The sequence below is a fragment of the Lampetra planeri genome, chromosome 47 (genome assembly GCF_965212315.1).
Source record: "Lampetra planeri chromosome 47, kcLamPlan1.2.h2, whole genome shotgun sequence".
Classification (NCBI taxonomy): domain Eukaryota; kingdom Metazoa; phylum Chordata; class Hyperoartia; order Petromyzontiformes; family Petromyzontidae; genus Lampetra; species Lampetra planeri.
The window spans coordinates 3837891-3909979 of record NC_136153.1 but is presented as its reverse complement, the minus strand read 5'-3'; the positions used below and the strand labels follow the sequence as shown (position 1 = coordinate 3909979).

Below are 72089 nucleotides of genomic sequence, written 5' to 3'. Positions count from 1 at the left end.
TGCTGGTAATTACATCCAGCATCGACGGGCAATTTGCCAGAATGGTGACGCAATCCACCTGCTTCCGGTGTTAAGTAGAGCAGTAGGACGACGTCATCACTGGCCCCATCGGGTGCAGAGATCAGAGGCGGAGGAGCGGGTTATTGTAATTATGTAATAGATTAGTAATCAGTTAATTAGCATGCGTTTCCTCTATAAGGAATGCAGTTGTAAGATGTGTTACTTAATGAATACGCTTCCAGGCCGCACTAAGCCTGTAATTGTCAGAGCGGTTAAAATTATTTGTATGTAACTAAACAAATACAGCCCTGCATCGGTAGGATATCTTCATTCAAAAGAAATTCAGAACTTCTTGTGAATGTGATTGAAGATATTAAACGTAACCCTAATGATATTCTAGTGAGCGTTGATGTAATGTCTCCATTTACTAAGATTCTGGTTAACGGGTCAATTAAATTACTCGATAGTAAATAAGACAGGTTTACCAAAAGATATTCCAAAACTAGCTGACTATTGTCTAAATAACACGTATTTCTTATGGAGAGGTGATTTCTTTAAACAAAAGGAAGGAGCTATTGCGAATCTGTACATGGAAAACTTTGAAGCAAGAGCACTTGCTTCAAGTACACTAAAATCATGATTTTGGTTTAGATATGTGGATGCAACTTTGGTTGTCTGGCCACATTGTAAAGATACACTTAATGAATTTCGAAATCATCTCAATTCGCAAAACCTGGCCATCCAGTTCACCATGGGAGTGGAGGTGAATAACACACTCCCATTCCTGGATATTTTGCTCAGACGCGGCCGAAACGGTAAAATCACACAGCGTTTACCGAAAGGAAATGCACACTGATGCCTATCTGAATGCAGATTCGCATCATCACCCCGCTCATAAATCCTCTCTCATCAATACGCTCATACATCGGGCTAAAACAGTGTCAGATGGTGAAAGTCTGAGGAGAGAGATTAAACATGTTAAACAAGCGCTATGATTACATGGCTACAATAATGCTCAAATTAACAGAGCATTGAATGTCAAACCAAGATTGACCAGCAATATGCTGACAGCAATGAGGTTAAAAAACATTTTTAAATACCATATATTGCGGGAGTAACTGACAAATTAGCTAGAGTTTTGGAAAAACTAAAAATCAGAGTCATATTTGGCACGGTACGCAAAATTAAAACCTAGTATCTTGTACTAAAAATGAATTGCCTAAGTTATCAACAGAAGGTGTTTATCGTATTAATTGCTTATGTAGCAGATGCTATATTGGTAACATTAGCGTAATACTCAAAGAACACAACAAAAATCAAATACTCTCAAACACAACTGTCGGAAGTTGCAGAATATGATTGCCAACAAGGATACTCAATTGGTTTTGATAACGTTGAAGTAATTTGGGAATCCATTTTAATTGAGAGAACTACATAACTTTAACCACTCAGATAACTACAAGCTTAGTGCGGCCTGGAAGTGTATTATTAAGTAATACATCTTACAACTGCATTCCTTATAGAGGAAACGGATGTTAATTAACGAAAAACTTATCTATTACATAATTACAATACCCCGCTCCTCTGCCTCTGATCTCTGCACCTGATGGGTTCAGTGATCACGTCATCTTTCTCTATTTAATACCGGAAGCAGTTGGATTGCTTCACGATTCTGGCAAATCGCCCAATGATGCTGGATGTAATTACCAGCAAAACGTCGTATTATTCAAATTGTAAATGTTGTGGATTTACTCTCCAACACACCGGTGGGCTGAAGTAGTAACTAATTGGCGCGTTGTTTACGTGACAAACCTTACTGGCTGTTTTAGGTGGTGGAGGGTTACGACAATATTTTTTCTAATGCGATCTAACCCAAAAACCTTTATTATGAAGAATATTTGTCGCAAAAGCCTACGTGTTAAACTGTCTCCTAAATATGTTCGATCACAGGATCATGAGAGATGGTGGTGGATTGGGCAGATGATGTGTACTGTATGTAGTTGTCTTCTTTGGGTCTTTTGGTAAAGTCACGTAGATAGGTTCAAAAAAAGTAATAAACAAAACACGACATTTAAATCACAACACAAGCGACTGTCATAAGGTGGAAAAAAGGGGGGGAGCCACTGAAGGCAAGATGTTTTAAATATGTAAAGGAGAGCCGACACAAGGTTGCAGGAGTTTCGTCTTTTAATCCTTTTCTCCCAACCACACCTGTCCCCAGCCGTCCCAATCTCGTTCCCGCCAAAGGCCCCCTCTTCCCGCCCGTTCTCCCCTCATATCTGCTCGATCACCCCTCCCACTAACCCTCCTATTGGTGGGAATCCTTCCCCTGACACCCCTACAAAGGTTTAAAATGGGCGTAGCACAAGCATCTTGGTATCAGAACGAAGTGGGCGGGGCACAAGTGTCCTGGGGTCAGCATACGCGGAGAGAATGGTGGAGATGGTAACATTGTGTTACAAAAAAAATATTTGTTCCTGGAAAGTACGTGTTATTTCCTCATTTGTTATGCCTCAAAAGTACATAAAATGGCCAGTATTCCCTACAAACTTTGCTTTTGTGACGAGGTCATTGATATTTTGAAATGCACCTATTTTCCAGAACATTCCAGATAGATTCAGTGCTGAGTAAACTTGGAGTAACTTCTATAACATTCTAGAACTTTCCAGTAATATAAATAGTAGTATAAATACAGAGGCCTTAAGCCCACCCGTTCAGTTTAGTTCCAGCTGCTGAAGTGGATACATATCTGCATTTTTCTGAGATGGCATCAAGATGCTGCAAGCATCCGGCAGACGCATTTTTCTATGTCTGCGGCCAATTTATCAAGACAAGAGAGAAAAAGTACTCTGTGGAAGCATCTGCGAAGATGCGTGAGGCCTACAAGGCATATTTCAGCATGCCTGGGCACCTCATTTCACCTGCGAGCAATGCAAAACAACTCTGCAAGATAAGATGGACAATCTTTGCTCAGAATTGAATGTTGTAAAAATGTTTAATTTTTAAATGTTTTACAATTTCAATGTTATTGAACAAATTTATCATGTATGAAAAATGTTGCGATAATCTCTTACACTTAGTCATGGGTGAAATAAATGTATTTTGTAGGATGGTACAGAGGGGAAAAGAGAGCCATGAAGTTCGCTATCCCAAGAATTTGGCGGAAACCCACTGATCACTCAAGCAACTGCTACTTCTGCATGGTGGACCCTTCCAAACGGCGGACTGGCAAGAATGCACCTGCTATCACTTATACGGACCTTCCTTCATCCATTGCCCCGGTGCAACACTGCCATGAGCTCCCCATACCCACTCCTCTGGAGAGAGAGCAGCCGTCTTTAGAAGAGAGCAGCAAGTCAGAGAGTGAGGAAGACGTTGTAGATCTAGATGACAATTACAGAGGTGGAGCTGAGGAGAGGAACTCATACTACACCAACCAAGAAGACCTCAACGACTTGATCAGAGATCTTGGTCTCACCAAGTCCAATGCCGCGCTTTTGACGTCTAGGCTCAAGCAGTGGAACTTGTTGGATGAAAGCATGCAAGTCGCAGATCAGAGGAAGCGTCACCAACCTTTTAACAGCTTCTTCAACCGTCAAGATGGGCTCTGCTTCTGCCACAATGTGACCAGTCTGTTTGAGGCAATCGGAATCGCCTATAACCAGAATGAGTAGCGCCTCTTCATTGACAGCTCATCCATGAGCCTCAAAGCCGTGCTGCTGCTCCATAATGGTAACAGGTACCCGTCTCTTCCCTGGCTCACTCGGTGCACCTCAAAGAGGATTACAACATATTCTTAGGTTTTTTCGGTGAAGTCACGTAGGTAAAAAATGTAAATTAAAATTAATAAAAGTAACATTAATTTTAATTTTAAATTTTTACCTACGTGACTTTACCGAAAAAAACTAAGAATATGAATCCTTGCAGTCACGAAAGCTTCAAATCTAAAATTATCTCCCCAATGCATTTGTTATTGTTGTCGTACCGCATTTCGCTCGACATTATGTCCGACGTTTCGCTCCACGCGCTCTGAGCTTCTTCACAAATTCAGCTCCTGTAGAAGCTCCCAGCACATGGTGGGAGGGGGGGGGGTGAAACATCGGTGCATCACGAGAAACATTCCGAAAGCACATTGGAGAGAACCACACTATTCCATCGCATTGGGGGTAATGGGGGTCACATGGCTCCACAACAAACGCAAGCTTTGCGAATTCCACGTCTTTTTTGCGTGCGTTCACTGGGTCTGTAACTTCTTGGAGATGGCTATCCAGCACGATATATTTATTATTCTATTAAGCTTCGGGGGAATATTGAGTAACACCAGAAAACACAATCACAAGTGAGTGAGAGAGAGAGAGGGGGATAAAGAGAGAGACAGAAAGAGCCCACGAACCAACCTTGGCAGCGGTGTTGACTTGCAAAGCCTTGGAAAGTCTTGGGAAGCAATAAGCAGAGCTGCACGGGGGAGGGCCATTCATCATACCCCAGCCGCCGCCAAAGTAACTCCGAAGATCCGAAGCTGGCCGAAGATTGTTTTGATTTCCCTAACGCCGGGATCCGCAGGTGCGATGACGCGACACGCACGCGAACCGTGGTGCACTCATTTGTAACTGCTGCTGGGGGGATATAGATGGTGGGATTTCATCGGAATCATAGAGGAATTCAATGAGCTATCAACCTCCTTTTTTCATAGATGTCCGGCGCGGGGGTGCTGGTCAGAACGTTACAAAAACAAACAATACAAAAACACGATAGGAGTGCTTATATGCGTGTTCAACTTCTTTCGTGCTAATCGGAGGTGCCTGGGGGAATGTCAACAAACTAAACACACACAAAGAGAGCAGTTCTATGAAGTGAAAGAGTTTTCAATCCAGATTTAGTAACTTGACCCCCATTTCTTCAACCGCCACGTCGGATGATCAACTCAAATGGTGGTGAATGTTCCACCACGGGCAGTATCACAAGCACGTTCAAGTCAAGTTGATGGTTTTTTTTATTAATTGCTTACACACGTGCTTACCTTCCTGGCGCGCTATCTGCCACTCAAAGCGCAGCGACCGAACGTTGCGTTGGGAATTCGGAGTGTGATTTTTCGCGCGCGTGTGTGTGTTTTAAGTAAAATCAGCCCGCGTTGCGCCGCGGGAAACGCCGATTGGCTGCACGTACGTTGAACTTCTTTCGCGCCGTACAAAGCCGACCATGCTCATCGGAGGTGCGGGCGGGGGGGGGGATCGGTACAGCAAGGGAGAGGCGCCAGATGTTAACGCAGATTCTTTCGGGAACTTGACATTTTGAGTGACGCCAAAAATATACACGGTGCTCGACTGAGATCACACACAGCAACCACGAGCCCCTGCTGTGAGATCCCCGCAGGCTACGTCTGTCACACACAGTGGCTTCCTGACGGGCCCCGCGCGTTATGTGAACGTGGCATTAACAAACCCATCGAGAGCATTGGTTCTTCATCGCAAGGTCCTCGTGGTCTTTAGTGCGGCCCCTGAACGTGCGGACCCACCGCCACCCACCCACGATACACAAAGAGTGAAAACACACCCCATCATCATCGTGCTGCTGTCAAACCCACACTGGGTTCTGCCAAGGGCCATTTGGATATGTATAACATCATTTGCGGGCCATACAAAATTATCAATTTAAACATTAGCCTGTTATATTCGGTCAAAAATGTAATTAACTCACCCCTAATGCGATGGCTGGAACTGCTTCTCTTTGGTGAGGCGTGGTGATGTTAGCAGGTATTGACGATGTTGCTACTCGCAACTGCTTTTCCAGACTTGCTCCTAGATTTATTGAATTTCGAGTCCCGCCTGCGGTTGCCTTGGCAGGGCCAAACCCAAATGATTTCGCGAGGCCTTATACGGCCCGCGGGCCGGACGTTCCCCACCCCTGTAGCATAGAGCGTGGATCCAAGGCCCCCTGAGGTTCTTGGGGGCCTTGGCGGCAGAGGTGTGGACTCGAGTCATGTGACTTGGACTCGAGTCAGACTCGAGTCATGAATTTGATGACTTGCGACTCGACTTGGACTTGCATAACAATGACTTTGTCCCACCTATGAGATGTGGACTCGAGTCATGTGACTTGGACTCGAGTCAGACTCGAGTCATGAATTTGATGACTTGCAACTCGACTTGGACTTGCATAACAATGACTTTGTCCCACCTATGAGATGTGGACTCGAGTCATGTGACTTGGACTCGAGTCAGACTCGAGTCATGAATTTGATGACTTGCGACTCGACTTGGACTTGCATAACAATGACTTTGTCCCACCTCTGATGTGGACTCGAGTCATGTGACTTGGACTCGAGTCAGACTCGAGTCATGAATTTGATGACTTGCGACTCGACTTGGACTTGCATAACAATGACTTTGTCCCACCTATGAGATGTGGACTCGAGTCATGTGACTTGGACTCGAGTCAGACTCGAGTCATGAATTTGATGACTTGCGACTCGACTTGGACTTGCATAACAATGACTTTGTCCCACCTATGAGATGTGGACTCGAGTCATGTGACTTGGACTCGAGTCAGACTCGAGTCATGAATTTGATGACTTGCGACTCGACTTGGACTTGCATAACAATGACTTTGTCCCACCTCTGCTTGGCGGTCTTATGCCGAGCGCCGCAGCTAGTTGAAATGCAACACTGCCCAGTACTGCGATACAATCGTATTGGTAACTTGGTAGTTCAAGCCATCGCTGTACCGTGTTACAACCAGATGTGTGCCCGACATCTCCCAAGTTGCGTTCACTTTAACCCAGATTTCCCTTTACACTTTTGTATAAATCAGGGATGTATTCTAGCTTCTAGCCGGAGCTGTCCAGGGGCTAAGCTCCAGAAAATATTCCCTAGGAGTAGGGGAATCGAGTCGACTGGGTGGGTGGGGGGGGGCAAAATATATATTGGTTGAACACGTAGGCTTTCGCGACGAATATCATCCATAATAGAGTTTTTTTTGGGTTAGATCGCGTAAATATATAAATGTGTCGTTAGAACCCGCCACCACCCGACACAGCCAACTAGTAAGGGTTGTCACGTGAACAGAACATGAGATTTCGTCAAAGGAACAGCACAACGGTGTGTTGGAGAGCCAGGCCACAACATTTACAATCTGAGTACGACGTTTCGCAAGTAATTACAACTAGCTTCATCAGGCGACAGCCAGATTTGTGGAGAAGTCCACCTGTTTCGTTTTTTATATAGAGGCGTAGATGTGGTGACCACGCTTCTGTGCTCTTGTGCAAGGGGGGGGGGGCGAATTACTGAGTCAACGTACATGATGCATGTGCATTATGCGAGCCCTTTTATCTTGTCCTTCCTGTCCATTGTGTTTATTAAAATAGCTGTACAAACGGTAATCCCCATTGAAGTATGCTGACTTTCATAGGCATGCATTTAAACAATGTATTATTTGATTATTCGCTTCCACGCAGCACTAAGGGGGTAGCTATCCGAACGGTTAAATTATTTTTTATTTCTTTCAATTTCGATAGATACTCTAATTAGTCTTGACCAGTAGTAGCTAGTTTTGCACATAACTTCAACATTATCAAAATCAATTGAGTGTCTTTGTTGGCACGCGTGTTCTGCTACTGCTGATTTTTGTATTTGGGATAATTTAATTTTTCTCTGATGTTCTTTTAGTCTTGTGCTGATCATTCGTCCTGTTTGCCCAACATCACATTTTCCACACGTGCAGTTCATCCTTTATACACCTGTTGATAGCTTCGGTAATACATCGTTTGTACCAGATATTAATTTCTGTATTTTATGTACCGTGCCAAATCTGACTCGGATGTTTTGTTTTTCTAAACGTCTGGCTAGTTTAACAGTTACTCCCGCAATGTACGGTATTTTGATCGTTTAGTTACTTGGGCAGTTTCAATGCTCGTGTTATTTGATTTGGTTTTGGAATTCAATGCCCTATTGATTTGTGCATCATTGTAACAGTTCATTTGCAGCGCTTTTTTAACATGTTGAATTTCACTTCTCAGACTGTCACCATCTGACACTTTCTTAGCTCGATGAATGAGCGTCTTGTCAAGAGCAGACTTCTGTGTGGGGTGATGGTATGACTGCATTCAGTTAGGCGTCAGTATGTGTTTTCTTTCGGTAAACGTTGTGTGTTATTTTACCATTTCTACCCTGTCCGAGCAGAATATCCACGGATAACTGGATGGATGGGGTTTGCGAGTTGAGATGATTTAGAAATGCGTTCAGTGTATCTTTGTCGTGTGGCGAGACCACCAATTTCATCCACATATCTAAACCAAGCAAATGGTTTTAGTCTGCTTGAAGCTATTGCTTTTGTTTCAAAATCTTCCATCTACAAATTCGCTATCACAGGAGACAAAGGAGAGCCCATTGCTGCTCCTTTCTTTTGTTTATAGAAGTCACCTTGCCACAATAAGTAGGTGTTCTTTAGACAGTGTTCAGCTAGTCTTGGGATATCTTTGGATAAACCTTTGTTCGTTACCAGTGTCGAGTAATTTAATTGACTCGTTGACAGGAACCCTCGTGAACAGAGAAGTCACATCACAACTTACGAGAATATCCTTCGGGTTAAGCTAAATATCTTTCATTATATTTACGAGATGTTCAGAGTTTTTGATAAACGAAGAGGTCCTACCGATGTTGAGCTGTATTTGTTTCATTACGTATTGTGCTAATTTGTACGTGGCAGAGCCTATTGTACTAACTATGGGTCTTTATGGGACATCAGGTTTGTGAATGTTTGGTAGCCCATAAAGTCTTGGTGGTTTTGATGCCCTTGGTTTGATCAGGTATTGCTCTTCCTTGAGAATTGATGACTTGGTAATGATCGCCGTTGTTTTACGTTCCAAGGTACTGGTTGGGTCTCGTTGAATCTACCTTCATCGAGTAAATCTTTGATTTAATTATCGTAGTCCTCACGGGGCATCACAACAGTCGATCGACCCTTAGCAGCAGCAAGAATTTGGATATCTTTATTTGCTCTGAATTATCTTCAATGAGGTTAAAGTAACGCTGTAAGCCAGGCCGCCCTTGCGAAAGAGATAATGATGTCATTTCAGGTCCTGGTCAAATGCAAGACACCCACGGGCCGATGCCCTGCCTTTACTCAGTCACGTTTAAAAACAACTGCAAGTTAAATTTCGATGTAAAGCTTTCGTGACAACAGGGATTCATCTTCTTGGTTCTTTCGGTAAAGTCACGTAGAAGGGAAAGAATAAAATAAGGAAAATAAAACATAATAAAATAATTCTCACGACGTTTCGGCCACAACGCAAGCAGCCGTCCTTTGATGCTGCTAATCCTGCATAATGCACGGGCATAACATGACTTTGAAACCCCCCGCCCACCTCCTACGCATTTCACAAGTAATGACTAATCCCATATCTGCATTTCCCATAAATATGCTAAATTCCTCTTGATATGCAAATTATTTTGTCAAGGCTCTCTTCCTCCTCCAACCCAGCTTAAATATACGCTCCAAGCCTGGGGTGTTTCATTCAGATGCTGTCTTCCCGACAGACCTGTTCTTCACCTGAGGACGGCTGCTTGCGTTGTGGCCGAAACGTCGTGAGAATTATTTTATTATGTTTTATTTTTATTATTTTATTATTTCCCTTCTACGTGACTTTACCGAAAGAACCAAGAAGATGAACTGGAAGTTAAATAACCGAAGGCAATAGCAGTGAAGCGTCTGCGGTTGTGCATTGCCGCTGCTGCTGCTGGTAAAACGATTCAAGCGAATTGGGTTTTATCATGTAATTATTCGAGCTCTTGTGGAGGTTGTTGTTACGCTTGTTTTTTTACCCAGGAAATCCTCACTCAGTCTCGAGACTCTTATTCACGAGGCTCTCGCAGTAGGGGAAGGTGGGGTGGGGGCGATGGGGGCGATGTTGCTACGTGTAATCCCAATTGGGTCATTTGCCGGTATGTTTTCAGTGGTATTGTGATGTTTGGCCAATAGCGATTACAATGGATGTGGTTTTGTTTGTACGTCCTTTGATGAGCCATGGGAGAAAAGCGAAGAACTCAGAGAAAAACATCATGCAGAGCACAGTGGGGAGAGAACGCACAGACTCCACGCAGCAAGGCGAGCCCGAATCGAATATCAAACCCTGTCCTACTTGCCGTGCTGCACAGGTTTTGCCACCGCGCCGCGCACCCGGTCTTCCATTTAATATGCGGCACGAAGAGCCCCCGATATCCCTCCCGCCTAAAAAAAAAAAGATTACACACATCAGTCCTGGGCCCCCGATTGAAACTTTATCCAGCGATCTTCGTGGGTCGTATGTGTGTTGTTTGTATGTTGACCTTTTTTCGCAACCGTACGTGGCCAACCGAGCTAATCGGAGGATAACACTGAACACAAAAAGCAGTTCTAAAGAAATGGGTTGGTCAATCCAGATGATGATCATTTAAAAGTCCACAGCTCTCAGTGGCTTCCCAATGTGGGAATGGAAGAACGTTCCAGACGGCCGCGGAAGGCGCGTCTGAAAGCGCTTGCTCGACGTGGCGATCGCTCCTTCGTTCGATGGTCCAGCGGTGGTTTGGAGAGGTGACAGCACACGGGGCTCCCCGGTGCGACTTTCGTGCCAAACGATCATTGATCATCGGCGGGGGGGGAGAGAGAACCTTGGGTCCCAAAAAAAACAGCACCGCCACGTGCTCCCTGTGCAGTTCAGAGGGTGGGCAGACAACGCTCGTGCCAGAGGCTCGGTTCGTGTTATTGTTATGGCTTGTTCTTAATGTATAAGTGCGGTATTAATGTCCTTCCACGGGGGGGGGGGGGGGGCGGTTTCCACTGGGGTATGCCCAGGCAGGTAGGGTGATCTTTAGATTGTGTTTCGGGGTGGGAGGGGGGAAGGCGCTATTCAAACATCATACGGGATACGTTCTAACTCGCTGACCCGCCCAAAGAGAACATCCGCGGAAAACTAAAGGGCTCCATTGCTTGTGGTGTAAGCAAACATGAGATGGACTTGACTTGAACGCGCTTGCGATTGTGCCCGTGGTACCCCGGTGGACCACAACGGACTTCCAGCAGAGATGTCACCGGTGTTGTTTGATCTCCCGGCATGGCAGCTGAAGCAATGGCGGACAAGTTACCAAATCTCGATTGAAAACGCATTTCTCTACAGCTGCTTTTTTGCGGTTTAGTTTGTTAATCCTTCGCCCCGGAACCTCCGATTGTCACGGATGGCTACGTGCGAAAGAAGTTCAACATACATGCGTGCACTCGTGTCGTGGTTTAGTACTGTTTGTTGTTGTAACATTCTGACTCGCCCCGACTGTACATCTCTGCAAAAGAGCTTCATAGCTCATCGGATTCCTCCTGCGGTCTGCATAATAAAGATTCTGATTCTGAGTCTGCTGCTAAAGTGACCTCAAAGTTGGATGAACGCTCCGGGCTTGTGTTCACCCAGCAGTGGGTTCATTCAAAGTGAGTCGATCGTAATCTTCCATGTGGCTGGGTTAAAGTGCGTGTGTTAAAAAAGTAAGACGTCCGTCTGGTCCACCATGGAAGAGTAGGCCAAACACCCTCTAGGGCGGTGGGCTCCGCAACCAAATGATCCGTGCACAAAATAAAATCTGACGATTTGTAAGGTTAAAAAATATATATATATGTCCGTGTTTCTTTTTATGGAGCATTTCCCACGGGGCATTGCGTGTGCGTACGTAGCGCCCGCGGGACAGCGATTGGGAAATACTGCTCTGCAGGGACAGTCTCGAGCGCCCCCGAGGGGAGGTCCTTCTGCCGGCAGTGGCATGAGCAGGCAAGTTGCAGGGCTGCGCCGTTAACTTCAAAGAAGGAGACCATTGCTGGACATGGTTAAAGAGGAATGGTCCAATTGGCACGAAGTGAGATGGGAATGTTGGTTGTTTTCAATCTCTCAATGTCTCTTCTCAAGGCACAATTCCAGTTCAGAGTTGGCACGAGATAGTCTCAGAAGAAGTTGCGTTCAGTGTGTGTGTGTGTATGTGCGTCTCGAGGTGCTCGCTAACAGCACTTGCCCCTACAGTCTGTTAAGGCTATACGGGGGTACTTTGTCTTTGTCTCTTGTGTGTGCGGGTTGGAGCGGTGGTGTAGCAGTTAGCGCGACCCGAGGTCGATTCCCGCTCACGGCCGACACCGGTGACGATTATCTGAACCGGTCCTGGGCCTCCCCTAGGTTGACTTAGCCTGAAAATGAGCAGCTGATGCGGTGTGCAAACATCGCAACTGGGGTGGTGCTGGCCACCCACCCCTCGCGTGCCGTGCCGGCCTTCATAGGTGCTCAGTAACAGCACTTGCCCCTACAATCTATTAAGGCTATACGGGGGCTCTTTGTCTTTGGGCGTCTTCTCCTGGAACCATTTTCTCCCCGCGCCTTTGCAGCCAGCGAATGAAACGCGGTTGAATTAATCGGCCTTGGACTTTTTTGGTTAAATATTTTAATTCGCCAGATGTATTTCTCTTCACCACATTAACCTCCATCCACTGCCCCCCCCCCCCAAAAGTTAAATTTTCAAAGTAAACACTGCGCAAAGGAACAGAAATAGCGAGTCAGTGTTTGTATAAGAGAACATGATAATATTTTCACCCTTAGTCCGCGAAGCCCTCTCTTTAAAAGCCTCGAGTGTTTTTTGGCGATTTAAAAAACGCGAGAGTTTTGTTTTTAATTTTGAGACGTATTCCTCCGGTCCCAAAGCCGTTCGACTCAGTGGAAACCTTTGCACGGGATTTATTAGAACGACGTTGAATGTTGTCAATTTTTCGACGTGCGTCTGAAACTTGTGAACGTAAAATAAATAAACAACCGGTACGCCAAAAGTAACCCGTGGCCTCTTTTCAAAGGTAATGGGGAGTGTCGAGCCAACACTTACGTCAAATCTACAAAGCGGGCAGTCGTGAAATAAGAACGGTAACTCATTCCCTTCCGCGCGTTCAAGTTGACGTCGTTGTGTCCGAACCGTTCGTCGCAGCGGGTAGCAACGCACTGGTTGAAAACTTTCTTATTTTTTATTTTCACTATTTTTTTGCTGGAAATGTGTTACAACGTGATTTTATTTTGCTTCCAATTTCACTTGTATTGCTCATGCCTGTAAAGCACTGTGTATTGCATTTTTTTGCACGAATGGTTGCTATAGAAATTAAGTTTGGTCGATTCTTTCGGTCACACAGTGACCTTGTGAAACTCCCTGCGTTATCCACCTCTCTCATCCACCTCTTAGTTCCCATCGTCTTCATTTCAAGCTCCTTCCTTCAACAAGTGCGCAAAGAATTCACGGAGATGTGTCTGCCTGGAATCACACTCGGAGAGAGAGGACAGAGAAGAGGAGCACGTGGGTTAGAGGACATGTTGCTGATTTTTTTTGTGCAACATTCCTCCGGCTATGCTTGATCAACCAAATAAATCGGGAAAATTTTGCCCGCGTGGCAACGTGATTTGCCTACACGATCTCACCCAGCGGTCGGCAACCAAAATAACAGGAGGAATAATTTCTTTCGCGAATTCGGTGGAAACAAACCCTCAATATTTCCAGAGCCGCTATGCACGCGAATACGAGACGGTGGTGGTCGTGAATAATGATCGAGTCACGAAGCAGTCTTTAAAGAGCCACCGCATGCGGCTCGGAGACCGCAGGTTGACGACCCCCGCTCGATCTTCAAAACAAACTAATTATAATGAATACGTGGCGGGTTAATGACATCGAATGTGCAATGTTTTCGATGCCTCACGTGACACGCACGATTGTTATTTTTTTTCAGCTTGCGCTGATTTCTCTTTGCTCGGTTGCCGTTTCATGCGGTCGTGAGATCGGGAAGGAACCCGGTAGCTGGGAACGCGCGCCGTAGATAACGCGCTTTGCGACGAATTTCTTTTCTTGAGCTGCGCCGCTGAGCGGAGCAGCGGCGGCGAAACAACCCTCGGTCATTTGTCCTGCCACCCAGGGCCGGATCGAGGCGTGGGGGGCTTTAGGGGCCTCTGCCAGATGGAGGGGGCCTCCAGAGATTGAAGCGAAAAGTTCTTTCGTTTCGTGAATGCTGAATTTTAATTTGTTGCTAGCCTTGTAACAAAAATACATTTTATTTTTCCTTTAACTTTTTTTCCTTTTGAAAATATTACTTGGGGGGGGGGGGGGCTCACGGTACCTGTCGCCCAGGGGCCTAGAACAATTTAATCCGGCCCTGCCGCTACCCCACCGCGGGCGTCTGCGTAGCAGCAGAAGCAGCGGCAGCAGCAGAAGCAGCAGCGGCAGCAGCAGAAGCAGCAGCGGCAGCAGCAGCGGCAGCAGCAGAAGCAGCAGCGGCAGCAGCAGAAGCAGCGGCAGCAGCATCGTATTTCGCCCACATCTTTGCCGCAACGCTATTATTTACCGGGGGTGGGGGCGGGATAATTGTTTTTCGCTTGACGCGGCACCTCTTAAGGAAGACGCCAACTCCCGCGTTCAACGAGGGGTCATCGCTAGCGCGACGCAGCCATCGCCCGTCGCGCGAACTCACTCAGCGCGCCAGCGATGTGGCCACATTCGCCCAGTGGACGCGTTCCCCATCTGCCCTATGATGAGACACATCACCATACCTGTCAACACCGGCTCATCAGTGCCCTGCTTTATTACAGACCAATCCAGACCGTATTGGTCACCCCGTGCAGTGTATAGTAGTGTATAGTAGTGTAGTGTATAGTGTAGTGTATAGTAGTGTAGTGTGTAGTGTAGTGTATAGTGAAGTGTATAATCATACCTGTCAACCCCTTATCATTGCCCTGCCTTATTACAGACCAATCCAGACATTATTGGCCACCCCGTGCACCTTATAAATCTCAAAGTTCATCCTACAAATGCCCATCACAAGGGAGAAACACAAACAAATAGCCACAACATTTTTGTTTGACTCAATATCCCTGTACAATGATACGGAGTAAACCGTGTGGGTTGACAAGTATGTCACTACATATGCATCACGGTGCCACACGATCACGTTGCTTGCGTCGAAATCTCATCAAGCGAAAGAGCGTAACAAGAGCGAGGCGCTGGGCATCACGTGCAGATGATGCGTGAAACAGCCTGGAGTCTGCCGACCAGACACTCGCCAGAAAACTCAAAGCAATCAATCACTACCCGTGCCAGACACCGTTCAAAACCAGGCACTCAGCACCCACCCTAGACGCTCACCGCCCACACCAGATGCTCACCACGCACACCAGACACTCACCACGCACACCAGACGCTCACCACGCACACCAGGCACTCACCACGCACACCAGACACTCACTACCCACTGCAAACACCATTCATCCCAGGCACTCAGAACTCACACCAGCCACTCATTGATCAATACCAAAAATTCACCAATCACACCAGACACTCCCACTCACAACACGCACTCATTGTTCATTCCAAAAATTCACCACTCACACCAGACACTCACCACTCACATCAGACACTCACCACTCACACCAGACACTCACCACTCACACCAGACACTCACCACGCACACCAGACACTCATTGATCAATACCAAAAATTCACCACTTACACCAGACACTCCCACTCACAACACGCACTCATTGTTCATTCCAAAAATTCACCACTCACACCAAACACTCACCACTCACACCAGAAACTCACCACTCACACCAGACACTCACCACTCACACCAAACACTCACCACTCACACCAGAAACCCACCACTCACACCAAACACCATTCACAGGAAACACTCTCCCGGCGCGGTGGCTTCGGGTTGCTGTACGAATTCGTTGCAAGGTCGCACTGATTCCACACAAAGTGCTCGCCACAAATGAACCACCAATACCTGGCTGATGTCCTCAAGGAGCATCAACCATCATCACACGAACTCCGGTCGTCATCCTCGCAGCAGCGGATTCTGGATACCCATCGGACAAAGACGGTCGCCGCATCGCGCGCTTTCAGATGCGCTTCTCCGGCCGTCTGGAACGCTCTACCTTCTGATCTGTGCACTTTAAAATCTGCATTGAAAACTAATTTCTTGATAATCTGCTTCTTGTGTTAAGTCTGTTGTCCTACCCCCGGCGCCTCCGATTGGCACGCTTGACTACGTACGGTGCAAACGAAGTTCAACGTACATACAACGTTGCAGGTTTCTTAAATCCCCGCGGTCTTCCTCGATCCGTCCAGCCGGCAGCCGTGAAGTGTGACCGTGGTAACACCGCGGTGAAAGTCGATCGGCTGCAGTGCACGTGTGGTGGGGTTAAAGTGTGGATAACCCCCACTTCTACCACGTCTTCTTGCAAGGCGTCGGAGTGACCCAGCATGCAATGGCGTGCTTGGTCACTCGACGCGCATCTTTCAGAGTGGTTGTTGGGGTTTTATTTTCCCCTGTATAGAGTTTCATTCCCTCTCGTGGAGGATCCCCATCCGACCGGCGGCTGCGCCTTCACCTCCGCCATCGAACGCGCTGTGCACGTGCGCGTGACGTCGTTGTTTTGTCGGCAGTGGCGGAGATTGACGCACGGCGCCAATAGCGGTGGATAGAATCGATTACCCGGAATCAATCCAATCCACCCCTCTCATCCCCTCCGCCCCCCCTCACCCCCCCTCATCCCCTCCACCCCCTCCACCCGCCTCAACCCCCCCCAATCTCCTCCACCCCCATCCCCTCCACCCCCCATCCCCTCCACCCCCCATCTCCTCCACCCCCATTCCCTCCACCCCCCATCCCCTCCACCCCCATCCCCTCCACCCCCATCCCCTCCACCCCCCATCCCCTCCACCCCCATTCCCTCCACCCCCATCCCCTCCACCCCCATCCCCTCCACCCCCCATCTTCTCCACCCCCATTCCCTCCACCCCCATCCCCTCCACCCCCCATCCCCTCCACCCCCATCCCCTCCACCCCCCATCCCCTCCACCCCCCATCCCCTCCACCCCCCATTCCCTCCACCCCCATCCCCTCCACCCCCATTCCCTCCACCCCCCATCCCCTCCAGCCCCATCCCCTCCACCCCCATCCCCTCCACCCCCATCCCTTCCACCTCCATCCCCTCCACCCCCATCCCCTCCACCCCCATCCCCTCCACCCCCCATCCCCTCCACCCCCCATCCCCTCCACCCCCATTCCCTCCACCCCCCATCCCCTCCACCCCCATCCCCTCCACCCCCATTTCCTCCACCCCCATTCCCTCCACCCCCCATCCCCTCCACCCCCATCCCCTCCACCCCCATCTCCTCCACCCCCATCCCCTCCACCCCCATCCCCTCCACCCCCCATCCCCTCCACCCCCATCCCCTCCACCTCCATCCCCTCCACCCCCATTCCCTCCACCCCCATTCCCTCCACCCCCCATCCCCTCCACCCCCATCCCCTCCACCCCCATCCCCTCCACCCCCATTCCCTCCACCCCCCATCCCCTCCACCCCCATTCCCTCCACCCCCCATCCCCTCCAGCCCCATCCCCTCCACCCCCATTCCCTCCACCCCCCATCCCCTCCACCCCCATCCCCTCCACCCCCATCCCCTCCACCCCCATTCCCTCCACCCCCATTCCCTCCACCCCCCATCCCCTCCACCCCCATTCCCTCCACCCCCCATCCCCTCCACCCCTATCCCCTCCACCCCCATCCCCTCCACCCCCATTCTCTCCACCCCCCATCCCCTCCAGCCCCATCCCCTCCACCCCCATTCCCTCCACCCCCCATCCCCTCCACCCCCATCCCCTCCACCCCCATCCCCTCCACCCCCCATCCCCTCCACCCCCATCCCCTCCACCCCCATCCCCTCCACCCCCCATCCCCTCCACCCCCATTCCCTCCACCCCCCATCCCCTCCACCCCCATTCCCTCCACCCCCCATCCCCTCCAGCCCCATCCCCTCCACCCCCATTCCCTCCACCCCCCATCCCCTCCACCCCCATCCCCTCCACCCCCCATCCACTCCACCCCCATTCCCTCCACCCCCCATCCCCTCCACCCCCATCCCCTCCACCCCCATTCCCTCCACCCCCCATCCCTTCCACCCCCATCCCCTCCACCCCCATTTCCTCCACCCCCCATCCCCTCCAGCCCCATCCCCTCCACCCCCATTCCCTCCACCCCCCATCCCCTCCACCCCCATCCCCTCCACCCCCCATCCACTCCACCCCCATTCCCTCCACCCCCCATCCCCTCCACCCCCATCCCCTCCACCCCCATTCCCTCCACCCCCCATCCCCTCCACCCCCATTCCCTCCACCCCCCATCCCCTCCACCCCCATCCCCTCCACCCCCATTCCCTCCACCCCCCATCCCCTCCACCTCCATTTCCGCTGTCGTAGGAAGTGCTGTGGGGGGGGGGCGAATTCCGAACGGCCTCTCCCCTCATGGCGTCTGTGACCACCACAGCGGCCAAATGGGGGATCTGGACGGGTGCGAGGGGCTGGTAACCCCTCCACCTTCAATAAATGACCACAAAACCACGTAAAATATATATAATTAATAAGCTTGTGCCGGAGGCCCTGGGGGGACAGGCGTCTATGACGTCTCCTGGCCAAACCCCATTTGGCGGAGCCAGGAGATTGAATCTTTACCCTCGGGGCTCCTCCAGATTCAACAAAAAGCCACTACGGATAGCCACGTGGAATGTTCGAACGCTCACTGCGGAGGAGAGGCTGCCACTCCTCTGTCGGGAGCTGGACCGGTACCCGCCTGGATTTCTGTAGCATTCAGGAGGTCCGGTGGACCGGCTTTGGCTGCTTTGTCTTTGTGTGTGTCTGTGTGTGTGTCTGTGTGTGTGTCTGTGTGTGTGTCTGTGTGTATGTGTGTGTCTGTGTGTGTGTCTGTGTGTGCGGGGAGTGGGGGAACGCGCTGCGCAGCAAAAAAAACCCGGCGACCCGAGTTCGATTCCCGCTCACGGCCAACAACAGCGATGTGTAAAACATCGCCACTGCGGAGACAAAGGCGGCCTTAATTGGTGCTCTCTAACAGCACTTGGCCCAACACTCTGTTAAGGCTATAGGGGTATCTTTGTGTTTGTGTGCGTGTGAGAGCGCTTATTAAGGTTGCCACTCGCCACTGCCATGACTCGGCTGGGAGCACCACATCTTGTTTTACACCTCGAGAAAACCAGGTTTTAATCGCAACTCAGTCTAACTACGCGAGTCTATGATACCATGGGTCTCTATGTAAGGTCATGGGTCATTACTCGAGGCTATGAATCTCTAAATCTATGATGGCCTATCGGTGTCTGTGTGTAATAAAGGTCGTTGAAGCGTCTTCTGGAATCCGGTCTTTCATTACAACACTCCTTCACGCTGCTGACAGACAGCGTGAGAGGGATAGAAAGAGAGAGAGACGTGCGCAGCCACGTGGCAGCCTGGACCACGTGGCAGCCTGGACCACGTGGCAGCCTGGACCACGTGCCAGCCTGGACCACGTGGCAGCCTGGACCACGTGGCAGCCTGGACCACGTGGCAGCCTGAACCACGTGGCAGCCTGGACCACGTGGCAGCCTGGACCACGTGGAAGCCTGGACCACTTGGCAGCCTGGACCACGTGGCAGCCTGGAGCCCCGCTCTTGCGTGGCCCCTTCCCTTCGTTCGTTCCAGTTCTGACCACGTGTTGGTCGTCTCCACCCCAATTTAATACCCGGGTCACGTGGTACCTTTCCACCAATCCTGGTTAGCCTCTATAGAATCTTCCAGACTCTACCGTAGGCTCCCGGGACCACGCCCCTGACTCGTCTCCCCATTGGCTGTGGCTAAAGCCAGCAGAACCAATCCCCTACTTACAGCTGTCACCTTTCCATTACGTCAGGGCCACGCCCCTAGGCTTCCCCCCATTGGCTATGGACCAGGACCGGCAGAGCCAATCATCGTGACGAGTTGTGATACGTCAGCGACCCGGATATAACCTCGCATTACATGTGTAACGCTATGAGCCTCTGCGTGAGTCTTTGGATCTCAAAGTCAATGTTCGTCTATGGGTCCCTGTGGGTGCCTCGTAAAGTCTATGGGTCTCCAAGTCTTGTGTATCTATGGGTCGCTATGTAGGCCAATGACCAGGGTAAGACCATCAATCCATTGCAGTTGATAGCCCAGTTTAATCACGCTTGACTGAAACCTTAAGTCTAACCCAGGCTTTCAGCGGTGCCGGTTCAGCGACTCTGACCTCTGAAAAGAAAGCTTTGTTGTGCGCATTTAATTTCTGATGAATGTTACTTGGTTATGAGATTTAAAAAAGAAAAATTAATTCACATACTGTTGGCAAAGATGCTCTCAAAAATTATTGAAACCTTATGGGCCAATTTGAATCATATCCCACAACCGCAAAGCCAGGTTTGCTTCTCTTTGTAATCTTTGTCGGGGAAATTCTACAGTAAATAACGAACTAAACAATTTTTTTTATTTCACCAGGTAAGGCCCCACTGAGCTATGTAGTTCTTTTTCAGAAGCGACCTGGCCACAAATGATAGCTCAACGAAGTGGCTCGTCATCACGTGGACATTTATAGCAGCCAAATCCTCGATGCGCACGAATTTAAGGAGGGTACGCTGTACATTGTACCCGGCGAACTGTAAAAAAAAAAACTCAACACACTCGTCAACAACACTGCAGCCTTCAAAGATAAACATATATAATAGACGACGTTTAGGGCAATGACCCATTTTCATGGCACAAGAGTGTGTTTATATATTCAGAGCGTTGTTGTGGGTTACACACATCCTGTTTAGTTCACGGGTAACTGTGCCAATGTATCACGTTCTATTAAAATAAATCAACGTTCATATTATATATTTGTTATTCCAAGTACATGTTTCTCCGTTTATTCCACTGCGCTCTTCATCCAAGTTTTACGCCGGCCTGGCCACCATCTGCACTTTGTCATGAAACACCAAAAGAAATGTAATCGTATTTGAAGATGCGGAGTAGCGCATTCCGCACGCATGCCCCCCCCCTCCTCCCCCACCCCGTGCGTCCGAGAATGGGCCGAGAAAGTAGATATCACAGAACTGAAATAATAATATGTTTTTTCCCCTTTTTTTGGGCAACAAAACTGAAACCTTTTTACGAGGAATCATGTGGTGCATTAACCACAATACTTGTGGTCAAAATGCAAACAAAAAACACACTCTGATAACTTATGCATTGTCCTTGAAACTGATTGGTCCACACCAGAGACGGCTTTCTTTTGAGCCTCGTCTCAATTGGTGCTAGACCAGAGGACGCCAAAAGGCGTACAGCTCAAAGACAATGCACTATCAGAAAAAAAGGGGGAAAACCCTATTATTGTATTTTGGTACTGCCAAAGGAGGTCTAATGATGTACATCACAGAACTGCTTCTGAGTTCACTCGAGTGACCTCCTATCCCCATCAGGGGAACTGCACTCTCACGTGGCATTTATTTGCGAATGGGCCTCGGAAGCGGATATCACTGAACTACTACTAACGGCTTCTAAAGATCCCCCTGCAGACATGAGCGTTGGTGACTATACTGTGCTGAAGAGTCCTAATCAGGATTAAATCCGATCCACTGCCCATCAGCCGATCACATTTGCTCAAAAGGTAAGTTGGCGGCGACCGAAGACATGAGGTCTGTGAAGCGTAGTACTCTTATGGCGAACACACCGACAGTATTAACCAGGGCGGCCGCCGGGCAATTAACCACAAGCCTCTAACAGCGAGCAGCGAATGCGCTACCTCTGCTATATTCTTTGGTTCTTTCGGTCAAGTCACGTAGGTATAAACCTCTGCTATGTTTTTTTTTAATTCATCACGATTTGTATTCCAGCTGAGATTTTATGGACGCCTCATAGGGAACGTGAGCCACAGTTCAGCTGCGCCTCCTCGATAGTGACGCTACCGTTTGATCAGAAAGTGCATTTATACCGGAGGTATCTGACGAGCCTTGAATGCTAATTTTAGTCACAGATGTCCAGTAAGGGGACACGGGGGTCAGAACGTTATAATAACGAACAATGCAATAAACACACCATAGGAGTTCAACGTATAGGACAGGTAAAACGGATTCGGATGAAATCCGGATTCAAACCAAGCAATAGCCAAAAACGATTTCAACGTGCTTAGAATATAAGTATCCATCTTAAGACAATGTACGAAGCAGCAAAGTTCGTATCATTATTATATCATAAAAAAAAGCTGGAATAAGAGTAAGCATAATGTGGTACATCTTCTTGGTTCTTTCGGTAAAGTCACGTAGAAGGGAAATAATAAAAATAAAACCTTTTATTTTATTATTTCCCTTCAACGTGACTTTACCGAAAGAACCAAGAAGATGAATCCCTGCAGTCACGAAAGCTTTAAATCGAAACATAATGTGGTTCTGCAATCTTAAAAGTTACATAAGAGGTAATGGCGCAGCCCTGCAATTGCTTGCTCAGGCCACTGCTGGCGGAAGGAGCCACTCCTCGATCGTGCATTTGGCCCGTGCTCCCTCCAAGCTTGCCACATGTCCTCGGGGTACCCACACTTGAATCCACCGCACGCGACCTGCCAGTCGACTCCGCTGCGGTCGCGATGGGCGGAAAAAGATTCGATGAGAATCTCGCATCGCCCATCTGCCCCCCCCCATCCAATGCATTGTTGCAGCTGGCAACTTGCATGAAACTGGCGCCTTCGGCATTCGCAAGTGGACCTGTGTGCTCACCGTCACGCAACGGGCTCCGTCCCATGAGACACAGCATGTACAGCGTGTCAGCGAGGGATGGACATACCAAAAAAGAACGTTGAAAACTTGTATTTGTATTGGAGATACTGACGTTAATTTTTAAACGGATACGTGGAATTGAGTTATACGCCTTAGTTTGAAAAAATATATAAGAATAAGTTTTACCCGTTCTGGCAAATAAGGGTAAAAACCTATTCTTATTTTTTCAAACTTTGATACTTGCAAAAAAGGTCAAGTTTTTTACGCTTTAGTTTATTTACACTTTCATGGTATTGCTTAGATTAGATTTAACGACACGTGTATTTTTACGCGATCTAAACCATAACAAAACTGTATCATTCATTCGATATTCTCGAATTATCAATGAACTTATACATGCCGTCCGTCGTTCACGATCATCAATGGAAATCGGCGTTCAAAGTCTGAGAAAACACTTTCCAACACAGCTGTAGGGATGCATGATAACAGCAGCATCATCACAGATGCGATGTTTAAGTTATTCAAGGTCCCTTGGTTGGCTAGTTGTAGACTTGACATTTTTTATTAACCCAGAGATACAAAAAAAACATCTAATGGTGTTGAGTCGAGTGAACGGGTGGACTTGTCATTATATCAGAACAAGGGGAGTCTCCCGAAAAACATCAACTAAACCGTATTAGTCGAATGCATACATTCACTTAAAATTCATGTCAGCATCTCCAATAACACTAAAACTATTCACTTTGTTTCTGGTACTGTATATTCATTTCTCGGACACCCTGTACACATATATGCAAAGACAAAGATCCCCCGTATAGCCTTAACAGACTGTAGGGGCAAGTGCCGTTAGCAAGCACCTATGAAGGCCGGCACGGCACACGAGGGGGTGGGGTGGCCAACACCACGCCCGACCGCCTTTGTCCCCCCAGTGGCGATGTTTACACACCGCACCAGGTACTCATTTAAGGCTGAGTAGACCTAGGGGAGGTCCAGGACCGGTTCAAATAATCGTCACTGGTGTTAGCCGTGAGCGGGAATCGAACCCGGGTCGCCCGGTTCATAGCGCAGCGCGCTAACCACTACACTACCGCTCCCCACACACGCGCACACACGCAGATCTATCAACAGAAATGTAAACCGCAGTTATGTTGCTGGCAGGGGAGCAAGCAGGCAAGAGTAGGAACGAGCGATTGTGGCTCCACCTTGGAGCTGGTCCCAGCGATTTGGCGGATCCACTCCGTGGCGTTTTCCATCAACTCCCAGCAACAACGACGACCGTAACAACTTCGCACAACCATTGGAACCTCATTTGCCAGTAAAAAATATGATAATTGGTTTTTTACCCTTCTATCTGGCAACAAAACTGACACCTTTTTATTTTTACAAGGAGTCATGTTTGCATCGACCACAATACCTGCAGTCATAATGCAAACAAAAAACATAACTCTGATAATGTATGCACTGTCCTTGATGTTGATTGGTCCACACCCGAGACAGCTTTCCTTAGAGCCTAGTCTCACGGGTTTTGGCGTCATCTGGTCCAACCCATGTGAGACTAGGCTCTAAGGAAAGCTGTCTCGGGTGTGGACCAATCAACATAAAGGACAGTGCACATTATCAGAGTTATGTTTTGTTGCCAGATAGAAGGGTAAAAACCAATTAACAACTTCGCACAACTTCGATTTTATTGAGCGCGCATTTGTACGCCGAGCCGCGTCCACACTTGAGCCACCTCGGTTGCGTGCAATTGAAGTCTCCTGCAACCAGTTGCGAGCAACTGGACGACCGGTTGCTTAAAAGAGCACGCGTCTCTCTTTCTACGGCGAGAAAACTGTTGCGCAACCGCTCGCAAGGGTTGCTTGCAGTAGAAGGAGCCTCAACTTTCGGCTCGGTTGCATGCAACTCAGTCGCTTACGTGTGGATGTATCTGTAATCGGTTGCGAGCAATTGCACAACGGGTAGCTTAAGACAACTGGTCTCTTTTCAAATCCTTTATCAGTCCCTCCAGAAAAACGCGGAGTTTTTTGGTGATTGTTGCGGGCAAAAATCGTTGATTATGCGGCACGTTTTCTTAAAAAATGCGATGGAATATGCGGGATATTTATGCAATTTTATGCGATTAAATTGCGGGAACTTGCAAAAATTGCGGGAACTTGCAAAAATTGCGGGAACTTGCAAAAACTGCGGTTTGATGAAAAAGAGAAAAAAAAGTGATTCCCCCAACACCCTATTCACTAGGCTACTACTTTAATGTAAAGAGTCATTTCTTATTACTTCCTATGATAAGCAAGCATACTACATCACAGAAAGTGCTGGGAATATTTAAGTTCTCATCTTGTTTTATTTCAGACCTTAACAAACAGATGGCTCAAACTTACAAAACATTGAGTCGAACAAGTTCTGTAGCTTTACAAAATGAATATGCTACAACTTCTGTAGAAATGAATAAATAAAATATTAAAAAATAAAATGTGTGCTTCCTGTTTTACAGAGGTAGCTATACAAAACAGACATCTGTTAAAATAAGTGTTTTCAGTGCACAGTAACGTAAGCAATACAGTAACAGTACAGTCTTACAGTAATGTAAATTTACATACTACTAATAAAAAAGTGCAATCTTACAACTGTAAAGTTGCATAAACTCTTCATCATGGTTTCATTGGCATCGCGGGGTTTGCAGCTTTTCAATGATGTCGCGTAATGAGTGACGTCACTTCATAACGTTCCCATGGCAACAGGGGAAATGGCTGCGCTTGTGTGAAGTAAACGCAACATTTTTCAACTTTTTGCTAAGATATATGTGACTTTTTGCAACGAAAATGCGGGGATTATGAAATCATGCAAGCCCGCATATTTTGCGCGCGGAAATCTGCAATTTATGCGGCGAAAGTGCGGCGTATTTGAAAAAACGCGCCCCCCGCATAAATATGCGGACTTTGGCTGATTTTGCGTGGAATCTTGCGATCGCATAATCGCGTTTTTCTGGAGGGACTGCTTTATATTAAGTTCACTTGCTTGCGCGCTTACGACCGTGCAAATCTTTCGGTCGGTTTTTAACCCACTTCCCGTGATCCAATCGAGCTGACATTTTGCACACAGACTCGTTGTGCGTGACAATTTATTTTCGTGACATTTTTTTTCCAAAATTTTCCACTTTTTAGGAATTTTTTTTTTTCATATTTAATTTAAAATACCAATGTGATAAAAATGAAACTCTTACTCAAGAAAAACAGAAATGAATAATAAAATAAAACCGATGCCACGCATATAAAGGATTTATAGTGAAAAACTTTGTTTTTACGGGTTAATTTTTTCTTCTGAAAGCAACCTGTTGCGCAACCGCTCGCAATGATTGCTTGCAGTAGGAGGAGCCTCAACTTTCGACTCGGTTGCATGCAACTGGATCGCTTATGAGCGGATGTCTCCTGCGAAGCTGTTGCGAGGAGTTGCACAAGTGGTTCGAGAACTCTTGGTTGGCTGGTACGATCACTCTGTCGGTCTCTTCTATCGCTACTACCGTGATCGGTGCCGGATTAAGCTAGTGCGGGCCTGTAGCATATGTTATAAAGGGCCACTAAATTTATACGTTAGATTTATACGTTTTAACTTGCGTAGTAAAGTAATTGTATTTTTGTATTTGCTATACAGCCAGATAATACGACAAATCGCTAACCTTAAACACCCAGTCGTTCATAAAAGTTGACGGCGGTATAGTACTATAATAATAGAGCAAGTACTCTTTGTTTTTTTCGGTAAAGTCACGGAGGTAAAAAAATAATTTAAATAAATTAAATCACGACGTTTCGGAGGCAACACAAGCATCCGTCTTCAGGTAGAACCGTCACAGCAAAATTACTGTATCACTTGATACGGAAGCTTGTGTTGCCTCCGAAACGTCGTGATTTAATTTATTTTAATTTATTTTCATTTTTTACCTACGCGACTTTACCGAAAAAACCAAAGAGTATGAATCCTTGCAGTCACGAAAACTTCAAATCTAGAATTAATAGAGCAAGTGCAGAATCACTGAACCGTAATTGATAGCTTGAAAGTATTTAGCACGGGGCCCTTGAAAGTGCGGGGCCCGTAGCTACATATGTAGCTACTTTTGCTGCTAGGATAACCCAGCACTGACCTTGATAAGTTACTGCTTTCCGTCAAGTACAACTACACCTGATCTCCTGGTCTCCTAGAATGTTGTACGGTACATTACTAGACCAGGGGAGTCAGCAACCTGTGTTTCCGGAGCTGCGTGTGGCTCTTGAAGGAACTGCTTTGTGAGGTCATTCATCAAGGACCCACCGTCTAGAGTCTAGACGATATTGAGCCTTAAATTTTGATTTAAAAGCGATTCATATTCTTGTTTTTTTTCGGTAAAGTCACGTAGAAGGGAAACAATAAAATAATAAAAATATAAAAAATACAATTCTCACGACGTTTCGATTGCAACACAAGCAATCATCTTGCTGTGGTTTTCACACCTGATGATGATTGCTTGTGTTGGGGGGGGGGGGTCGAGACTGGACGTTCCAGGCACGCGGGGTTAGCGGCGCACACACGGAGGCGTGTCTATACACCCGGTGGTTTTTATAACTCGTAGTAGAGGCTTTTTTGGGGTTAGATCACGTACATATATAAATGTGTCGTTATATCCTTCCACCACCCGACACAGCAAATTTAGTAAGGTTGGTCACGTAAACAGAACGTGGCCAATTCGTCACTAGTACAGCGACATCGGTTGTGTGTTGGAGAGCGAAGCCACAACATTTTTCAATATTTCGATTTAAAGCTTTCGTGACTGCAGGGATTCATCTTCTTGGTTCTTTCGGTAAAGTCACGTAGAAGGGAAATAATAAAATAATAAAAATAAAACATAATAATATAAATAAAATATAACAATATTGTATTATTTTATTATGTTTTATTTTTATTATTTTATTATCTCCCTTCTACGTGAGTTTACCGAAAGAACCAAGATGATTTACAATATTCTTTGGGTCTTTCGGTAAAGCCACATAAATATAAAAATAATAAAAGTAGTAACAATATCACGACGACAATATCACGACGTTTCGATCGCAACACAAGCGGTCGTCATCAGGAAAAGGAAGGGGTTAGCTTCTAAAGACAACTGCTTATAAAGGTTTGAAATGGGCATAGACCCAAATGTCAGCAGCCAATGCCAATGCAAGTGGTGGGCAACGACCGCGTCGGTGGTGGGCTTTCCTACTCTTAGGTGTTTTTTGGTAAAGTCACGTAGGTAAAAAATAACAGGTCCCTGCGGGGTGGGCTGGTAGGAACGAACAAATGAATGGCTATAATACAATGAAATGGCAGGGGTACGATACGAAGGGAGAGTTTGAGGCCTAGTTCTAGGCTTTAGGCCTAGCTGTAGGCTTTAGGCCGCTGTGAGTTAATTTTTAATTTAAATGTTTTAAATTAAAAACTATCTCAGGGAATTATAAGGGAATGTTACACTTGTTTAGCCAGGAAAGCCTCACTGAGTCTAAAGGTTTTTGTAGGGTCCTGGCAAGTGTTTGCAGTAGGGGGCGATGTTGCTACACCTAATCGGACATCGGACGGACGATACAATCTATTGTAGGCTGGTTCACTTCCTTCCTACCAGTATAAATAAATAATACAAATAAAATACATCATAATAGAAATAAAACAATAAATCACGACGTTTCGGAGGCAACACCAAGTCTCCGTCATCAGGCGGGACCGTCACAGCTAAATTGATGCAGTAAAATTTTTGATACAGTAAGAGACGGCTTAGCCAACACCCCCCCCCCCTTTGTGACGTCACGTATCACCCCCGCCCACCCCTCCCACGTGACTGCCCCATTTAGCAGAAATGCCATGAAACTCATGCAGCCCTTTCGGCCAACATTGCAACGTAATTACAGCCTTGTGCCGTGCCGTGCGTGCGTCTCTCTCTCTCTGCGTGTGTCTGTCTCGAGCTGTTGTTGGGAGAGCGGTGGCGGTAATGAGAAACCAACTCTGGTCTTCTGCCTGGGCTCACAGAGCAGCGCGCTAACCACCGCAACTACCGCTCCTCGACGCCACGGGGTGTACACACGCCGATTCTCTACACTCAACGGGCAGAAGAGAGTTTCACAACATCTGCGTGCGTGCCTCCAACCCTCGCTGCTGCCTCCACAGTGTTGGGTTTTTGAAGCCACGTTCACAGCCGCCAGCGCCACGTGGCGCGCACGTGTTTGCGAAAGACGAAGCCGCGGTGACGAGGAGACGTTGCCTCCCGCGCCTGTTACGTAGGAGCGCGTATAGGGCCCTGGCGATGCCTGTTGTTGTTTTCGATTTCAAGCTTTCGTGACTGCAGGGATTCATCTTCTTGGTTCTTTCGGTAAAGTCACGTAGAAGGGAAATAATAAAATAATAAAATAAAACATAATAAAATACAATTCTCACCTCCTCCCTTTGTTGCTGCTAATCCTACATAATGCACGGGCATAATATGACTTTGAGACCCCCCCCTCATCCTACGCATTCCACAAGTAGTGACTAATCCCATATCTGCATTGTCCATAAATATGCTACATTCCTCTGTTTATTTTGCAAATTCCTTTGTCAAGGCACCCTTCCTCCCCTAACCCAGCTTAAATATACGCTGCCAAGCTTGGTGGTGTTCATTCAGACGCTGTCTTTCCGACAGACCTGTTCTTCACCTGAGGACGGCTGCTTGCGTTGTGGCCGAAACGTCGTGAGAATTGTATTTTATGATGTAAAATTTGTATTATTTTATTATTTCCCTTCTACGTGACTTTACCGAAAGAACCAAGAAAATTATGCCTGTTGTTTATGTGGAGTCCGCGTGTTTTCTCTCTCTCCCAGTGGTGGTGCCAGCGCAAATATTATCAGAGTATGTTTTTTGTTTGCATTCTGACCGCAAGTATTGTGGTTAATGCAGACATGATTCCTCGAAAATAGTTTCATTTTGGTGTTTTAACATCTTAACACCTTTGATTAAAGCTGTCGTGACTGCAGGGATTTATATTCTTGGTTCTTTCGGTAAAGTCACGGAGAAGGGAAATAAAAAAATATTTCCCTTCTACGTGACTTTACCGAAAGAACCAAGAATATTTAACACCTGTTTTGTTGCCAGAAAAAGGGGGGGGGGGGGGGGAACCCTACATCCTACTTGCTGGACTGCCGCATCAAAAGACAAGGGAGAGAGAGATTGTAGTCGTACACACGTGCGCACAGTGCCTCCTGCCGGTGAAAGTGCGAATCTGCGCGTAGCGGGGGGAGGCGGTCATGCCAGTGGCTTGCAAGTCTCCAACCCCGCGGGCAGAGGTCGCAAACGGGTTTTGATTCCTTACCCGTACCCGGCCGCACCAGGGTCGCAAACGGGTACGCGTACCCGGTCGGGTACGGGTAGCCGGGTATCGGGTGGGGTACGGGTATCGGGTACCCGGTTGCGACCTCTGCCCGCGGGCCAGAGGGGGGAGACCCCCAACCCAGCTGAGCAAATTTGCGGTGGAATGTTTCGCAATTTTTTTGGGAAATTGTCCCGTAACGGCATCGCCCGGTGGCCGACTCGTATCGCGTGAAGAGCTCTTCACGTCCGCTGCGATGCAACAACGGCGCTCGCGGGGCTTTAAACCTTGAAACTGAACTCTAATTAAGCTTCGATTTAAAGCTTTCGTGACTGCAGGGATTCATCTTCTTGGTTCTATCGGTAAAGTCACGTAGAATGGGAAAAAAATATTATATTAATATTTTATTTTATTATTTTACTATATTACTACATTGTTACATTATTTTATTATGTTTTATTTTCCATTCTACGTGACTTTACCGAAAGAACCAAGAAGATCAAATTAAGCTGTTTTGGTTTAACCATGAAAGAGGAACGCGGCCGAGATGCGTCGCAAGTCTTCAGATGTGGCCAGGCGGTGGTGGCAGCGGTGGTGGTGGCTGCGCACGCGGCTAGGCCTGCAATTCAACGTCGTCATGGGACCTTTATTTGCCAGTATCAAGCATGAGAAATAAGAATAGATTTGACCCTTTCTGTCAATAAAACAGGTGTTAAGATTTTGATTTAAAGCTTTCGTGACTGCAGGGATTAATATTCTTGGTTCTTTCGGTAAAGTCACGTAGAAGGGAGATAATAAAATAATAAAAAATATAAAACAATAAAAATTATACGTGATTTTACCAAAAGAACCAAGAATATAGGTGTTAAGATGTTCAAACACCAAATAGAAATCTTTTGTAAGGAATCAAGTACTGCATTAACCACACTTACTTGTGGTGAACATGCAAACAAACATGCTGTGAGATATAATATTTGGGCATTGTATTTTAAACTGATTGGCCTACACCAGAGACAGCCTTCTTTAGGGCCTAGTCTCACCAGTGTCAGACCAGAGAACGCCAAAAGGCGAACAGTACAATATAAATGTGTCGTTAAAACCCGACACCACCCGACACAGCCAATTAGTAAGGTTTGTCACGTGAACAGAACGTGCCAATTCGTCACTAGTACAGCACTAGTGTATAATGTATAGTGTATAATGTATAGTGTAGTGTATAGTGTAGTGTATAGTGTAGTGTATAGTGTAGTGTATAGGGTATAATGTAGTGTAGTGTATAGTGTAGTGTATAGTGTAGTGTATAGTGTAGTGTATAGGGTATAATGTAGTGTAGTGTATAGTGTAGTGTATAGTGTAGTGTATAGTGTAGTGTACAAGTACAGCACGCCGATGTGTTGGAGAGCAAAGACACAACATCTACAATCTGAGTCCGACGTTTCGCCAGTATTTACAACCAGCTTCATCAGGCCGACAGCCACAAATCTGGCCGTTCTGTTTACGTGACAAACCTTACTAGTTGGCTGTGTCGGGTGGTGGCGGCTTTAACGACACATTTATATATTTACGCGATCTAACCCAGAAAAAAAACCTCCTGTGTCATGGATGATATGTTTTATAATTTTATTATTTTATTGTTTCCCTTCTACGTGACTTTACCGAAAGAACCAAGAATATAGTACAAATCCAATGCACGTATTTATAGCATTCACAGCTCGGGGTGAGTAGCGATATCATTCGGCACTGTTGGAGGCAGCAGCGAGGATTGATTGGATGACCGCACAGATGTTGCGAAACTCTCTGCCCGTGGGCGTCGAGGAAGAGCCACGGTGGACTAATCGCCGTCTGTTTCCATCTGTACGGGGATAGCGCGTTGCCCCATCCCACGCAAGCCGTGAGTTTTCTCCGGGTTGCTCTTGATTCCTTCCACTTGGATGAACACTCAAAGTTAATCGGCTGAAAAGAAATCTTAAAATGAAAAAAAACACACAATGCAAGAACCTCCTGAAAATGAGTTACACCACTGAGTGTGGCCTTCCTGGGAAATATAATTTTATCATTATTACATTAGTATTATTATTATACTTGGCCTCCGACAATGTCATGGCAGAGCTGATTGCGACCAAGCTTGACCACAAGAGGTCGCGCTAAGCCCAACAAACACATTCCTGCGGAGGGAGCTGGTAGGAACATTGGGTTGCTCGGTCAATGGCCAGGGTCAACGGCGGCGTGGTGTATTCCGCAAATATGCCCGACTTTGAGGGCAGGGACAAGCCGGCGTGAGTAGGTTAAACGTTGAGTTTTATAAGGGCACCACGGGGTGACCAGCCCCTCCCCACCCAGCCCCACCCCTCCCACCCCCCACCCAGCCCCTCCCCACCCTCCCCACCCAGTCCCTCCCCACCCTCCCCACCCAGCCCCTCCCTCCCCACCCAGCCCCTCCCTGCACGACGGACGAACGGACACAATAATCCCGTGGGCTGGTGGAACCAGTGGGTTCCTACCGGTATTATAGTATTATTCAATGCCCAAATGTATAGGGTGGGGGGGGGAGGTCCAGATGTCTTGTGACCCCCAATTAATTGACCCCAAAACATGATTTTCACCCTTTGAATATTCCTTTCTGTTTTAAATAAACCTCACTTACAAAATATTACGTTTTAGAGTAGTAATTATAGGGGGGGGGGGGGGGTCACAAGACATCTGGACCACCCTTCAGTTACCTTCTCCGCAATGGCTGATGTTTGATGTCGTGCTGTTTCTCGCACTTTTTGTTAAGGGGCCGTCCATAAATGACGTCACGCGATTTTGGACGATTTTGACCCCCCCCCCATCGTCACACGGCGTCACAAAAAGTCAGACCCCCCCCTCAAAAAAAAACATGCTTCAAATCGCTTTAAACTATTGTCATTGTAGTGCGTATTTAATGTGGCGCTGCACACTGATGTTGTAGGAGAAAACATTTATTAAAAAGTCAATTTAATTAAGTAGAACGTGTTGTCTATATTTATTTAAAATTGCGCATTTTGATGTGACGTCACATTTCTCAAACACCCCCCCCCCCTCGTCACACATCGGCACAAATGTCTGACCCACCCCCGCCCCCAGGTGCGTGACGTCATTTATGGACGGCCCCTTAGCCCGCTGAACCACTCGACCGGTGCAAACATTCTCGCGGACCACCACCACCCAGCCACCCCTCCCTGTCTCCTGCTCACAAAACGCAATCGCTTCTTCTCTCTCGATACGTAAATGCCGCTCAAACTAAATGATTTTCATGTTACTGGAGCATTAAAACACAGCTTTAATTTTTTAGGCAGCTATCATTTTTTTCTTTTAGGCGGGGGCCGGGGGGGGCATTTAAAACGTAGGATCAGAGTAGTTAAATGAGGGTAGTTGACCTAACTTAATTTTTTGTTAAAAAATAAAACATCACGGTTAAAATGACAATTTGTGTTCGATACAAAAAGTGTAATAAACGTTGTAAAGTCACGTGGATGAATTTTTTTTAAAGTAAATTAAATCACGACGTTTCGATTGCAAAACAAGCAATCATCATCAGGTGTGAAAACCACGGCAAGAATTTGTTTTACTGAAGTGGGAGAGATGCCGTGGCTAAGAAGGTTATATAAGTCAGAGGGGGGGGGGGGGATAGGGGGAGAGGGGGGGGGCGTTTTGTGGACGTTAGGGACTGGGAACGTGAGACTGGGCGGGGGGGGGGGGGGCTAGAAGCGGGAGGCTGAGGGAGCTGGATACGTGACTTTACCGAAAGAACCAAAGAGTATGAATCCTTGCAGTCACGAAAACTTCAAATCTAGAATGTTGTCGTTATCGTCCGGATCAAGCTGCGTTTGCGTCACAATTCCGAGGGCGACCTGCGTCACGGCCTGGGGACCAATCAACACTCAGAGAGCCGCCGAACACGTGGTCGGAGGCTTTGGCGACCAATATCATCCATGGTACAGGAGTTTTTTTTTCAGGGGGGGGGGGGGTTTAGATCGCGTTAATATATAAATGTGTCGTTAAACCCGCCACCACCCGACACAGCCAACTAGCAAGGTCATGTTACGTAAACAGAACGTGGCCAATTCGTCACTAGTACAGCAACACCGCTTGTGTGTTGGAAAGCCAGATCATTTACAGAGTACGACGTTTCGCTAGTAATAATAACTAGCTTCATCAGGCCGACAGCTGCAAGTGTGGCTGTTTTGTTTACGTGACAAACCTTACTAATTGCCTGTGTCGGGTGGTGGCTGGTTTAACGACACATCTATATAAAATTACGCGATCTAACCCAAAAAAAACCTGGATTATGGACTCTGAGAACCACTGATGCAGAGCAATACAATACAGTCCTGGAGTCATCGTTTTACATTGAGGGAGTTAATGAGCCACATGATTGCGTCCAGAGTAGCCGAGTGGTGCATCATCGATGTGATCATGATGATGCCTCCTTCGTAGAGATGTGTGGGAGTCCACGGGTCAATATGCGAGTGCATGGTTAAGAATGTCAATATGTGGGTCTCGGTGTGAGTCTATGGGTTTCTATATGAGTGTATGTTTCTCTGAATATATAGATGTATTACTAATTCTCAGAGTCTCTATGCAAGTACGTGGGTCTCGGTGTGAGTCTATAGGTTTCTATATGAGTGTATGTTTCTCATACCTGTCAACCCATACGTTTTACCGTTATTCTTGTACAGGGAAATTTAAGTAAAACATCTTTGTTGTCTATTTGTTTGTGTTTCTCCCTTGTGATCGCACTTTACAGGATGACCGTTGAGATTCATAAGCGTGCGGGGTGACCAATCCCACCTGATGACGGAGACTAGTGTTGCCTCCGAAACGTCGTGATTTTTATTTTATTTTATGTTTGTTAATTTTGATGTTTTACCTACGTGACTTTACCGAAAAAACCTAAGAATATGAATCCTTGCAGTCACGAAAGCTTCAAATCTAGAATTAATGCCCTCTACGGGGAGGAATTCCACCTATCTGTTAGAGTTTTTAACAGACAACGAGACAAGAAGTCACAGCTTCTCGAGACGCTGGCCTTCCTCAAGAGATGCCGAGATAACAAGGTAATACCCATCGCTTTCACACTCACATCCGCTGCTGTGTCCTCACCGAACTCTAAACAGATCTTATTTAAAGCTAGCCTATCACTAATCTCGGAGAGAATAAGGTTACTCCGATCTGAACTCGATAATTTAGACAAGACTCTCTTACAAGCACATTTAATGTTAACACCAAAAATGTCACCTTCTGATTGGAACCACGTTGATAACATGACTTCTGCTTCTGCTGACTCAATGTCAGCCAAATGCAAAGCTAACCTGATTTCTAAATTCAACCTCCTATCTAAGAAGAAACCAGAGCCACACATCGCAAAGCTGGATGTTAACAAGACCGTGATTAATCAGAGTAACATCCCAATTTCTGACAATCTAAAAACGGTACTGGCCAAAGGACTAAATTTCGCCGTCACCCCTAAATATATACCAGTAGAGGATATGATTTCCCAGATTGATGTAGCCCTCAGAGGCATAGGACACATCCATGCGGATGTAGCAAGAGCTGAAATAGCTACTATTCTTAAGAATGCTAAGAAACCCACTAGTAACATCAGCAAAAACGAACGCTCTGAACTCGCGGACCTAAAAAAGAGAGATGATATAGTCATCCTCTCGGCAGACAAGGGCAATGCCACGGTCATCATGGATAAAGATTCATACAACAATAAAATCCTGGACCTTCTTAATGATGGGAGTTACTCCAAAATTAAAAACGATCCCACTAAAAGCCTAACGACGAAAACCAACAGTATCATCACGAGTTCGACTTCCCTAATCGAACCAAGCAAACGTCCCTCTCTAAAACCATCGGCGGCAAGACCTCCCAGACTCTATGGTCTTCCCAAAATCCATAAGGAAGGCACCCCGCTACGACCCATCGTGTCGACGATAAACTCTCCTACGTACAAACTAGCCCGTTTTCTATCAGATACTCTGCTCCCTTTCACAGGCAAGACCTCTTCGGCAGTACTCAACTCAACCCAATTAGTCTCTATGGTTAAGGACATGGTACTATCTCCTGATGACATCCTCGTCAGCTTTGATGTAGTATCTTTGTTTACCAAAGTCCCAGTACCGGACACCCTAACAATAATTGAGGACTTAGTCCAACATGGATTGAATTCTGATGCACCTGCGCTGGTTAGGCATTGCCTCACCAACACCTATTTTACCTGGAATGGCACCTTCTACAAACAGAATGAGGGTACCCCTATGGGCTCCCCCTTGTCACCAGTTATAGCCAACATGTTCATGGAAAAGTTTGAATCAGACGCCATCCAGACATCCACCCTGCGTCCTTCCCTGTGGAAGAGGTATGTGGATGACACTTTCGTCATCTGGCCACATGGCCTCCCAGCATTGAACCACTTCTTGGACCACATCAATTCTAGACACCCATCCATCAGATTCACCATGGAAGTGGAGAAAGACGGTAAACTACCATTCTTGGATATTCTGTTTGAGAGGAGGCCTGACGGATCCTTGGGACATTCTGTCTACAGGAAAGCCACCCACACAGATTCCTACTTGAAACCGGATTCCCACCACCACCCATCTCAAAAGAATTCTCTCATCAAAACGCTATACCACAGAGCCCATGGCATTTCTGACCAACACCACCTGACCGGTGAATTAAGACATGTACATCGGGCCCTCAGGATGAACGGATACTCTGACCGTACTATCCGCCAAGCTGTCTCTCCCACCACACAGAAACAGCCACATGAAACTCCGACCAAAACTATCACGTTACCATACATAGCAGGCGTGACCAAAAAGATCTCCAAAATTTTAAACAAACATAAGATCCAAGTCCGATTCAGTACAGTGCATAAAATCCGTGATCTGATTCCATCTGTGAAGGATGTCGTTCCTGACTTACAGTATCCTGGAGTCTACAAATTGAGTTGCATTTGTGGTGATTGCTACATTGGAGAAACGAAACGTCATGTTTCTGATCGTGTCCGCGAGCACAAGTCAGATCTGAAACACGGCAGAACTGATTCTTCGGCCGTTGCCGATCATTGCTACAACTCGGTGGGCTCTTATGAAATTGTCTTTTCCGAGACCAAGGTTCTCTGCAAACCTCCCGGCTACCATCAAAGGTTTGTACACGAAGCCATACAAATATACAAACACAGACATAATTTCAACCGTGATGATGGGTACAAACTTAGTAATCATTGGAAAGATGTTATCAACCACGCAAAAAAGACTTAATTACACTTTTTTGGACCATCTTATCTGACAGGCACTATTTTACTTTACTTTACCGAGTGTTAACATCCCCAGTGTTTAACAGTACTCTCTTCATTGTTCAGCCAGCATTGGTAGAAACATGGGCATTTTCGTTCTTTTTCTATCATGTGTATCAGGCCTCCCCTCCCCCTCTCTGTCCATTGTGTTGGCGTGTGCAGCAGCAACCGCGTCCAAGCCGTCGTCCATCCATTTGGCCCCGCCCCCCTCCCCCTCCCGATGCGTTGTACGTGGCACTCCGTGCCGTCTTTGAGCCCCGCCCCCCTCCCTCCCGATACGTTCCATTCATTGGCTACCACATTCTGATGAGCTCCCCCTCTCCTCCCCCCTCAACTTGCTTTTAAGGGATTACATCTTGAATCATTGCCTCACTTGATGCAGCTAATCCGGCTGTGACGGTCCCACCTGATGACGGAGACTTGTGTTGCCTTCGAAACGTCGTGATTTTTATTTTATTTTTTTTTTGTTAATTTTGATGTTTTACCTACGTGACTTTACCGGAAAAAACCTAAGAATGTGACCAATACGGTCTGAATTGGTCTGTAATAAGTTAGGGCACTGATATGGCTTCTGTATGTGAATATATAAGGATATGTCACTAAGTCTAAGGGTCTCTATGTGAGTCTATGGGTCTCAATGTGACTCCATATATCTTCGTGGGCTTCTGCACGTGGCAGATGGTGATGTCCAGAGCCATCGCTGCAATTTTACGTCGAGCTTGGTTGATGAGCCAGGTGATCGCATCGGAGCTGCGATGACGATGCCTCCTCCTCCGTCGTGTTTGTGAATCGGGGACGTTGAGTCTCCGTGTTCTACTCCCCGTGGTTCTGTTCTGCGCGGTGTTCACAGTCCCCGTGTTCTACTCTCCGTGGTTCTGTTCTGCGCGGTGTTCACAGTCCCCGTGTTCTACTCTCCGTGGTTCTGTTCTGCGCGGTGTTCACACTCCCCGTGTTCTACTCCCCGTGGTTTTGTTCTGCGCGGTGTTCACAGTCCCCGTGTTTTACTCCCCGTGGTTTTGTTCTGCGCGGTGTTCACAGTCCCCGTGTTTTACTCCCCGTGGTTCTGTTCTGCGTGGTGTTCACAGTCCCCGTGTTTTACTCCCCGTGGTTTTGTTCTGCGCGGTGTTCACAGTCCCCGTGTTTTACTCCCCGTGGTTCTGTTCTGCGTGGTGTTCACAGTCCCCGTGTTTTACTCCCCGTGGTTCTGTTCTGCGTGGTGTTCACAGTCCCCGTGTTTTACTCCCCGTGGTTCTGTTCTGCGTGGTGTTCACAGTCCCCGTGTTCTACTCTCCGTGGTTCTGTTCTGCGTGGTGTTCACAGTCCCCGTGTTCTACTCCCCGTGGTTCTGTTCTGCGTGGTGTTCACAGTCCCCGTGTTTTACTCCCCGTGGTTTTGTTCTGCGCGGTGTTCACAGTCCCCGTGTTTTACTCCCCGTGGTTCTGTTCTGCGTGGTGTTCACAGTCCCCGTGTTCTACTCTCCGTGGTTCTGTTCTGCGCGGTGTTCACAGTCCCCGTGTTTTACTCCCCGTGGTTCTGTTCTGCGTGGTGTTCACAGTCCCCGTGTTCTACTCTCCGTGGTTCTGTTCTGAGCGGTGTTCACAGTCCCCGTGTTCTACTCCCCGTGGTTCTGTTCTGCGCGGTGTTCACAGTCCCCGTGTTCTACTCCCCGTGGTTCTGTTCTGCGCGGTGTTCACAGTCCCCGTGTTTTACTCCCCGTGGTTCTGTTCTGCGCGGTGTTCACAGTCCCCGTGTTTTACTCCCCGCACAGTGCCCGGAGACTTTGTGATTTTTCCATTTGATGCAGTATATGAGCCCAGATCGGACATTTTCGTTGACGGTTACCAACCACCAGACGTGATATAACCTTCGTGGTTCCCATTAATCGATGTGACTAATAACAGTAATTTGCGTGATAACAATTTCAAATGAGTAGGGAGATCAAATTATACACTCTTAATGGCCGTAGAAATTAATGAGTACAGCTGTCCAGCGTGGTCGAGATGTCTCGTACTCCCCCACACCCATCTAATGATCTAAAACGAATATATGTTTAAAGTAAGGTGTAATTAAAACATAAATGAATACGCAAAGGCCAAAAATGTTAGAGGTCAATGAATTGGTGGCGGGGTAGGGCGGGGGTCACAAGACATTTGGACCACACTTAACTAAAGTTTTGCTACCATAGATGGCAGCGACGTCCAACCACACGTGCCTCCAGTCCAACCAGTTTGTCCTGACTCCTGCTGACGTGTCTTTGTCTGGCAGCCTGGAGCACAGGTGGCCGTGGAACTGCTCCACGCCTTAGTCAATCAACCCAGAGCACCTGGGTCTGTCCCGTGACCGACCGCCGACGAATATTCGGCACTTCACGCGGCCTCACGGTGCACCTAGCCTGGCACTCAATGGGGAACGGTTGTTGTTGTTGTGTCTGGCCAGCCACACAAACAATACAAGACCTTCAGTGTCTGCTGATGAGACACCGAAGGTCAAAACCTGTCCAAAGTCAGTTTTTTGTGCTGATTAAAAGATGCATTCCCAGAAGCGTTGCGAAGTTGCTGATGATATGTCTAAAAATACATTATTTTTTTTACGTGGAGAGACACATGTGTGAAGGAGGAAGCGAATTGGCTGCTTCGATTCATTATAACTTAACAGTCTGGGTTGTGACGACGGTCAAACTTACTTGGAAAATGTTAAAAAGTCTCCTGTTACTGGTAGATTTTGCCCCTACTATTAAAACTTCATTCTAGATTTGAAGTTTTCGTGACTGCAAGGATCCATATTATTTGGTTCTTTCGATAAAGTCACGTAGGTGAAAAAATAAAAATAAAATGAAAACAAAAAATATTAAAACTTCACGATTCATTTTGGACTGCAAAATAATAATTTTAAAAAATTCCACCCTTTACTATTCGCAAAAAAACGCAAACACATTTGTGAATAACACTGCCCTCTCTCTGAAAGAAAGCATCTACATACGTTCTAATATATATTTGATCTGTTGCGAGAATTGGATTTTACCTGAAACTTTGCCTGTTATATTATTATTTTTTCCTGTTAAGGCCACGTGTTATTGATGAATGTGTTCAGTTATACATATGATACAATTATAAAATAGGTAACGTTTCAGGCAATGGCCCTTCATACCAGAGAGACTAGAGATAGTTTGAGTGAATATTATGTCTCGACTGTGAGGCCCTGATACGACCAAAGAAAGATTGAGTGCTTAATAGTTGGATACTAGACGGTACACTACACCACATGGCCTTGATCGAGTTAGACCAGAGAGATAGATTAGTGATTGATATCTGAAGACTGCACTGTACACCATATACACCCGTTTCCAGATGAACGGTTTTAAATTGGCATATAAGCAGTCGTCACCCATGAGTAGACATTGAGGAAGAGGACAACCCCCTTTGAAAGTCAAAACGTACATCCATCGTGTTTTTATTAAGGGCGCCATGGTGGCGAGATGTTAACTACCTCGCCTGGTATACAGGAGGTCGTGGGTTAGATCCCGACCCTGACGCCTGCTGCTGTATATTTGGAGTTTGCGTCTCTCTCTCTCATCATCATCATCGTGGCGAGATGTTAACTACCTCGCCTGGTATACAGGAGGTCGTGGGTTCGTCCCGACTCTGACGTCTGCTGCTGTATATTTGGAGTTTGCGTGTCCCTCTCTCATCATCATCATGGTGGCGAGATGTTAACTACCTCGCCTGGTATGCAGGAGGTCGTGGGTTCGATCCCGACCCTGACGTCTGCTGCTGTATATTTGGAGTTTGCGTGTCCCTCTCTCATCATCATCATCATGGTGGCGAGATGTTAACTACCTCGCCTGGTATTCAGGAGGGCGTGGGTTCGATCCCGATCCTGACCCTGACGTCTGCTGCTGTATATTTGGAGTTTGCGTGTCTCTTTCTCTCCCCGTGGTCGCGTGGATTTTCTCCGGGTCCTTCGGGGTTTCCCTCCACATTTAAAATCAACAACACGCGTTTAGAGTATTTGGCTGCGATAAATTTCCACCACTTAGTTGAGCTTATCATTTGTGGCCAGGTGGCTTCTGAAAAAGCGATGTAGCTCAGTGGGCCTTACCTGGTAAAGTAAAAAAAAATTAACCCGTAAAAACAAAGTTTTTCACTCTAAATCGTTTATATGCGTGGCGGCTAGAGTCCTCTCGTCCTCTGGCTTGAGATGGCTGCCACCTATGGGTCAGATGATTGTCTGCCAGCATTAAGCAATAGGTAATTAAATATTTATTTATTTTCCCCTAAACAGTGTAAAATTTAGGAAAATTTTTTTTCACGAAAATTAATTGTCACACACAACGAGTCTGTGTGCAAAATGTCAGCTCGATTGGATCACAGGAAGTGGGTTAAAAAACGACCGAAAGATTTGCACGGTCGTAAGCAAGCAAGCAAGCACGCAAGCAAGCAAGCAAGCGAACTTAATATAAAGGATTTAAAAAAGTTAGAGTTAGTTATAGGTTTATATTAAGGGTGAAATTATCAAAGCTAGCCGATCCATCGGGGTATTCTTGATGTCGGTGGAGTGTGCTGCTCCCAATCGCAAGGTTGTGAGTTCAACTCCTAGTTTTGTGGCTCGACTCGACCCATCATCCCTCCGAGGTCGATAAAAAAACAGGCACCACTATGTGAAAAAGCCAATAGTGGTTGCCCTGTGGATAGACTCAGCCCCGCCATAAACACGTGGAATCTCCACCACTGCATCGATGTTCATTTGAGGAGGGACTCATTTTCGGACGTTTAGTGGCTCACCTCCCTTGTGTTGCCGTTCTCGTCACCGTGCAACACGGCCGATCAGCTCTCGTTTTCCTCCTCCCGTTACGATGTTTCTATTCCATCGCAGGCCTCCCCCGAACAAGAGAGAATTGCCGTCCCAGTGGACTCTGACCCGGTCATAAAGATCGATCACTTCGATTATCTCGGCACGGCTTACATACCGTGTCAACCAGTACGGTTTACCCGTATTCCAGGACAGGGAAATTGAGTAAAAAAACGTTTCTATTTGTTTATGTTTCTCCCTTGTGATGCGACTCTGTAGGATGAACGTTGAGGTGACCAATTAGGTCTGAATTGGTCTGTAATAACGATAAGTGCTTGACAGGTCTGGGTTAATCTCAAAAGCCGTGCGTTGATTGGCTAGTCCTTGCTGACAGGTACGGGTTAATTTCAAGAGCCGTGCGTTGATTGGCCTGTCCTTGCTGACAGGTACGGGTTAATCTCAAAAGCCGTGCGTTGATTGGCTAGTCCTTGCGGGCAGGTACGGGTTAATCTCAAACGCCGTGCGTTGATTGGCTAGTCCTTGCGGGCAGGTACGGGTTAATCTCAAACGCCGTGCGTTGATTGGCTAGTCCTTGCGGGCAGGTACGGGTTAATCTCAAACGCCGTGCGTTGATTGGCTAGTCCTTGCGGGCAGGTACGGGTTAATCTCAAACGCCGTGCGTTGATTGACCTGTCCTTGCGGGCAGGTACGGGTTAATCTCAAACGCCGTGCGTTGATTGGCTAGTCCTTGCGGGCAGGTACGGGTTAATCTCAAACGCCGTGCGTTGATTGGCTAGTCCTTGCGGGCAGGTACGGGTTAATCTCAAACGCCGTGCGTTGATTGGCTAGTCCTTGTGGGCAGGTACGGGTTAATCTCAAAAGCCGTGCGTTGATTGGCTAGTCCTTGCGGGCAGGTACGGGTTAATCTCAAACGCCGTGCGTTGATTGGCTAGTCCTTGCGGGCAGGTACGGGTTAATCTCAAACGCCGTGCGTTGATTGGCCTGTCCTTGCGGGCAGGTACGGGTTAATCTCAAACGCCGTGCGTTGATTGGCCTGTCCTTGCGGGCAGGTACGGGTTAATAGCAAACGCCGTGCGTTGATTGGCCTGTCCTTGCGGGCAGGTACGGGTTAATCTCAAACGCCGTGCGTTGATTGGCTAGTCCTTGCGGGCAGGTACGGGTTAATCTCAAACGCCGTGCGTTGATTGGCTCGTCCTTGCGCTTACCTCTGCTACCCGACACGACCCGAGGCACCCTCGACTTCTCTCGCTGCAGATGACAACCGAGGTGTTCATCTTGACTCGAAGCTTTCGTGGCTGCAAGAATCCATACTCTTTGGTTCTTTCGGTAAAGTCACGTGGGTATATAAAATAAAATAAATCACGACGTCATCAGGTCAGAAGCTTCCCCACCTGATGACGGACGCTTGTGTTGCGCCCGAAGCGTCGTGATTTATTTTATTTTATAGCTACGCGACTTTACCGAAATAACCAAGGTGTGTTCACGGTTTCCTACGCAATGAATCTTTGTACCCAGGGGCCCAAGCTCGGGTGGGGGTAACGGAGTGTTCCCTTTACCCTGCGGTCCTCAAGTCCACTCCCCAGAGCGGTACGTGGCCGATGCCCGCTGGGCAGAGGTCGCAATCGGGTACCCGATACCCGTACCCGTACCCTACCCGACACCCGGCTACCCGTACCCGTTTGCGACCCTGGTGCGGCCGGGTACGGGTAGGCCGTGAGTCACTGGTGAGTAACCGTTTGTCACTCATTCCGGGTAGGGTAGGGTACGGGTAGGGAACGGGTACCCGTACCCGGCCGGGTACCCGGCCGGGTACGGGTAAGGAAACAAAACCCGTTTGCGACCTCTGACGCTGGGATACCCGTACCCGCCGTTCTACGTTCCACTCTATGCAACCAACAGAGTCAACACCTGCCTACGTTGCCTGATACCCACAACATGCCAGGCTGTAAATGCTGGCGTGTTGTGTATCGATGGATAGGTTTACACCATTGGAACCTCATTTGCCAGTAGAAAAATATGTTAATTGTTTTTTTTTTACCAATTATCAACTTCAAGGACAGTGCATGCATTATCAGAGTTATGTTTTTTTGTTTGCATTATGACTGCAGGTTTTGTGGTCTATGCAAACATGACTCCTCGTAAAAAAGGTGTCAGTTTTGTTGCCAGATAAAAGGGTAAAAAAACAATTATCGATGTATAGGTTGTTGGCGAGGCATGTCTCGTGCTGTTTATCCGTGTGTATTGTACTCCTTGTTTTTTTCGGTAAAGGAAAATAAATTAAATTAAATACGACGTTTCGGAGGCAACACAAGCCTCCGCCTTCAGGTGGAACCGTCACAGCAAAATTGCTGTATCAAGTGACGGTTCCACCTGCAGAAGGAAGCTGGTGTTGCCTCCGAAACGTCGTGATTTAATTTATTTTCCTTTTTTTACCTACGTGACTTTACCGAAAGAACCAAAGAGTATGGACCCTTGCAGTCACGAAAACTTCGAATCTAGAGAAAGTGTGTGTGTGTCAGTAGGTCATGTGTCACGTGCTGTGTGTGTGTGTCAGTCAGTCACGTGTCTCGTGCTGTGTGTGTGTGTGTCAGTGTGTCATGTGCTGTCTGTGTGTGTTTTTTGTCGCCGTTGATTGGCACCGATCTGAACTCGACCCTGGCCAGCTCCACGGCCTCTGGACAAGAGGAAGAGGAGGGAGGGGGGGAGTGGAGCGCGACGTCTGGAATCGATGTCACCGTGGGAAGGCAGCGAGGCACATTGAGCCACCCACACCACCAACAGCCCTCCCACTCCCCCCACCCACCATCCCACCCATCCTCTCTCCCTACCCTCGCTTACACCCCTCACTGGCCACAAGCTGAGCCCAGCTCACACAACACAGCACACACCCATCACTGTAGGCGATTCACACGCCCATCGCATCGCGTGCGACTGTCACGGCCTCGTGATCCACCGCTGGACGATCCACCGCTCTGGGGCACGCGTCGGTTGCTCTCGATCCGAGGCCGTTTATTCATTTGACCATACTTCACCGCGCCGGGAACAGGGCTAGACTTTAGGTGGAGGTGTTGTGGGGTTATCGTTTTCGCGACGGACTAACGAAGCTGCTGCTGGTGACGACGACGACGAGGATGATGGTGATGATGGTGGCGACCCGATCTGCGACGGGTGGAGTGAGCTGCGTCGCTGCGCTCCGGCGGGCGATGCTACCCGGGCCTCCGAATGTGGGTCGGGGGGGGTCCCGCATCGTGACCCCCTCGCCGGCGGCGGCGGCTGCGATGGGGGCCGTCGCGAGGTGGTGCTCGGGGCCGCCCGCGTGCGCGGGACAAACCAAGAAGCGCGGTTACGACATCACGCGGAACCCGCACCTCAACAAGGCGAGAGACGTGGAGGGGCAGGGGGGTGGAGAGAGACGGGGGGGGGGGAGACGGGGGGGGGGAGAGAGACGGGGGGGGGTGGAGAGAGACGGGGGGGGGGGGGAGACGGGGGGGGGGGAGAGAGACGGGGGGGGGTGGAGAGAGACGGGGGGGGTGAGACGGGGGGGGGGTGGAGAGAGATGGGAGGAGATGGAGAGAGAGACGGGGGGGGGGTGGAGAGAGACGGGGGTGGAGAGACGGGGGGGGGGGGGTGGAGAGACGGGGGGGGAGGTGGAGAGAGACACGGAGGGGGGGGGTGGAGAGAGACGGGGGGGGGGGGTGGAGAGAGACGGGGGGGGGGGGTGGAGAGACGGGGGGGGGGGTGGAGAGAGACGGGGGGTGGAGAGAGACGGGGGGGGTTGGAAGGAGACGGGGGGTGGAGAGAGACGGGGGAGGGGGGGTGGAAGGAGACGGGGGGTGGAGAGAGACGGGGGAGATGGAGAGTGTGATGTGTGTGTGATGGTGTTAGTGTGCCGGCCTTCGTGGGTGCTCGCTAACAGCACTTGCCCCAACAGTCTGTTTAGGCTACACGGGGGACCTTTGTCTTTGTACTCGCGTGTGCTATCGTGCGGGGAGCGGTGGCGCAGCGGTTAGCGCCACCCTGCTTCGCCACGAACCCGGCGACCCGAGTTTGATTCCCGCACGCGGACGACGACTTTCTGCGCCGGTGTCGCCGTCCCTCCCCTAGGTCGACTCGGCCTCAAAATGAGTAACCTAGTTGCGGGGTGTCGTAAACATCGCCACTGGTGGGGAGACAAAGGCGGCCGGGCGTGGTGTGCTGGCCACCCACCCACCGCTCACGGCACTTGCCCCCGCAGCCTGTGCGAGACTACACGGGGGGTCTTTGTCTTTGTCGTGTGTTCGGTGCGCGCTTGCCACCCGCTTCTGACAACTCCCCCCCTCCCACCTCCCTCCGCCTTCACCAACTTTGCACTGACCCAGCCTGGTGATGTGTGGTCAAGCGACCCCTCCAAGACCGCCCGATCGAAAGCAGCCACGGATGAAGCCTTCATCCAGCAGTGGATTGAGCAAGGGCTGCGACTGATGGCTCTGTTGAGGTGTAAACAGCACGGAGTGCATGCAACGTCGGCCGATGTCGTGCCTCTGACAGAAAGTTTAACTGGGTGTGGTGAACTTCTTGAATGACTCACGGGAGGGTTAGTTCTTCGTTTCAGAAGTGTCATTTCTTTTTTCATACACAATGCAGTTCCGCGTGTGGGGAGCGGTGGTGTAGTGATTAAGCGCACTGCGTCTACGAATCTGGCGATCCGAGTTCGATTCCCGCTCACGGCCAACACCGCCAGTGACGATTATCTGAACCGGTCCTGGGCCTCCCCTAGGTCGACTCAGACTCAAATGAGTCCAGGCGCCGTGGTGACGCCACCGCCACTCAGTGGCGAATTGTGGGTGTTGGCGTTGAGCGCGTGGTTTTGATGACATTTTCTCAAGTGGATTTCTCAATCGGACTGCTGGCGGCAAGACGATATATCCGCCTCCCCCATCACGCGCGGCAAGTCGTTTTGCCGGTTTCGTTTGATACCCGAGCCAGTCGTCGTCATCTCTCGTGCGCACTGCCTCTCTCGCGATCGCCGAGGAAACCACGACTGGCTCTTCTCGCCCAGCGACCAGCCACATCCCTCTGCAAACGGTGATTTTGTTTTTGTTGTTGGGGCAGCTGACACGTGGTCCAGATACCCGCCTGGTAAGCAGCGCGCTTTGAGCAACTTTGGGTTGGCGCAATCATCTCCATCGTTTCTCTTTTCCGGAAGAACATTTTTCCGCGAGCCTCATTGACAGAATGCAAGTGGCTGGTCTTGTCATCCAGGACGGCCGTACAGCGGTCAAGCAGTTTGAAGTGCTCAGCTTCAACATTCAACTCAGTGATTGGACTCTCCACCATGAAGTTGAAAGCCTCCGTTCCTGCGAGATAAGACTTCCAAGCCTGCCATCCTGACCTTCTCCCCTTTTAAAAAAATTGAAGACACCGTATCACAGCATGCGAAACTGTGGAAGGTGGGTAAGGCCGTTGATAGAGCCTGGGCGATGGCATTGATGTGAAAATAGCTGAAGTTCTTCCCTGCGCCGAAAGCTACCTACACGGCTGCTTTTGGGCATATTGTGTGTAGATGGCGAAACTTTCAAATCAAGATGACAATCGCATCGGTATCCACCGTGCGAACCGAACACGTGACAGAACCATTCTGCAAGGCATCCTGCAGATGAATCAGCAGTCTTGTGTCCGCTTCCTCGTGGTGGCATTCTGACAAGCTGCGATTGGTTCCTCTGATCACGACGCTTTGATCACACGTACTAACAACGCCCTGTTGAGTTGAGAAGTCACCGACTGCTACTTTGTCCGCAGGGAGATCGAATCTGGTTGAACTGGCGACTTTTGTATTGCGAATCAAAGTGTGCCAACGGTTGCACTGTGAGAGGGTGCCACGGTGGCGAGATGTTAACTACCTCGCCTGGTATGCAGGAGGTTGTGGTTTCGATCCCGAGCCTGGACATACCTGGAGCTTCCATGTCCCTCTCCCACGTGGTCACGTTGATTTTTCTCCGGGTCCTCCGGTTTTTGCTTCCAAATTTAGAATCAACGTCACGCGTTTTTAGAGTATTTGGCTGCTATACATTTCCACGTGATAAGCCACTTCGCAGGGCTATCATTTGTGATAGCCAGATCGCTTCGTTAAAATGAAAAGTTCGGTGAAGTGTATGCCTACACGGTATGCGTAAGATGTGTTTACGGCTTACACACACACATACCTCGTGCGCAGAGGAGGGGGTGGGGGGTCATTGCAAATTTAGCAACAGACACACCTCCCCCATTAACCAATGCTTTCTAAGCACACGGGGGATTCAGGAGGGGGCACAAGCGGCAAGCCAGAGAGGGCGCGAGCGAGAGGGAGATTTTGCCCTTGCGTACTAAGAATGGAAACGCATCTCAGACTCGCTGCGCCAATGGCTGCCATTGAAACGCGACACGCCTCCCTCCCGGGTCAACATCGCATGTGCAGTCAGCATCTTCGTCATCAGCTCTTCGTCATCTGCATCATCAGCCGTGGTCAATCCGTTGCTGGACGAAGGCCCCCACAAGCGTGGCATCTCTCACGGTTCGCTGTTTGTCGTCACTTCATGGACCGCCCCGACTGAACGTCTGTGACACAAAACAAAAAGACCTTCATAGCTAATCGGATTTCTCCGGGATAAATGAAGATTCTGATGCGGATGCGACGATCCACCCAGCACCTGCCGTGCATAACGTCGCTCCATCTCTGCGGCGGACGTGCCTCTTTCTCTCTCGGATGCCTTCTGTCCCTTGGCTGCCGCTCCGTTACTATCCTTGACCATGGCGCGTCGTCCCTTCGAGGAATTGCGCTTCGGGCCCGAGCCTTGCAAAATTTTGTTTTGCTTTCACGGTTTGAGCGACGTCGTCGATCCCACGTGCGTTCTCTGATCCACGCGTGCTCCTCTCTCCCCGTCTTCTTTGGAAGTGAAGTTACAAGAAGATGCGTCTTGCGTTATGATCGATGTTATTTATCATCACTGCTGGGCGAAGATCAAGACGAGGCCTCTGACCTGCGTTCATTTCCAGTGTTCGTTGTAACTTTCTGACCGGCCCTGACTGGGCATCTGTGAAAAAAGAGCTTTATACCTTTTCGGATTCCTCCAGTATTAAATAAATATTCTGATTCTGATCAAGATTCTGAGCTGCCCGCTAATTCCACGCTTTCCTCTTGGTGTCTCTCGTTGTAATTCCAACAATGCATCCCTTCGATGCCTCTTTGCTCACTTTTAGATTGTGGCCTGTACAGCCCAAAGTTGGCACCACTCGGTAAAGCCACTGTGGTCTGCACTCATTCCGATCAGCGAGGTTGGCTCCGTGCGGTGCGAAAGAAGTTCAACGTACATACGGAGCAGCAAAACGACGCTCTCTCTCTCTCTCTGCTGAAGCCCTCTCGTTGTGGCGAGCAGCAGCAGCAGCAGCAGCAAGACCTCGACATTGACATCGAGCTCCTGGCCAAACATTGCTGCCGCCACGCGCAAGACTGGAATAGGGCACTCGTCAGTGTGTGTGTGTTTTCTGTTCCCTATTCATCATGTCGTTATGAACGACCGCGTAACGAACATTACGAATCGTAACATCACAGAGGGGGCGAGGGGGGTGTTAGCGGTAGGACCACACCACTTAGAGCCAAGATAGGTCTCTAAATTTAGCTTGGCACAGCAGGATTCCTGATGGTGGCTCTGCCCACGTGGTGTGGCACGTGTTTTGCCCCGCAGCTGCCAGGCGCGGAACGCTGTGGCAGGCAGCCAGTGTTCCGCGTCGTAAACCCGCGTCGTGGCATCAGCCGCATTGAGCAGCATGTGCGCATAGTGCTGTAGGTACGTATGTACGTTGAACTTCTTTCGTAGCGTACGGAGCCAAACGTGCCCATCGGAGGCGCGGGGGAAGGACAACAAACTAAACACAAAAAGGGAGTTATCAAGAATGAGTTTGCCGATCTCGATGATCATTTAAAAGTGCAAAGCCGCAGTGGCTTCCTAATATCGGGAAGGAAGAGCGTTCCAGACGGCCGCAGAAGCAGCGCATCTGAAAGCGCGCAATGCGGTGACCGCCGTCTTTGTTTAAAGTAGTTGCGCTGATGTGGCGCGTATGCGTTGAGAGTAGTCGTGAGCTGGTGTGGCAAGTTGACCTTCAACTTCTCACCGCCAGCATTGGTAACGTCTGCCAGCGTTGCTTATTTCACAGCTGTGCCGAAATACCCATATATATATATGAAAAGGGTCAAAGGTAAAGGTGCAGCCCTGCAAATTTCCTGCTGACGACACCGCTACCTTGGCCTACTCTTCCACGATGGCCAGACGCACCGTCTTGGAAGCGGTGAGATTTCCCACACTTTACCCCCACCGCACTCGACCTGCCGATCGACTCGCCGTGATGGTGGTGGTGGTGGTGCCCATCTGTGCTACCCGGGGGGGGTGGGTTTTGTCTTGACGTCGGGACCCCACAACCTTCTCAGCCTCGACTGCCACAGTCGAGCGCGACGCCAAGCGGAGCCGCCACCGTTGATCCGTAGACACCGACGACCGCAAACGCTTCAGCCGACACGCGGCGCGATTGAGCGAATGCGGAATATTTGGCACGGGGTTCCGCGCTTGCTGTTGATTCAATAACATGACGACGATGATGCCACTTGCAACACGACGCTTCCGCGCAGTATTAACGCACTGTCGGAGAGAGAACGAGAGTGGGTGAGAGAGAACGAGTGAGAGAGCGAGAGAGCAACTTGGAGGTGCGTGGAGGAAACCACAAGCGAGCGGAGGAAGCAGCAGCCAGGCGGTGAGACGACGCTGCTACCAACAATTTCCCGAGCTCTGCGGCCCTCTATTTATAGTGAGATGTTTTCGACCAATGAACGGCTGCTCTATACACGTGGGGTGAAATCAGAGCGCCCGAAAAAAAATCACGTGGTGGGGGGGGGGGTTGGTGGGGGGGGGGGAGTGGTTGGGGGGGGAAGGGTGGGTGGGGGGAACACTATGCCGTACGGATGGAAGAGACGGGTATCACCTTTATCGTACCGCCGTGTTCTCCTGGCGAGCGAGGGTGTTCTCTGCCGCGCCCACGGGGAAGAGAGTCGGAACGGATGGAGATTAGTCCACACTTTGCTGTGCCAGCTTCCCCTGACCAGCCAAGGGCATGGGGGGGGGGCACCCCCTCGATGCCCACGGGCAGAAGGGGAGTTTCACGACATCGAGAAGGCCCTCTGAGCTATGCAGCCCTCTCTGTTTGTCAGAAGCGACCTGGGCCCCGCAAATGATAGCTCGACCACAAAAAACAAGCGGGCGATCGCGTGGAAGTTGTCAGCTGTCAGATGATAACCTGCTGCAGCGAGCCAACAACCCTCGCTGATGCCTCCACAGGAGCTGGGCAGCCACGTGCAGCAGCGTTTCCGCCACCACCACCACCTCCACCACCACCTCCACCAACACCACCACCACCAACACCACCACCACCTCCACCACCACCACCACCTCCACCACCACCACCACCACCACCACCTCCACCACCACCACCACTACCTCCACCACCACCTCTACCTCCACCTCCACCACCACCTCCACCACCACCTCCACCTCCACCTCCACCACCACCTCCACCACCACCTCCACCACCACCTCCACCACCACCACCACCTCCCTGTATACCATGCCCCCAGGGCACACATCATCCCGGGGGCGGGGTGGGGGGTCAGGGTCATAACGCGAAGCCTCACGGAGCGCCGCGCGTCAGCGTTTAGCACTCGGTGATAAATACAAATAAAGGAGTCTAAAGTAGTTTTTTTTGGTTTTACGAGGAGCACGTTTTTTGCACGGGCTCAGCTGGTTTTCGGCAAAAAGCGCTGATGCACCCCCCTCCCCCCTATGCACTCTGATGCCTTCCTCTCGTTTCTCTCTCAGCAGCTTTACATCGCGATAAAGGAAGTTGCTGATCTTTGGAATATAACGCTGTGATTGCTCTAAAAAAGAAAACACGCGCGCGTGCGTTTTCGTGCGTAGGCCCGTATCTCAACCCACTTTCTGGATGGAGGTTACACCCCAATGCCGCATTGGTCGGTCGTATTGGTTATTTTGATCGGCCGTTCTTCACCGTGCTGATCACCGCTCAAGATGCCCGCAGCAGTAGTGCGTGGCAAAAAGCTCGAGAAAATCGGAATCAGAGTATGTATTGATACTGGAGGAATCCGATGAACTGATGAAGCTGTTTTTTTCACAGATGTCCAGTCGGGACGGGTCATTTCACTCCCTTTGCAAAGAGGGCCCATGCCAACCACACTGAGCCACTGCCCAGAGAACCTTGCGCCTGATAAATACAGGGACTGCTGTACTTACGAACGAGTTAGGTTACAGAGGTCTGTTCGTAAGTCGATTCGTTCGTAAGTCCTACTTTACTCCTGTCGATTCCAAACACGTTGTGCGACATGTACACTCAACACGGGGAATTGCTTTAAAGGTCCTGTAGATGTAGATGACACTGGTTCTTCATGTTCTGCAAATGTAGATGCCACTGGTTCTTCATGTTCTGCAGATGTAGATGCCACTGGTTCTTCATGTTCTGCAGATGCCACTGGTTCTTCATGTTCTGCAGATGTAGATGCCATTGGTTCTTCATGTTCTGCAGATGTAGATGCCATTGGTTTTTCATGTTCTGCAGATTTAGATGCCATTGGTTCTTCATGTTCTGCAGATGTAGATATCACTCCCAACATTTATTACGCGGCGGTTGAACTTACGACTTTCGGTCCGAACAGCTGCAACTGGACACACGGGGACAGGTTTGTTCGTATCTCTGAAAGTTCGTAAGTCGAATGTTCGTAAGTAGAGGAGTCTCTGTGGTCACGTCTGCGTTTCTGCTAAAACCGCAGTGAAATTCCCTCCCTCCCATAGTCTCTTTTGGTTTACTTTTTTCTACTTTCCCGCAAGCTTTTTGTAATCAACCTCGCTCAAATTCAAGGATCACGTTAACGACCGATTGTCGGGGTACTGTCTGCGTGCATGTTGAACTTCTTTCGCACCGCCGCTTTAATTAGTTGCTGTTTGTTGCTGACCGCTCCACGTTTTGGAGCCTATGGGCACTGTGCTCAATCAACTGTGTGTGCTTCATGCAGACATGATTCCTTGTTAAAGGTTTCAGTTTGGTGTTTTAACATCTTAACACAGCTGTGTTGTTGCCAGAAAATAGGGGAAAACCTATTCTCTTTTTCGATTTAAAGCTTTCGTGACTGCAGGGATTCATCTTCTTGATTCTTTCGGTAAAGTCACGTAGAACGGAAATAATAAAATAAGAAAAATAAGACATAATAACATAATATATTATTTTATTATGTTTTATTTTATATATGATTTTATTATGTTTTATTTTTATTATTTTATTATTTCCCTTCTACGTGACTTTACCGAAAGAACCAAGAAGACCTATTCTCTTATTTTGGTACTGGCAAAGGAGGTCCCATGACACACACATATATTCAAAAAGCCAAAATGGTCAAATGTAGGGCCGCCCCTTGCTCACCAAATCCTCTTGCACCTCTCACCTCCGCTCACCACTACGTCCTCCTCGCCCTCCTGGCCCTCCCGTGTCCACCCACCAGGGCATGGCGTTCACCCTGGAGGAGCGGCTCCAGCTGGGGATCCACGGCCTGCTGCCGCCGTGTTTCCTGTCGCAGGACGTGCAGGCGTACCGCGTGATGCGCAACTTCGAGGCACGCTCCAGCGACCTGGACAAGTACGGCACGCGGCGGCGACGCGCGGTGGAACGCAACGACACGCGACACGTGACGACATGCGACGATACGCAACGACACACGACAACACGCGGTGATGCACGACAGCACGCTGCGACACAATGACACGTGAAGACACGTGACGATGTGACGATACGCGACACGTGACAACACGCTGCGACATACAACGACAAGTGAAAACACGCGACGACACACAACGACGCTGGCGTGTGGTGGTGGTAGTGGTGGTGGCGGCCGTGGCACTTAGGCGCGAGCAAAGTCGAGGCAAAGGTGCCAAGCGGCTCAAGGGGATTCGGATCCATGTGTCGGCTCGAACCGGGACCCTCGGTGTGGGAACGTCAGAGAGCTCACGACGAGGATGGGAATCGAGCGATGTCCCTTGCTGCCCGAACGAGCAACGGGGCGGCGCTCACCGCTCGGTCGTCCGCAACCCCGAGGCGCCGGCGGTAGAGATTCCACGTTCCTGTGACGGGGGTGGCGGGGGTCTATCCATTGGACAGCCACTGCTGACTTCCCCACAAAGGGGTGTGAAGTTTATTGACCCCCGGAGGGATGATGAGTCAACATGCCCCCCCCGCCCCCCCGCCCCTACAACCAGGGTTTGAACCTGCCAGCTTCCCGATTGCTCCTGCCGCTGAACCACCCGGCCGAATTGCTTTAACGTCACCCCGACGTTGGCCCAACGTACTGGGTAGCGCCCTCCAATGGGCTGGAGCCACCCGACACACCACACCCAGTTTGCACCTCTCGCTGTCCCAGCGACCTGGGCTCAATGCCCCTGCCATGGTAGTTCGCATTCGGCGGCGGGAGCGAGGGAGGGAGGGAGCGGGGGAGCGGGGGAGGGAGGAGCGAGGGAGGGAGGGGGGGAGGGAGCAAGGGAGGGGGGGAGGGAGGGAGCGAGTGGGGGGGGGAGGGAGGGAGGGGGGGAGGGAGCGAGGGAGGGAGGGGGGGAGGGAGGGGGGGAGGGAGGGAGCGAGAGGGGGGGAGGGAGGGAGCGAGGGGGGGAGGGAGCGAGGGTGGGAGGAAGGGAGCGAGGGGGGGAGGGAGCGAGCGAGGGAGGAAGGGAGGGAGGGAGGGAGCGAGGGAGGGAGGGAGCGAGGGAGGGAGCGAGGGGGGGAGGGAGCGAGCGAGGGAGGGAGGGAGCGAGGGAGCGGAGGAGCAGGGGAGCGAGGGGGGGAGGGAGCGAGCGAGGGAGGGAGGGAGCGAGGGAGGGAGCGGGGGGAGCGAGCGGGGGGAGGGTCAACTCAGCCCCCAGCCCCCCCCTTGCCGCCCGCGCAGGTACATCCTGCTGATGACGCTGCAGGACCGCAACGAGAAGCTCTTCTACCGCGTGCTCACCTCCGACGTGGAGCGCTTCCTGCCCATCGTGTACACCCCCACGGTGGGGCTCGCCTGCCAGCAGTACGGCATCGCCTTCCGACGGCCCAGGTCAGCCCACGTCAGCCCACGTCACAAAGACAAAGTTGTGCGCCGCCCCGCACAGCCTTAGCAGCGACCGCGTCGTCCCGCTCTGGTGGATTCCTTCACTATTCTGGCAAATCGCGCGATTGATGCTGAGTTTGATGTGATGGATTTGCCCTCCAACACACCGGTGGGCTGAAGGAGTAAAGCGATTGGCGCGATGTTTAACGTGACAGACCGTACTGGCCGCGTCGGGTGGTGGAGGGTCACGACAATATTTATACGAACGCGATCTAACCCAAAAACCTTTATTATGAATAATTTTGGTCGCGAAAGGCTAAGTGTTGAACCTTTACAGGCTGTTGGGGCAAGTGCTGTTAGCGAGCAGCACCTATGAAGGCTGGCATTGGCATACGAAGGTGGGTGGGTGGCCAGTACCGTGCCCGGCCACCTTTGTCTCCCCAGTGGCGATGTTAACACATCGCACCGGGTACTCATTTGAGGCTGAGTCGACCTAGGGAAGGGCCCAGGACCGGTTCAGATGATCGTCACCGGTGTTGGCCGTGAGCGGGAATCGAACTCAGGTCGCCGGGTCGAAATTCTTGCAAAAAAGCCTCCCCTACCCTCTCTCTCTCTCGTGCAAACGCCCCCTCCGTGGATGAAGTCGCAACGCCACCCCGTGCAGGAGTCGAACCCTAACCCCGCAAACCCCCCTTGGCTTGCAGGGGCTTGTTCATCACCATCCACGACCGCGGTCACATCTCCACCATCCTCAACTCCTGGCCCCAGCAGGACATCCGGGTAAGAGCAGCCCTGTAGTGTGACGTTGTTTAGAGTCGGGGGGCTGTGGCGGTTGGGGGGGTGCAGTGGGGGGGGGGGGGGGCAGGGGGGCAGGGGGAGGGGGTGGGCGAATTGGGGGGGGGGGGGACAGGGGGTGGGGGGATGGGGGGGTCAGACAACTCAGTTCAGAATAAACTTCACATTCGAGGTCAAAACATCGCACCTCCTGGCTTTGACCTCCCTCCTCCACCTCGGAGACCCTCCTGGAGCCATCGACTGCATCACAACATCGACAATCAGCAGCCCGATGCGCCACGTCCCCTTCGCAAATGGAAAGTTAAAGAGGCAAGCCGCAGGATTGCGGTTGTGGCCATACAATCAAAACTGTGGACGGTGTAGTAAGCCCATAGAGACACACGGAGATGCATAGAGACGCGTCGAGATATATGGAGACCTATGGAGGTACGCGGAGACCCATAGAGATGCATAGATGCCTGTCGAGATCCATTAAGGTACAAACTACGGCCCACAGAGTCAACCCATGGAGACACACAGAGACCTATAGAGTGTGCACCGTACCACCATTGGAACCTCCTTTGCCAGTTGCAAAATATGATAATTGTTTTTTTACCCTTTTATCTGGCAACAAAACTGACACTTTTTCGCAAGGAGTCATGTTTGCATTGACCACAATACCTGCGGTCGGAATGCAAACAAAAAACACAACTCTGATAATGTATGCACTGTCCTTGAAATTGATGGTGTTGGACCATGTGAGACTAGGCTCTAAGAAAAGCTGTCTCGGGTGTGGACCAATCAATTCTGTTTACGTGATAAACCTTACTAATTGGCTGTGTGGGGGGGGTGGCGGGTTTAACGACACATTAATATATTTACGCGATCTAACCCAAAAAAATACCCCATATTATTATTACTGTTCAACACGTGACCAATATTATCCATAATAGAGGTTTTTTGGGGGGGTGGGGTTATATCGCGTAAATATAAATGTGTCGTTAAACCTGCCACCACCCGACACGGCCACTTAGTAAGGTTTGTCACTTAAACAGAACATGCCAACTAGTTACTATAATAATAGGGTTTTTCCCCTTTTTTCTGGCAACAAAACTGAAACCTTTTTACAAGGAATCATGTGTGCATTAGCCACAAGTTATTATATTTTGGTACTGGCAAAGGAGGTCTAATGATGGAGATGCTCACCCCGAGCCCTCATTACTTTGATAGTGCATTGTCTTTCAGCTGTACGCCTTTTGGCGTCCTCTGGTCTAGCACCAATGAGACGAGGCTCAAAAGAAAGCTGTCTCTGGTGTGGACCAATCTATTTCATATATTATCAGAATGTGTTTTTTGTTTGCATTTTGACCACAAGTATTGTGGTTAATGCACCACATGATTCCTTGTAAAAAGGTTTCAGTTTTGTTGCCAGAAAAAAGGGGAAAAACCCTATTATTATATTTTGGTACTGGCAAACGACGTCTAATGAACTAGTTACTAGCTCGTTATTGCTACTACCGCAACTACCGTCATTGGAAGTTATTTTACCCGACGACATCGATTGCTCCGCGCGGCGCTGCCAGGCGATCGTGGTGACGGACGGCGAGCGGATCCTGGGTCTGGGCGACCTGGGCAGCTACGGGATGGGCATCCCCGTGGGCAAGCTGGCACTCTACACAGCATGCGGCGGAGTGCGGCCACAGCACTGCCTGCCCGTCATGCTAGACGTGGGCACAGACAACCAGGCGAGCCACAGCGACAACAACAACAAACAACAACAACAACCCAAGCTCATCAGAATCAGAATATGTGGCTTACTCACCCGCACGCCCGCTCACCCGCTCGCTCGTTCACCTGCATGCCCGCTCACCCGCTCACCCGCTCACTCGCTCATCCGCTCACTTGCTCACCCGCTCGCTCATTCACCTGCATGCCCGCTCACCCGCTCACCCGCTCACCTGCACACCCGCTCACCCGCTCGCTTGTTCACCCGCACGCCCGCTCGCTCGTTCACTTACCTGCTCATTCGCTCGTTCACCCACTCGCCTGCTCAATCACTCGGTCATGTCGTCACTCACCTGCCTCTATATTCACTCACCTAGTTGCTCATGTAAACTTGTAACGTGGCAGTGTTACTACAAGGTGGCATTTTTAAATCCTTTATATTAAGTTCGCTTGCTTGCTTGCTTGCGTGCTTGCTTGCTTGCTTACGACCGTGCAAACCTTTCGGTCGTTTTTAAACCCACTTCCCGTGATTCAATCGAGCTAACATTTTGCACACAGACTCGTTGTGCGAGACAATTAATGTTCGTGAATTTTTTTTCCAAAATTTTACACTGTTTAGGGAAAACAAATTAAATATTTAATTACCAATTGTTTAATACTGCAGACAATCATCTGACCCATAGGTGGCAGCCATCTCAAGCCAGAGGACGAGAGGACTCTAGCCGCCACGCATATAAAGGATTTAGAGTGAAAAACGTTGTTTTTACGGGTTATACTTATTCTTACTAATAATTATTACAAGAGGTCAGTCCTGAGAAAACCAAGGACACGTGTCAACCCTGCTGCTACTGGTTGCTGTTGCTGGTTGTTGCTGCTGATTGTTGCTGGTTGCTGCTGATTGTTGCTGGTTGTTGCTGCTGATTGTTGCTGGTTGGTGCTGATTGTTGCTGGTTGGTGCTGATTGCTGCTGCTGGTTGTTGCTGGTTGCTGCTGGTTGCTGCTGATTGCTGCTGGTTGGTGCTGATTGTTGCTGCTGCTGGTTGCTGCTGCTGGTTGCTGCTGCTGGTTGCTGCTGCTGGTTGCTGCTGCTGGTTGCTGCTGCTGGTTGCTGCTGGTTGGTGCTGCTGGTTGCTGCTGCTGGTTGCTGCTGCTGGTTGCTGTTGCTGGTTGCTGCTGCTGGTTGCTGCTGCTGGTTGCTGCTGCTGGTTGCTGCTGCTGGTTGCTGCTGGTTGGTGCTGCTGCTGGTTGCTGCTGCTGGTTGCTGCTGGTTGGTGCTGCTGCTGGTTGCTGCTGCTGGTTGCTGCTGCTGGTTGCTGCTGCTGGTTGCTGCTGCTGGTTGCTGCTGCTGGTTGGTGCTGATTGCTGCTGCTGCTGGTTGCTGCTGCTGGTTGCTGCTGCTGGTTGGTGCTGCTGCTGGTTGGTGCTGCTGGTTGCTGCTGCTGGTTGGTGCTGATTGCTGCTGCTGCTGGTTGCTGCTGCTGGTTGGTGCTGCTGGTTGCTGCTGGTTGGTGCTGCTGCTGGTTGCTGCTGCTGGTTGCTGCTGATTGCTGCTGCTGCGTGGTGGTTGGTGGGCGATGTCGCAGGCCCTGCTGGACGACCCGCTCTACATCGGACTGCGGCACCAGCGAGTTCGCGGGGCCGACTACGACGACCTCGTCGGCGAGTTCATGGAGGCGGCGACGCAACGGTGAGCAGCCCCCCCACCCACCCACCAGCCCCCCCACCCACCAACCCCCCCCCCCCACCCACCAACCCCCCCCCCACCCACCAACCCCCCCCCCCCACCAACCCCCCCCCCCCACCCACCAACCCCCCCCCACCCACCAACCCCCCCCCCCACCCACCAACCCCCCCCCCACCCACCAACCCCCCCCCCCACCCACCAACCCCCCCCCCCCCACCCACCAACCCCCCCCCCCACCCACCAACCCCCCCCCCCACCCACCAACCCCCCCCCCCACCCACCAACCCCCCCCCCCCACCAACCCCCCCCCCCCACCCACCAACCCCCCCCCACCCACCAACCCCCCCCCCCCACCCACCAACCCCCCCCCCCACCCACCAACCCCCCCCCCCACCCACCAACCCCCCCCCCCCCACCCACCAACCCCCCCCCCCCACCCACCAACCCCCCCCCCCCACCCACCAACCCCCCCCCCACCCACCAACCCCCCCCCCCCACCCACCAGCCCCCCCCCCACCCACCAACCCCCCCCCCCCCCACCCACCAACCCCCCCCCCCACCCACCAACCCCCCCACCCACAAACCCGCCCCCGCCGCCCCGCCGCCCGCCAACCCCCCCCCACCCACCAACCCCCCCCCACCCACAAACCCCCCCCCACCCACCAACCCCCCTACCAACCCCCCCCCACCAACCCCCCCCACCCACCCACCAACCCCCCCACCTACCAACCCCCCCCCCCACCCACCAACCCCCCTACCAACCCCCCCACCCACCAACCCCCCTACCAACCCCCCCCACCAACCCCCCCCCTCACCCCACCCACCAACCCCCCCCCCACCCCACCCACAAACTCTCCCCACCCCACCCACCAACCCCCCAAACGCCGCTAATCAGAAACCCGCATCCTGCTGCTGCTGCCCGCGTGTTTCTCTCTCCGTGTCTCTGCCTGGTCGAAGGTACGGCACGAACTGCCTCATCCAGTTCGAGGACTTCGCCAACTCCAACGCGTTCCGCCTGCTCAACAAGTACCGTCACAAGTACTGCACCTTCAACGACGACATCCAGGGTGAGCCGCGGACGTCTCGTGGGGTGTGTGTGTGCGTTGTTGTTGTTGTGTGTGTGTGTGTGGGTGTTGTTGTTGTGTGTGTGTGGGTGTTGTTGTTGTGTGTGTGTGGGTGTTGTTGTTGTTGTTGTGTGTGTGCGTTGTTGTTGTTGTTGTTGTGTGTGTGCGTTGTTGTTGTTGTGTGTGTGTGTGGGTGTTGTTGTTGTGTGTGTGTGGGTGTTGTTGTTGTTGTTGTTGTGCGTGTGGGCGTTGTTGTTGTTGTTGTGTGTGTGGGCGTTGTTGTTGTTGTGTGTGTGTGTGTTGTTGTTGTGTGTGTGTGTGTGGGTGTTGTTGTTGTGTGTGTGTGGGTGTTGTTGTGTGTGTGGGCGTTGTTGTTGTTGTGTGTGTGTGTGGGTGTTGTTGTTGTGTGTGGGCGTTGTTGTTATGTGGGCGTTGTTGTTGTTGTTGTGTGTGTGTGGGTGTTGTTGTTGTGTGTGTGGGCGTTGTTGTTGTTGTTGTTGTGTGTGTGTGTGAGCGTTGTTGTGTGTGGGTGTTGTTGTGTGTGTGTGTGGGCGTTGTTGTTGTTGCTGTTGTGTGTGGGTGTTGTTGTTGTTGTGTGTGTGTGTGAGCGTTGTTGTTGTTGTGTGTGGGCGTTGTTGTTATGTGGGCGTTGTTGTTGTTGTGTGTGTGGGTGTTGTTGTTGTTGTTGTGTGTGGGTGTTGTTGTTGTTGTGTGTGGGCGTTGTTGTTGTGTGTGTGCGTTGTTGTTGTTGTTGTTGTGTGTGGGCGTTGTTGTTGTGTGTGTGGGTGGGCGTTGTTGTTGTGTGTGTGTGTGTGGGCGTTGTTGTTGTGTGTGTGTGTGTGGGCGTTGTTGTTGTTGTGTGTGTGTGTGGGCGTTGTTGTTGTTGTGTGTGTGTGGGTGTTGTTGTTGTTGTTGTGTGTGGGTGTTGTTGTTGTTGTGTGTGGGCGTTGTTGTTGTGTGTGTGCGTTGTTGTTGTTGTTGTTGTGTGTGGGCGTTGTTGTTGTGTGTGTGGGTGGGCGTTGTTGTTGTGTGTGTGTGTGTGGGCGTTGTTGTTGTGTGTGTGTGTGTGGGCGTTGTTGTTGTTGTGTGTGTGTGTGGGCGTTGTTGTTGTTGTGTGTGTGTGGGTGTTGTTGTTGTTGTGTGTGTGTGTGCGTCTGCCCAACGTGCGTGCGTGCGAGTGTGTGCGTTAGTGTAGCTGCGCTACGAACCTGGCGACCCGGGTTCCATTCCCGCTCACGGCCATCACCGGTGACGATTATCTGAACCGGTCCTGGGCCTCCCCTAGGTCGACTCAGCCTCAAATAGGTACCTGGTGCGATGTGTAAGCATCGCCACTGGGGAGACAAAGGCGGCCGGGCGTGATGTTGGCCACCCACCCCCTCGTGTGCCGTGCCGGCCTTCATAGGTGCTCGCTAACAGCACTTGTCCCTCCAGTCTGTTAAGGCTACACGGGGATCTTTATCTTTTATCTGTGGGGGAGCGGTGGTGCAGCGGTTAGCCGCGCTGCCCTACGAGCCTGGCGACACGAGTTCGATTCCCGCTCACAGCCAACACCTGTGACGATTATCTGAACCGGACCTGGGCATCCCCTAGGGTGACTCAGCCTTAAATGAGTCCCTGGTGCAGTGTGTAGTAAACATCGGCACTGGGGTGACAAAGGCGGACGGACGTGGCGCTGGCCACCCACCCCCTCGTGTGCCGTGCCGCCCTTCATAGGTGCTCACTAACAGCACTTGCCCCTACAGTCTGTTAAAGCTATACGGGGGGTCTTTGTATCTGCGGGGAGTGGTGGTGTAGCGGTTAGCGCACCGCGCAACGAACCCGGCAACCCGAGTTCGATTCCCTCTCAGGTCAACACCGGTGACAATTATCTGAACCGGACCTGGGCCTCTCCTAGGTCAACTCAGCCTCAAATGAGTACCTCGTGCAACCGTATAAGCATCCCCATGCCGGCCTTCGTGTGCCGCGACTCGCTCCCAACCACCACTTGCCCCGACGGTCTGTTTTCACGAGGCCCACGCGGGTCGCCTTTGCCTTTGCCTGACGCAGGCACGGCGGCGGTGGCCGTGGCGGGCTTGCTGTCGGCCCTGAGGATCACGAACACTCGCCTCTCCAGCAACACCTTCGTGTTCCAGGGAGCCGGAGAGGTAACCGGCTCAGGGTCACCCCTTACCCTGCCGCTCCCCACAGCACCTGGCGGTCAGCCGTGACGCCTCATCTCGCTGGTCATATCTCGCCGCGGTGGCGAGATGTTGTTAACTACCTCGCCTGGTTTGCAGGAGGTTGTGGGTTCGATTACGACCCTGACGCCCGCTGTATATTTGGAGTTTGCGTCTCTCTCTCTCTCCTCGTGGTTGGGAGAGATGTTAACTACCTCGCCTGGTTTGCAGGAGGTCGTGACCCTGACACCTGCTGTATATTTGGAGTTTGTGTCTCTCTCTCCTCGTGGTTGGGAGAGATGTTAACTACCTAGCCTGGTTTGCAGGAGGTCGTGGGTCCCATCCAAACCGTGACATCTGCTGTATATTCAGGTGGGACCGTCACAGCTAAATAAGTGATACAGTAAATTTAGCTGTGACGGTCCCACCTGAAGACGGAGACTTGTGTTGCCTCCGAAACGTCGTGATTTAATTGATTTATTTTCATTTATTATTATTTTATTTCTATTATTTTTTACCTATGTGACTTTACCGAAAAAACCTAATAGTATGAATCCTCGCAGTCACGAAAGCTTCAAATCTAAAACATCATCTAACTGGACACCTGTGAAAAAGAGCTTCACGGCTCTTCGGATTCCTCCAGGATAAATACATTTTCTGATTGTGACATCAATGAAAGTTTAGTGACGTATCTTAAGTCCCTACGCCGTGAGCTATTGAGAGATGAGTGTAACTGCGCATTGTCAAGCCTCTCTCCGGCACCAGAGGATGTGACAGGCGAGGTGAACCCAAGAGGGCACGTGACGAGGAGAGGATAACGAGGTGGTGGGGGGGGGGGACAGGTGACGAGAGATGACAGCTGGTGGAAGGTCAGGCTCAGGAGATAAAAAATTAACCCGTAAAAACAAAGTTTTTCACTATAAATCCTTTATATGCGTGGCGGCTAGAGTCCTCTCGTCCTCTGGCTTGAGATGGCTGCCACCTATGGGTCAGACGATTGCCTGCCACCATTAAGCAATTGGTAATTAAATATAAAAAAAAAAATCCTAAAAAGTGTAAAAATTTTGAACAAAAATTTTCACGAAAATAAATTGTCACGCGCAACGAGTCTGTGTGCAAAATGTCAGCTCGATTGGATCACGGGAAGTGGGTTAAAAAACGACCGAACGATTTGCACGGTCGTAAGCGCGCAAGCAAGCAAGCAAGTGAACTTAATATAAAGGATTTTAAAAAGGGGGTCCTGAGAGCCGAGCGGGGCTGTCTTCTGGAATCAACCTGCCGGGCTACGTCACTTCGATCTTCGGTCGTCAAGTTCGACATCGTGGGTCTGGCAGTACGTTTACTGCCTGGCCCGGTTATGTAGTTACCCTGTTGGGGTCTAGTTATGTAGTTACCCTGTTGGGGTCTAGTTATGTAGTTACCCTGTTGGGGTCTAGCTAACGAGTAATACACGTGTTGCCTCCCAGCTAAAGTGTGTGCCTCCGTGGCCCCCACTACAAAAGTATTATCATGATGATAAGTACATAGTTGACGCCCTTAGGGACGAGCCAATGTGAGCGCAGTTACCGATCGTCGCCACTGGAGGTCGCTGACGGCACAAGGCATCAGTGAAGCCTCACGCGGACAAGGAGCTGTGCGTGCTGCCAACAGGGGGAGTTTGGTGAAGTGAAGTTTGTTTAACCAGGATGAGGAGTCGAGAGAGACCGGGATGAGTCCCGTCAGCAAGAGGGACCCGGGGTCACTGGACTTACGTAAGCGTTCACGTAAAAGTGCAACCGTTGAGTAGAACTCGCAGAGCGATAGAGACAAAGAGAGCGATATAGAGAGAGGAGATAGCGATGGAGAGAGGAGAGAGGGAGGGTTGCAAAAAAATTCCGTGACACATCACGCAAGGGAGAGGAAGAATATTTCACAATCGTGGAAGAGGGGGGGGGGGGGAGCCCTCGATGTGAATGAACCATGTTGAGCGGTGAAGATAGTGGGTAGGAGGGCGTGGGAGATGTTCACTACCTCGCCTGGTATACAGGAGGTCGTGGGTTCGATCCCGACCCTGACGCCCGTTGTATATTTGTAGTTTGCGTGTTTCTCTCCCCGTGGTCACATAGCTTTTTCTCCGGGTCCTCCGGTTTTTCCCTCCACATTCACAAACAACGTGCGTTTGGAGCTTATATCCACAATATAAGCCACTTTGTTGAGCTATCATATGTGGCCAGGTCGCTTCTGAATTTGAGCTCGATAGCTCCGGTTTAATAGTTTAGCTGTAAACTTGTACACGGGGGGGAGGGGAGGGGCAAGGGGGGGGCACTCAGATCAGAACCTTTACGTAGACTGCAGGAAGGAATCCGATGAGCTATGAAGCTCTTCTTCATCACAGATGTCCAGCATGGGAAAAGAGGGCCCAAACGCCATCCACGCTGAGCCACTACCGATGGCCGGGAATTGTGACCCCACGCCCCCCAATCTCTCCACCATGACCCCGTATACAACACTTCTAAAGTTTCGTTTGAGAGGAAGTGAAGGGGGTGTGCTTTCAAGTGTGTTGAAATGAGACGTGTGGAGTACAGGAGGGCACCTCTATTAACAACAAGGCGTGGAAATTGTTGTCATTATCACCGGTGGGGGTCGCTAAGTGCACCAGCAACTACAACAAACTAAACTATGTTTTTTTATTTTACCAGGCAAGGGCCCACTGAGCTATACAGAAGCGACCTGGCTATCGTGAATGAAAGCCCAACGAAGTGGCTTATTGTCGCGTTGAGATTTCAAGCAGCCAAATACTCGAAACGCGCGACGTTGATTCTAAATGTGGAGGGAATAACCGGTGGACCCGGGGCAAAATCCACACGACCATCGGACGACGAGAAACACGCAAACTCCAAATATACAGCAGCAGCCATCAGGCTCGGGGTCGAACCCACGACCTCCTGTATACCAGGCGAGGTAGTTAACATCTCCTAGCCACCGTGATGATGATGAGAGAGAGACACGCAAACTCCACATATACAGCAGCAGGCGTCATGGTCGTGGTCGAACCCACGACCTCCTGTATACCAGGCGAGGTAGTTAACATCTCCTAGCCACCGTGATGATGATAAGAGAGAGACACGCAAACTCCACATATACAGCAGCAGCCGTCAAGGTCGGGGTCGAACTCACGACCTCCTGTAAACCAGGCGAGGTAGTTAACATCTCATAGCCACCGTGATGATGATGAGAGAGAGAGAGAGACACGCAAACTCCAAATATACAGCAACCGTCAAGGTCGGGGTCGAACCCACCCCGAATGACCGCCTGTGTATTTAACGGTAACTGTAGTAGTTGGCATGTTCTGTATACGTGACAAACCTTACTAAGTGGCCATGTCGGGTGGTGGCAGGTTTAACGACACATATTTACACGATCTAACCCCAAAAAAAACTCTTATGGATAATATCGGTCGCGACTGCCTACGTGTTAAACTATTATTATTGTTGTTGTTTGTGTTCCCCGCAGGCTGCCATGGGCATCGCGCACCTGCTCGTGATGGCCATGCAGAAGGAGGGCACCGCACGGGAGGCCGCCCTCGACAGGATCTGGATGGTCGACTCCAAGGGGCTCATCGTCAAGGTCAGTCAGAGTCGTTGTTGTTGCTGCGACTTTTATTATTATTGTGGTGGTGGCGGTGGCGGCTGTTGTGGTTGTGGCGGTTGTGATGACAGTAATCGTTGTGGTTGTGGTGGTGGTTGTGGATGACGGTAATCGTTGTGGTGGTTGTGGTGACAGTAATCGTTGTGGTTGTGGTGGTGGTTGTGGTGACAGTAATCGTTGTGGTGGTTGTGGTGACAGTAATCGTTGTGGTGGTTGTGGATGACAGTAATCGTTGTGGTGGTGGTGGTTGTGGATGACAGTAATCGTTGTAGTGGTGGTGGTGGTTGTGGTGACAGTAATCGTTGTGGTGGTTGTGGTGACAGTAATCGTTGTGGTGGTGGTGGTTGTGGATGACAGTAATCGTTGTGGTGGTGGTGGTGGTTGTAGATGACAGTAATTGTTGTGGTGGTGGTGGTGGTGGTTGTGGATGACAGTAATCGTTGTGGTGGTGGTGGTGGTGGTTGTGGATGACAGTAATCGTTGTGGTGGTGGTGGTGGTGGTTGTGGATGACAGTAATCGTTGTGGTGGTGGTGGTGGTGGTGGTTGTGGATGACAGCAATCGTTGTGGTGGTGGTGGTGGTGGTGGTTGTGGATGACAGTAATCGTTGTGGTGGTGGTGGTGGTGGTGGTGGTTGTGGATGACAGCAATCGTTGTGGTGGTGGTGGTGGTGGTTGTAGCTGACAGTAATCGTTGTGGTGGTTGTAGCTAACAGTAATCGTTGTGGTGGCGGTACAGGGCAGGTCGAATCTGAACCACGAGAAGGAGGTGTTTGCCCGTGACCACGCGCCGCTGCCATCGCTGGAGGAGGTGGTGCGCACCGTCAAACCCACGGCCCTCATCGGTAACCCCCCTTGCCCCCCCCCCCCCCGCCACCCCCACACCTCCAGAAAATAACACACAACACGCGCCTCTTTCCCGCGATACAAGCAACAGCAGCAATAAAAAAAAAAGACAGATCAACGCCCAACCGGGAATTGAACTCTCAAACTTTCGAATTCGCGAGCCGCGGCTCCATCGCTCGGCGCGCCCCCCCGGGCCAACGAGGCCCTCCCCCCCCCCCCCCGCTCCGTGCGCTGCGAGCAGACATCAGGGTCGGCATCGAACCCACGACCTCGTGCATATGAGACGAGCTCGTTAACGTCTCCTAGCCACCGCGGCGCTCACGGGGAGTGGCGCGCGGTGGCACAAGCCAGCGGGGCCGTGCTGACGCCGACGGCCGCTCCCTGCGAACGAGACCGATGGAAAAACTTCGCCCCTGTCGTCACGAGGACGCCGCCGCCACCGCCGCCGGAATATTAATTCGGAAAAATAAAAATACAATCGGATTCAGCCCAAACGCAAACACAGCAAGCGGGGGGGGGGGGGGGGTGGGGGGGCCCAGCGAGCGGCCGTCACCGCGTAGCCGCAGCTGCGACGGAGCGATACGCATCGAGAGGCGTGCGGCGGCGATGACACGCGACAAGCGGGCGAGCGGACGCTCGGTCGCACTCGCAACGACAACAACGACGGCAGTGACGGCGGCCAGAGGCTTTTAATAGCCGCTCCAGTTCGGGCGCGACATTGACGCTTGTGCACACGGCCCAGTGTGCTCGTTCGTGTGTCGTCTGCGTGTGTGCGCACGTGCGTGGTGTTGGCCCACCCCCCTCGTTGTGCCGTGTCGGCTTTCGTCGGTGCGACTCACGAATGGCACTTGTTCCTAACGTCTGCTAAGGTTACGGGGGATCTTTGTGGTGCAGCGGTTAGCGCGCTGCGCCACGAATCCCGCGATCCGAATTCGATTCCTGCTCATGGCCAACACCGGTGACGATTATCTGAACCTGTGCTGGGCCTCTCCTAGGTCGACTCGAATGAGTACCTGGTGCGGTGTGTAAAATCATCGCCACTGGGGAGACAAAGGCGGCCGGGCCTGGTGCTGGCCCCCGCAGCCCCTCGTGTGCGCGCCGGCCTTCGCAGGTGCGACTCGCTAACAGCACTTGCCCCAACAGTCTGCTAAGGCTACACGGGGGGGATCTTTGTCTTTGTGCATTCCAGGCGTGGCGGCAGTGGGGGGAGCGTTCACCGAGGGCATCCTGAGCGACATGGCCACGTCCAACGAGCGTCCCATCATCCTGGCGCTCAGCAACCCCACGAGCAAGGCGGAGTGCACGGCGGAGCAGTGCTACCGCGTCACCGAGGTGCCCGCCCCCTCCACCCCCTCCGCCCCCACGCTGTGCTGGCTTCTGACAGGTGCTCGCTCAACAGCACTTTCCCAACAGTCCGGCTATACGGAGGATCTTTGTCTTTGGCGGTGGGTGGCTTCCCTGCCTGTGATCCAGCGCTGTGGAGGTAGCGGCGAGGGTTGTTGGATCGTCGCACGAATGTTGCGAAAACCCCCCCCCCCCCCCGTCTAGCCGTGGGTGTTGAGGTGAAGCGGTGCGGCACAAATGTGGACCCCCACTTGGTCCGGCTGTATGGGATCGAGCGTTGCCCCCTCGCACGCGTGGGTTTCCTCCCACGTGCACAAACGCTCGTTAATGGAGTTGGCCAAACACCCCAATCCTGGGGCTGAAAACATCTTAATATATAGAGGACTGCGGAACCCGGGCAATCGTTGGTGCTGCCAGCTCGCCGCCTGGCTGCTGCCTCCCAGCTTTGCCTGTGCGATGTAGTTCATTCAACGCAAATATATGCAACAAAACTTGTTATTATTAATATCGTTAAGCTCTTGAGGTCTTAAGATTGCTACAACACAGAGGCGGATGTTGAAACTTCCCCATGGGAAGTGGTGCGGGGCGGTCCCTTTTAAAATCGTGCCCTATGCATTAATCGTAAAACAAAATTGTTTGTCTCTGATGAATAGAAAGACTCATGTGGTGGGGGTCTCCCTGCTGCATCTCTCTCTGTCGGCCGAGTCACCCCTTGAAAAGGAGCTTCTTCGCTCTATAGACTTTACTCGGGAAATTCTCTCTCTCTCTCTCACCGTTTCTCTCCCCATGCATCTCTCTCCTGTGCGTGTCTCCGCCTATCTCTAGCCATGCATCTCTCTCCTCTGAGTGTCTCTCACCATGCCTCTCCCCATGCATCTCTCTCCTGTGCGTGTCTCCGCCTATCTTTCCCCATGCATCTCTCTCCTCTGAGTGTCTCTCACCATGCCTCTCCCCATGCATCTCACGCCCCGTGCGTGCCTGCAGGGTCGAGGCGTGTTTGCGAGCGGCTCCCCGTTCGCAGCCGTCTCCCTGCCCAGCGGCCGTACGCTGCACCCGGGCCAGGGGAACAACGCCTACGTGTTCCCGGGGCTGGCGCTGGGCGTCATCGCGGCGCGTGTGCGGCACATCACCGACGAGGCCTTCCTCGCCACCGCCGAGGTGACGGCACGCGCATGGCACGCGGCGCACACACGGCACACGCACACATGCACGCACACATGCACGCACACATGGCACACACACGAACACGCGGCACACGTTCTCACACGCACGCACACGAGCACATACGTACGCATGCACACGTGCACACGAGCGCACACGCACACGTGCACACACACACACAAAGATCGCCCGTTTAGCCTTAACAGACTGTTGGGGCAGGTTCTGTTAGCGTGCACCTCAGAAGGCCGGCACAGCACAAAAGAGGGTGGGTGGCCAACACAATCGATTCCGATAACGTTAAGGGACGGAATCGGAATCGGAAGAAAAAGTGATGACGTACATGTACAGTACATGTACGTACATGTACGTCATCGGAACGGGAAAAGGGTTAGCCACGCTTCTCCGCCACTGCCGATGCAGCAGCAGCAGCGGCAATCGCCACAATAATTTGTCTCGCAGATGATCGCTGGGGAGGTGACGGACGCGCACCTGGAAGAGGGACGTCTCTACCCGCCGCTCAGCTCCATCAGGGACATCTCCTTCAAGATCGCGGTGAAGGTACGGCGAGCGAGCACCGGGGGGCCGATAGTGCGCCCACAGCGCGCTGGCCCGGGCTGCGTGGGCCCAGGCGACCTGGGCAGGCGCGGCTATGTGGTCAGACGTTAGGATAACATCGCGTGTGTACTATGGGTGTGCTGTGTGTTCTGTGTGTGCTATTCGGCACGAGCGGTGCATTGTGGGTCGGGTGACCCACAATGCACCGCAAAGCAGTTTCGCTTTGCCCGGAAGCCTGTTCACATTTCTCCCACTCTCTCACTCTCTCTGTCTGCCTTCTCCCCGTCTCTTACTCCCCCGTCCCTCTCCGTCATCGCCGTCGTCCCTCCCTCTCTCCGCCACCAGATTGTGGAACAGGCGTACGCGAGCGGCATGGCGAGCCTCTACCCAGAGCCGCAGGACAAGGAGGCGCTGGTTCGATCCCACGTCTACAGCCCCGACTACGACTCCTTCGTCCCCGACTGCTACACGTGGCCGGCGGCCTACAGGAAGACGCAGACCGTGTGACGCGAGCGTCGGTGCCGAGAAGGGCGATGGCCTCAGGGGCGTGGGGGGGGGGAAGTCACCTGAGGTCATCGTCCATGCCGTCAGGGTCACTTGATTTCGGCCCATCGAGCTGACTGAACTTAATCTAAACTTTTTTAAGTTTACCTGGTCAGGAGGGCTCACGGAGCTATATGGTAGCTATCGCAAACGATAGCTCAACGGAAGTGGCTCGTCATCGCGTGGGAATTCATGAGCAGCCAAATACTCTCAAACGCGTGACGTTGATTCTTAACGTGGAGGGGAAAAACTGGAGGACCGGGAGAAAAATCCACGCGCCCACTGTGAGAGAGACACTCAAACTCAAAATATACAGCAGGCGTCAGAGTCAGGATCGAACCCACGACCTCCTGCATACCAGGCGAGGTAGTTAACATCTCGCCATCGCGAGTTGCAGGAGACATCCTGCAACTTGGAAGATGACGTGATTCGTCGCCGTCACTGTCGTCTATCCTCCCCGTCGTTTTTACTGCTTCTGTCGAATTGCGCGGCGATTCTGCTGCGCTGCCAGCGGTGCACAAGCACAACTAACAACAACAACTCGCCACGTTGATCAATAACGCTGCGTGGCCTACAAATAAATAAAAACAAATATATAAAGCAGGCGACATTTCGGGAGAAATGGCCCTTATGTGCTATGAGGAAGGCCACAGTGTTATCAACGGACGTGTTGAGTTTTCTGTTTTGTTTTCTGTTCTTATCAGAGGTTTATTCAGGGCGTTCATCGACAAATGATTGTAATGCGTGGGGAATATTTATGTCTGTCTGTCGTCCAACCTTCCGTCCGCTACCCGGGGTAGCGTGGCGCGTCGCAGGGGAATTGCTTACATCCGTGTGCGTTCGCGCGTTTCCCACCGCGCGTCTCTCTTCGTACGCTCTTAACAACCCCAACTAAACGAAGGCTCCCTTAAGCGACTGGCTTGCCAGCTTGTTCCCGTTGTGCTCTCAGTGTTGTGTTGTTGTTGTTTTTATTATTATTGTTCTGAGACAAGAGAGTAGTTTGGATTTTTAGAGCGCTTGCGGCCTGAGTTCGAAATCCCCCTTACGGCCAACACCAGCGACCATTATCTGAAGCGGTCCTGGGCCCTCCCCTAAGTCGACTCAGCCTCAAATGAGTACCTGGTGCGGTGTGTAAACATCGCCATTGGGGAGACAAAGGCGGCGTGGCGCTGGCCACCCATCCCCTCGTGTGTCGTGCCGGCCTTCACAGTTGTTCGCTAACAGCACTTGCCCCAGAAGTCTGTTGTGGTTATACGGGGGGGGTGGGGGGGAATCTTTGTCTTCGTTTTATTTCAGCCGTGGTCTGTCCGGGTCGGTTACCCAGACAAAGTGGGTCTGCGCCCGGCACACCAAATCCAGGATCTTGCTCGTT

General features: G+C 50.5%; 1 protein-coding gene across 1 annotated transcript; it reads left to right on the top strand.

Moving 5' to 3' along the window:
• Positions 1-44927: 44927 nt before the first annotated feature.
• Positions 44928-71628, top strand: LOC144733518 (NADP-dependent malic enzyme-like). Its single transcript, XM_078615450.1, has 14 exons — positions 44928-45470; positions 53663-53796; positions 55094-55243; positions 55942-56017; positions 57595-57756; positions 59320-59423; positions 60378-60487; positions 62534-62631; positions 66136-66249; positions 67008-67113; positions 68304-68446; positions 69443-69616; positions 70079-70177; positions 70520-71628. The coding sequence occupies exons 1-14, from the start codon at positions 45225-45227 to the stop codon at positions 70679-70681; spliced, it is 1878 nt and encodes a 625-aa protein (XP_078471576.1). The 5' UTR covers positions 44928-45224; the 3' UTR covers positions 70682-71628.
• Positions 71629-72089: the final 461 nt, after the last annotated feature.

Bases quoted from the DNA above. Each gene is read 5' to 3' on its own strand.
- LOC144733518 (XM_078615450.1), top strand. From the start codon at position 45,225: ATGATGGTGATGATGGTGGCGACCCGATCTGCGACGGGTGGAGTGAGC. The intron at 60,488-62,533 runs GTGAGCCGCGGA...TGCCTGACGCAG, and splicing joins CTTCAACGACGACATCCAGG to GCACGGCGGCGGTGGCCGTG. The intron at 66,250-67,007 runs GTCAGTCAGAGT...GTGGCGGTACAG, and splicing joins CCAAGGGGCTCATCGTCAAG to GGCAGGTCGAATCTGAACCA.